The sequence below is a fragment of the Natator depressus genome, chromosome 1, assembly GCF_965152275.1.
Source record: "Natator depressus isolate rNatDep1 chromosome 1, rNatDep2.hap1, whole genome shotgun sequence".
Taxonomy (NCBI): Eukaryota; Metazoa; Chordata; order Testudines; family Cheloniidae; genus Natator; species Natator depressus.
Window position 1 is genome coordinate 161,655,522 of NC_134234.1, and position 72,089 is coordinate 161,727,610.

At 43.9% G+C, this 72,089-nt stretch overlaps 3 protein-coding genes across 8 annotated transcripts; 1 reads left to right on the plus strand and 2 right to left on the minus strand.

The window, feature by feature from the left end:
* Positions 1-3,851: 3,851 nt before the first annotated feature.
* C1H21orf140 (chromosome 1 C21orf140 homolog) lies at positions 3,852-4,598 on the plus strand. The gene has a single exon (XM_074946590.1). It carries the CDS (start codon positions 3,852-3,854, stop codon positions 4,596-4,598), a length of 747 nt encoding a protein of 248 aa, XP_074802691.1.
* A 6,957-nt stretch (positions 4,599-11,555) lies between these two features.
* Positions 11,556-34,203, minus strand: SMIM11 (small integral membrane protein 11). Of its 6 annotated transcripts, XM_074946635.1 has the most exons (7): positions 34,064-34,203; positions 25,149-25,211; positions 24,595-24,693; positions 23,481-23,579; positions 21,010-21,121; positions 15,643-15,823; positions 11,556-11,668 (listed from the first exon to the last, which is right to left on the minus strand). In XM_074946635.1, exons 5-6 carry the CDS (start codon positions 21,028-21,030, stop codon positions 15,656-15,658), a joined length of 189 nt encoding a protein of 62 aa, XP_074802736.1. In that variant the 5' UTR covers positions 21,031-21,121; positions 23,481-23,579; positions 24,595-24,693; positions 25,149-25,211; positions 34,064-34,203; the 3' UTR covers positions 11,556-11,668; positions 15,643-15,655. The 6 variants fall into 6 exon arrangements, with proteins under 6 accessions (XP_074802736.1, XP_074802746.1, XP_074802766.1 ...); XM_074946645.1 differs by lacking the exon at positions 24,595-24,693; XM_074946665.1 differs by lacking the exon at positions 23,481-23,579.
* KCNE2 (potassium voltage-gated channel subfamily E regulatory subunit 2) lies at positions 31,663-34,203 on the minus strand. Its single transcript, XM_074946604.1, has 2 exons — positions 34,064-34,203; positions 31,663-32,434 (listed from the first exon to the last, which is right to left on the minus strand). The coding sequence occupies exon 2, from the start codon at positions 32,420-32,422 to the stop codon at positions 32,045-32,047; it is 378 nt and encodes a 125-aa protein (XP_074802705.1). The 5' UTR covers positions 32,423-32,434; positions 34,064-34,203; the 3' UTR covers positions 31,663-32,044.
* Positions 34,204-72,089: the final 37,886 nt, after the last annotated feature.

Consider the following 72,089-nt stretch of genomic DNA (forward strand, 5'->3'; position numbering starts at 1 on the left):
ACACACCTCCCTACTCAAAGACACTCAGTCTCTTACACACATACAATGAGTGCATACACACACTTGCCTACACAGAGCCACTTTTTCATACACTTTGCCAGGGGCTGCCTAAACCACCCAGCCAAGAAGGGAGGAGGGTGGGCTGGAGGGGAAAAGATGGGGGGAGAGGGGTGGAAGAGAGAGGATGGGGAGAGAAAGAGGCCAAGGACGAGAGCAGGGTGGGGATGAGAGGGGACAGTGGGGGGGGGGGGTATGTGGGGTGGATGGGGATGCAGGGAGAGGCAGAAGGTTACAGATGCATGAGGATATGGGGGGCACAGGGGTGTATAGGGACATAACGGGAGCGCAGTAGTGAATGGAGGTGAATGGGGTGCAGGGCTGTGGGGGCTGAGGGACATGGGGGTGGCAGCTCTGGGAGGTGGAGAGGATGGGTGGGAGAGTGCTGTAAGGGGTACATGGCTGGGATGGGTAGGTGGGGGGGGCAGGACAGGATGGGACGAGGGAGGGATGCAGTGAGGGGGATGGGTGCACAGGGGGGCTGGAATGGGGAGGGATGCAGTCAGGGCGATGGGGGTGTAGCCCTATTCCCAGCATTCAGAGACAGGGATACATATACAGTAACTCCTCACTTAACGTTGTAGTTATGTTCCTGAAAAATGTGACTTTAAGCGAAACGATGTTAAGCGAATCCAATTTCTCCATACGAATTAATGTAAAGGGGTGTGGGGGTTAGGTTCCAGGGAAATTTTTTTCACCAGACAAAAGACTATATATATATACACACACACACACACATAGAGTATAAGTGTTAAACAAGCAATTGAATACTGTACACAGCAATGATGATTGTGAAGCTTGGTTGAGGTGGAGGAGTCAGAGGGTGGGATATTTCCCAGGGAATGTCTTACTGCTAAAAGATGAACTAGCACTTGGCTGAGCCCTCAAGGGTTAACACATTGTTGTTAATGTAGCCTCACACTCTACAAGGCAGCACGAATGGAGTGAGGGGAGACAGCATGGCAGACAGAGAGACACACACTGTGTGTGTGAGCGAGAAAGAGAGATGTGCATTGCCCCTTTAAGTAAGCTGACACCACTCTAAGTACATTGCCTTTTTAAGCAGATCATCAAGCTGAGACCACAGCTGCCTCCGTCCTGAGCCCTGTCGTGTTGTCCCCGTCCCTGCCCCTCCCCCGCTCCACAGAGATGGGGTACAGGAGTGGAAGGCAGGAGCAGGGGAGGAACTAGCCCCCTTCTTCCCTCCTCCCACCTCCCCGCCCCCGCACAGCAAGCAGGAGGCTCCCTGGAGCAGCTCCAAGGCAGAGGGCAGGAGCAGCACATGGCAGTGGGGGGAGGGACAGCTGAACTGCCGGCAATTGGTAGCCTGCTGGGTGGCTGCCACACAGGGAGCTTAGGGGAGCAGGGAGCTGATGGGGGGGGGGCTGCCGGGTACACCCTGGTTTCAAGCCCCCACCAGCTAGCTCCAACGGGCTGCTCTTCCTGCAAGCAGTGGACAAAGCAGGCAGCCACCAAACAACGTTAGAAGGGAGCATTGGGCAACTTTAAATGAGCATGTTCCCTAATTGATCAGCAACATAACAACGAAACAACGTTAACTGGGATGACTTTAAGTGAGGAGTTCCTGTACCTCGAACTCCTGGGTGCCGGTGATGGGGTGACAGGCAGACCGTGGTTTGCCACAGGGCATGTGCCGCAGCTTGAGCCCAGCCACACGAGGAGGGCAAGGAGAAGAGGGCTGGGCAGCAGGGGGCCCCACGTGACCTCTCAACAGCCGCCTGCTGAGCACTCGCGAGTCACGCTCGTGCTAGTTCCTCCCCTGCCCTGACCCAGCCAATAGGATCTGCACCTGCAAGTGCGGGGCGGGGCAGCCCGTAAGGCTAGGAGCCAGACATGCCAGATACTTCCTGACCTGGGAGCCACGTGTCAGGGCAGCTAGCAGGGAGCCTGCCAGCCTCACTGCGTGGTGCGACGGTGCCACCAACTGGACATGCAACGGCCCCATCAGCGGTGCTGATCGGAGCCACCAGGCTCCCTTTTTGACCGGGTGTTCTGGTCGAAAACCGGATGTCATACCAATAAATTAAAAACCAGCAGGATCTTATTAAAGGGAAAAAGGCAAAATACCACATTCATTGTGAATACAGAAAGAATCATAGTAAGCAGTTAGTTATAGATATAACATTCCATTCAATCTCATATTTATTCACACATTCATATATACAAACACACACACACACACACAGGTTCTGCAAGGTTGTTATCATAGTTACCAGCCTTAGAGTTGCTCATGCCAAGCCATGGCCAGGTGGTCTGGACATGAGGAGGGAGCAGGGCCTTGTCAGATTGTTCATCTGATGCTCCTGGAAGTTGGTTTGCAGAATCAGACCCCAATGTTCTCACTTTTTATTTTTATAGGAATTTCTTCCTATGCCAGTCTATGGGAATTGCTTCATCATGCTGTTGCTGAATCAATCAGCAGATAGCACATTCCTGACGGCTCCGTGCTGCTAGATGTTATCTTGTTCTTTGGTTCTCCCATTCTTGAGGCTGTTGGGTGGATTCCAGTCTGCCCTCCGGGGGTCCTCTGGTTATTTCCACTTGACACCTTCTTCAGCCGATGGACACTGGATTCTTAGACTGGCACCTCCCTGATCATTCAGTTATTATCCACACCAAGCATCCATCCACATACATCCTCTAGCTCTATTTTAATCACAATTGTTAATACAACAAAAGGGCGGGGAGTCTCTGGGTGCTGTTTCTGTTGTTACAAAGTATTGCTTTGAGTCTCTCTCTCTGTGAATTGCTTTGAGAACAGACTCTGTCTTAGAATGTAGTAACACAATTAGCAGCTTGCAAGTTTCACACATAGAGGGAGAGAAACAGTACCAAAAACCAAGAGACCTCTTAATTAATAATACCCTGGAATTTAAACTATGGGGAATCAAACTCATTTGTGATTTTAATACAGAACTTCTTTAATATGATCCAACACGGACACCTGGTAACCCTATTAGTGTGTAGAGTTAACCCCATGTATGGCTATGTAAGATTGGGGCCTAACACTGAAAGCCTACACTCTGCTAATAAATATACATAAGTATTGACTTGTGATCCATTCCCATATGATGGATATGTATTGTAGGTTCATCCAACATTTTCCCAGGTATGCATGATCTACACCTTCCATCATTTTTCAGCTGAGGGAGCTGCAGACAGGCTGCATCTCCAAATTGCTAGTCTTGCATTCTCTATGTAACAAGGCTACAGCGAATGGCAGGATCACTCATTATCCTTAGCAAGCAGAGCCAGCTTCAGCCATCATTGTCTTGTTGTAACGCCACCCCCCTGGTTGACCACTGACAGTGAAGATCAAACCTTGGACCTCTAGATTGTAATCCAGACCTGCCCGTATGGTTTGAGCTAAAAGACCTACCCTAGCCAAGGTTTGTAACAGGCTCATCAACCTCTGTGTAGCCTAGTTACCACCACAGGGGGCAGATACCACACTAAGCTGGGACAGGTTATGTTAATAAACACGGGGAGGTAGGCGAGGCGAGGGGGATGATTTTCAGATTGAAAAACATCCTGATGACAAAGTCCTTTACAGCTTGCTGCACAACTGGAGTTTAACTAGCGCGACAGAGCTATTATTTCCTGAGATCGCTCTGAATTTTGATCAGCCGTCTGAAAATACTAGCGCCGTGCACTGTCTGTTATGATGCTACTGAATAACACCAGTGTAATGAAAGCCATTATGAGATCATCACTTTCCTACCCTGTATCATCAGAACCTTCTGTGAACTTCAAAGCAACCCAGGGAAAGCAACATGTATCACTTTGTAAATCCTCTTTTAAAGCACATCATCCACAGGAGTTCCTTTGACACTGCTGCGAGGAAGCAGTGCCTGAAGTATTTAAAAGCACTGAGGACTCTGCAGTTTAATGGTCTCAACACCATCTTCTTAGGAGAAACTGATATTTCAGAATCTCTCATAACAGGGGAAAAGATACTGCAGGAAGACAGCCTGAATTGGCCAACATGGACACTCGTTCATGCTGCAAGCAGTCAAGGCTGGGTGCCTTGGAGATACAGAATATTGCTAAGAAATGAATTGCCCATGAAGCAGCATGAAGACATCTTTCAGGAATTCTGCGATTCTCTGAACAAGTTCTATGGGAAATGCATCATCATAGTGAGAGAGAAAAGGCAGACAAAAGAACCCACCGCTCAGGAGAAGATAACTCACCTGCAGGTCCCATCAGTCATTTACATGTCCAGCATTGAGTGCTGCCCTCAAATTGCTAAAGCCAATGGCCATGAGCTTCTCTCTGTGCCTCTGCCCTACAACTATCTCCACCCTATGGATGTAGCGTGGTCTTCTTTGAAGTGGTTTATTATCAACAACAGAAAGGAGTTTTGTCTGAGGTCCATTGAGAGAACTTACTCCTACAGGTGTATACTTTTCAGTGACTTGGTTGAGAAAGGACTAGAAAAGATGACTCCAAGCAAATGGAAGGTGGCGACTAACAAAGTGCGGAGGTGGGAGAATTACTACCTGGATACATTTGCTTGAAGGTTTCCTCCTGCAAACATCAAATGCTCTTTGATTTAAAAATAAACAAATAAAATAAACAACCAATTAGGCAGTTTACCAGCTCTGTTGAGCCACTTCCCTCCTTAGAGGCCACCCTAAAACAGAAACATCAACAATGATCTTAATAACAAACATCATGTTAATCTGAATTTTAATCTCTTTATGTGGTCCAGGACTAGGGTGGTAAATGGTGTATAAGTGTTGGGATGGATAGACTTAATTCCCTTAATCACAGAGATGGGCCCAAACCAAAACCCAGAATCCAAACAGCTTGATTTTTGGGACAAGTTCAGATGCTGATCCGGGTCTGAATTTTATGGCTTTTTTCTTTCCTTCACCAAATCAAACCCCAGATTTTGAGTTGGGTCCTGATCTGTATATGAATTTTGCAGCTCAGGCCCATCTCTGACCCACTTGGGAGATCTACTAATGAGTAAAGTACATCTGAGGTGGAAATCATAGATGCCATTGTCTTTTATGCTTAACAGGGAAAACAAGCCAGAGGAATTCAAGTTAGTGTTGTCTTTAACATAAAACATAGGTATTGGCATACCACTTCAGACTAGTTATCTGATATTGGGCAGCACCAGATGTTTCAGAGGAAGATACAAGAAACCCCATAGATGTAAATTATGCAATAACCTGCCAAGGAGGAAAGTTTGTTTCTAACCCTGTCAATCAGTGATTGGTTTATTTCCCTTCAGATAAAATATTGCACTCAACCTAATGTAACTATGTACTTTTTTTATCCATTTAATCCTTTTTTGAATCCTACTAAGCTCTCAGACTCAATATCTTGTGGCAATGAGTTGCATGGGTTAAGTACAACTTGTTTAAAGGAGTATTTCTTCATATCAAAATTAACTGGTGTTGCCTTTTCCATTTCACTGAATGTTCCCTTGTTGTTATAAATAAGTGTGCATGATTTGCCCTCTTTACACCGTTCATTATTTTGTATACTTCTCCCATGTGCCTCTTACACAGAAAATGACAAAACTTCAAAACTTAAAGAAAACATTTGGATCTCATGATGCTTGCCATTTTTATTCTAATGGCTTGATTGATGCACTGAAAATCCATAGTACTTTTTCCATGTGTGGAAACTACATAATATATTATAGAAATTAGAGGTGGAAAAGTAAATTACTTAATTAGGAAATCTAGTCCATTCCCTGGGGGATGAGGGTGGAGTCAGAGCAGTATCATTTCCCTACAGTATATTTTCTAGTAACGTGTGAATATATGCTTCAAAGTGTGTCTTTTCTCAGCTTTGTGTTCAATTACTATAAATTGCTGCTCTTTTTGGGGGTGGGAGGGTGGAAGGGGAAGTGACAGTGACAGGCTAAATGCTGTAAATGGGAATGGCCCAAGTATGAGTATATGTTACTGAAGGAGTAGAAAAGGTATGAGAGGAAAAGCTTCTATTGTTCCAATACCATGGGCCTGATTCTGATTTTGCACTGGTGTGAATGAGAAGTAGTTCATCTCAAGTCAGTGGAGTTAAGTTGGTGTGAAAACACCCTGAGAAGAGAATCTGGCCCAGTGTGTCTTTTGAGTGATGAAGGACAATAATTGCATAGCCAGCACAGTATTCATTATTTCATTAACAAACTGGATGATATACAGCACATTTTTGGAATGTCTTTCTTGACCTTTAAACAATAATACTACACTATACACAAGAATAAAACTATCTGATCTGGGTTAGCCCAGGGTAAATCCAGAATAAATCCATTGCATTACTCTGGATTTACTATGGCAGAAATAAGATCAGAATCTGAACCAAACACAAGAACAAAACAAAGTGCTGGATTGCTTCACCAACACAGCAACTCCCTACTGAGCTTATGTGCCTCCCCTTTGCACAGTTGTGTTTTTCTTTAGGGACAGATTAAGACACCTTTTACTCACATTGAGCCGTCCTCCCTGAAGTCAATGGGACTAGCTGCAGAGTCAGGCACTACTCAGTGTGAGTAAAGGCCCTTTATAAGCAAGAGAGAATCTTCCCCTATCGCATGAGATTCTTCATTATTGTCATCAGTCTCAGAAATAAGACCTTCCTACTCAAGCGATTTGTGTCATAGTAACACAGTAACTTTTAAAAGTTTAACACAGGCAGGAGCTTATCCACTGTGACATTGCACCCCATATGTTTTATAGAAATATGCTAATGAGCGTGAACATAATGTAACTGGAATATGCTTCATGCAAAAGGTCTCTTGTAAGGTATCATTACAAAGCTTATAATCTACTGAGTGTGTTCATCCTATTTGTATGAATGTATCATTCTTGTATCTGAAACTAGGAATATGAAATATAACTCTGGGGTCCTACTGTAATGATGCAAAGTATGGGCCATTAATTGTGGTTTAGAATCTCGATGGCTCCCATTGACTAGGACAATTGGTTGTAGATGGTTTATTTACCTCCAAGCCTTCCTGTGGACGTGTGAGCCAAACTGTGGGTAATGAAGAATAAGGTCTTACAGAGACATGGGATCATGTCACCTGAACTGGAATCCATCTTAAACCTGGTGCTTTTCCATTTAGAAGGAGGGGTGGGGATCCAGAGAGACAAAAGATTCACACCTTGTGCCAAAGCTATAAAAGGGGGTGGAACAGAACAAAGGGGGCTGCAGACATGAGAAAACCCCTAGTTACCACCTGAGCTGGAACTAACAAGAACTGTACAGGGGAAAGGATTGGGAAGGAGTCTAGTCTGTGAAAGAAGCTTACTGGAACATCTCTGAGGGTAAGATTTACCTGTATTCAGTTTCTTAATGTATTAGGCTTAGACTTGCGTGTTTTTGCTTTATTTTGCTTGGTGACTTACTTTGTTCTGCCTTTATTACTTGAAACCACTTAAATCCTACTTTTTATACTTAATAAAATCACTTTTGTTTATTAATGAACCCAGAGTAAGAGATTAATACCTGGGGGAGCAAACAGCTGTGCATATCTCTCTATCAGTGTTATAGAGAGCAGACAATTTATGAGTTTACCCTGTATAAGCTTTATACAGAGTAAAACAGATTTATTTGGGGTTAGGATCCCATTGGGAGTGTCTGGGTGCTGGAGACGGAGTGCTTGCTGAGCTGTTTTCAGTTAAGTCTGCAGCTTTGGGGGTGTGGGTCAGACCCTGGGTCTGTGTTGCAGCAGGCTAGTGTGTCTGGCTCAACAAGACAGGGTTCTGGAGTCCCAGGCCATCAGAGAAAACGGGTTAAGAGGTAGTTTCAGCACATCAGGTGACAGTCCCAAGGGGATATCTGTGACCCAACCTGTCACATCCACCTTAAATTCTTTTGCACAACTGAGGGAAATTGCAACCTATTCTCTACAGGATGTTGCAATCCTTTAAGATGATGAAAAACCACATAGCTAATATAGCTCTTTGGGACAGCACCTAGCACAATGGGGTCCTGGTACATGACTAGAGCTCCCTAGGCAGTACAGTAATAAAAAATAATACATAATAATATAGTTCTGACTGGGCTAGTAATTTAGAATGACAAGCATTTTCTATGACTAACCGTTTTTAATGATAGGATATTAACAAATAACATGCACCCAATTCCCAGCAGAGGGCATTTAAACTAGCATGGATGAGTGTAATAAATTCTTTGTATGGTTTTAAGTTGCTGTGATTTCAGTATAGTCTCACTAGTACCAGCCCTTGTAGTACTGTATAGTCCAATACATTTCATCATTACCTATTATCAAAGCATATATCTTAATTCCTGTTCCCATCTCTATTTGCATGATTAAACTGCACAAGTAGGATAAAGTAATTCAAGTAACTCTGAATAAAGGTTAGAGGTCAGATGAGAGGCGGATGCGAATTCTAATACTGATGAAAGAGCCATAGCAGGTGCCCAAGGCAAGCAGGAATGCAAATAGCTTGAAATTACATACTATCTCACTGGCTAATTGGTTCTGAAGTGGAAACACTTTTTCAAGGAGCAGCCTCTCAATGAAAACTTTATTTGCTCCAGTTCATGGAGCAGGCATGCAATGACTAGATCAATACCAAATTTCCTAGTCCTTTGTTTAACAATATGCCCAAGTACTTCATGCATGGAAGTTTAGTAGGGCATTAGGGCAGAATTGGGAGAAAGGGGAGTGGCTCACATTTTTACCTATTAATTTTAAGCCCATTTTGTTTTACACACTTACTTTTGGGCATTAGAATCTAGCTCCTGGATAGTCTGCCTGGGTTTAAGCTCTTTTATGTTAAGAACAAGTGAGAGTGATGTAACCTACATGCAAACATAAGAAATAGAAATACAATTCCAGTTTTCTCCAGCAATAGGACAGCACTAGATTTTTTGTAGGAGGTTGTCATAAATATAAAGGAAAGGGTAAACCCCTTTAAAATCCCTCCTGGCCAGAGGAAAAATCCTCTCACCTGTAAAGGGTTAAGAAGCCAAAGGTAACCTCGCTAGCACCTGACCAAAATGACCAATGAGGAGACAAGATACTTTCAAAAGCTGGGAAGAGGGGGAAAAACAAAGGGTCTGTGTCTGTCTGTGTGATGCTTTTGCCGGGGATAGAACAGGAATGGAGTCTTAGAACTTAAAAAGAAAAGGAGTACTTGTGGCACCTTAGAGACTAACCGATTTATTTGAGCATGAGCTTTCGTGAGCTACAGCTCACTTCATCAGATGCATACTGTGGAAAGTGTAGAAGAAGCATGTGTGTATAAAAAGATCTTCTACACTTTCCACAGTATGCATCTGATGAAGTGAGCTGTAGCTCACGAAAGCTCATGCTCAAATAAATCGGTTAGTCTCTAAGGTGCCACAAGTACTCCTTTTCTTTTTGCGAATACAGACTAACACGGCTGCTACTCTGAAACCTATCTTAGAACTTAGTAAGTAATCTAGCTAGGTATGTGTTAGATTATAATTTCTTTAAATGGCTGAGAAAATAGCTGTGCTGAATAGAATGAATATTCCTGTCTGTGTGTCTTTTTTGTAACTTAAGGTTTTGCCTAGAGGGATTCTCTATGTTTTGAATCTAATTACCCTGTAAGGTATTTACCATCCTGATTTTACAGAGGTGATTCTTTTTTACTTCTATTAGAAGTCTTCTTGTAAGGAAACTGAATGCTTTTTCATTGTTCTAAGATCCCAGGGTTTGGGTCTGTGGTCACCTGTAAAAATCCTCACCAATTTGCACAGGTGACCATTGACAGGTTGGGGCCCCACAAATTCTAATGCCAGCCTCAGTTGCTTTGTGCATTAAGCAAGTTTTCTCCCCTCCCCCCCCCCCCTTTTTTTTTTTAAAAGTAGGCCCATGTTTTGCTGACTCTGCACTGGGGGCAACTGTTTTGAGGGAGGAGGTGCCATTTTGTTACATAATCATGGTTCAGGGTAGAGACCCACACTCCAACACAGTCAAATGATTGCTATCCTAAGCGTGTTTAAAAATCTGCTCTTGGACTGCACCCATGTATGCCACTTCCTAGAGTGGGGGTCATTTTAGCTACAGGACTCTAAAAATCAGGGAAGATCATGAAGATATGTTGGCATATCAGCTCTGATACATTCAGTCATTACCTGACAAAGCATGACATCCTCTTGAAGCCAATGGACTTCCATGTGCTTTCTCTGAAGGGTTGGGCCTTACAGTTCGATTAAATATCATTTGTGTGTGTGCTTTTCCCCCCAGCGGTGTAGCAGAATGGAACTGAATGCCGTGGAGTCATTAAAGGAGACTACACTCCATGTTCATACATGCACATGATCCAGAGGCAGATATGGAAACTGTTGCAATTCACTGTGGTTGCCACATGATGGCCCCAGGCAGTACCTAAATATTCCATGGACAGGCTTGTCAGCTGAAAACTATTGGAGACTCACGGTGCAAGACGCAGGAGTTCTGTACCACCACAGATGCTTTCACCTTTCCACACCTTCTCAGTTTCTGTCCCTGGTAGATGTATAAGTTTTACAAAACATGGATTGTCAGAGACTATTACTGAAGTAGCTAGCTAGACTGCTAAGTTTTTATAAAAAGTCATCACAGTTAATAGTAGACTGTGTAATTCTGTGCTACTGAAACCCACCAGGTATCTTGCCCCAGAGCTGCACCTGTTACATAAGCAGTTAACAAATCAATGCCCACAATTTCTACACCGTCTCCAAAAGCTAGAATTGCTTGTTTGATTTCACCAGATACCACAATTCTGCAGTCGCAGAAAGAGGGTGGCAGTGAGCCACTGTTTGGTCACCTCTTACACTACACAGAGGCCCGAAACATGACCTCAGAGCCACAGGCCTGATTTTTCCCTCAAATATCAGACACAAAGGTGAAACTTTGAGAAGTTATAAGCCACTGACAAATGACCCTTTATAATGGAAATACTGAGGCAGCTGTAACTATTGGCATCTCTAAGTGTTCTCTGCGTAGCAAAATAATGCAAGAGAGACCTCAAACTCCTCAGAAGAGCAGAAATTGCCAAGTTTTAATAGTTCTGGTTTGATTTGTGCTATTATTATTATTATTACAGTACAGCACTGTGTGCACTAGGCGCTGCATGTAGGGTAGATCTAGGAAGACACACGGATATTGTCCCTAACAGCTTACACCCTGGATTGGTTATTCTGGGTCCAGGGGCGGGACTAGGCATGCCCTATGCTCTCCTCCGCAGCTGGTGCTGGTTGCCTTGAGAAAGGAGCAAGGAGAATCTGGGGCTTTCTATTATCTGCCTCCTGCTATCTCCACCAGCTTGTAGCACCTGTGATGGATTTCCTAGTTAGAAGTGATTGTCTTTCTGCACTCCACAGCTGATTTTAAGAACAGCCTCTTTTACAGCACCTGCCTTAAGTGCAGCATTTCTGGTAAGCAGAGACCCAGCCCGTTCCTACTGTGGAACCTTTATTGTATAAATAGAGGATGGATATTCTTATTACATGTATAAAAAGTCAATATGCAGTTTGAGTGAATGCTGCTCGGGGACGGTTTATTTCTTTGACACATTGTTCCATCTAAGGGAAGTCTTCACCCTCCCGGGAAAGGTATCCACATGAGCAGGAAATGTCAGGAAATCTGCAGAGAAAAAACAATGATTAAATTAGTGAGAACAGCAAATGTGCTATGCTTACAACATATGGTCTAAATCAGGGTTTCTCAACCTGTGGGTTGGGCCCCAAAATTGGGTCGCCAGAATGTTTCAAAAGGTCACATGGCAGCTCCTGTGGCTCCTGTCCCACAAGGCTGGCTGGGCTCGCCTCCCTGTTCCAGGCACTGCAGCCTCTGGGGTCCCAGCGCCACTCAGGTTTGGCCCAACTGTCATGACGAGGGGAGTATGGGTAGGCCAAATTTGAGTGAGTGGCACTGCAACCCATGAGCCAGGTCACTACTCCACTCACACAAAAGTTGGTCCAGTCAGGGGAGCGGGGCCAAACCTGAGTGGTGCTACAACTCCGGAGTTTGCAATGCCCAGACGCAAGAGCCAAGCCCAGTCAGCCCCACAGCACAGAAGCTGCCAATGTGGGATGAGTGCCGGGCAGGATCCACCTGAAACCACCTCAGGGAAGGGTCAGAACCAGGGCAGGGCAAGAGGGGCAGCTGCCCAGGGCTGGCTTAGGCCAGTAATGCCAGGTGGGGCTCGGTGGGGTCAACCCCACGCAGCAGGGCTCAGGGATGGCACACCAAATCCACCCCCAATGAACCTCAACAGACCACCAGGCTGTCTGGGTTGGGGGGGGGGGGGACGACAAATATCTGGGGAGGCACGTGACCTCCTAACACGTCACCTCTGGTAGGGGGCGTAAATATGCTTGCTTGCCCTGGGCACTAAAATGCCTAGTTACAGCTCTGCCCCAGTCCCTCCACCCTCAGAATATTTACTGGGTTGTGACAGGCCATAAACATTTACAAATGCGTGCTGAGCCCAAATAGATTGAGAACCACTGTTCTAAATTAGCTTTCCCATGTGGAAAGCCATGGCCAAACACAAAGCTCTGCAGCCTTAACACTATGTGGATTGCACAAAGCGGTGTGGAGAAAGTGAATAGGGAAGTGTTATTTACCCCTTCACGTAACACAAGTACCAGGCGTCACCCAATGAACTTAATAGACAGCAGGTTTAACACTAACATTTGGAAGTACTTTTCACACAACACACTGTCAACCTGTGGAACTCATTGCCAGGGGAGGTTGTGAAGGCTAAAAGGATAACTACGTTCAAAAAAAGAATTAAAATCAGTTCATGGAGGATAGGTCCATCAATGGCCATTAGCCAAGATGGTCAGGGACGCAACCCCATGCTCTGAGTGTCCCTAAGCCCCTGACTGCCAGAAGCTGGCACTAGAAAATGGGATGGATCACTCAGTAACTACTACCCTGTTCTGTTCTCTGAAGCACCTGGCACCAGCCACTGTCAGAAGACAGGATACTGGGCTAGAGGGACCATTGGTCTGACCTAGTATGGCCATTCCGATGTTCTTATGTTAGAACATCCTTTGGGTTGGAGGGTTCTTTCCGCTGCCACCATTCCCCATGTAAACAAAGAAGAAATTGATCCTCCAGTTCATGAGTGTCCCAATAGCTGTGAGGAGATCCTGAGGATTTGGGGCCATCTTTGGATAGCCAAGGTATTCTTGTGGAGGCCCATCTCCTCAGTACTCCCTGGACCTCCCCATGCTTCATGGCTCTCTCAGAGGGTAACATCAGGGAAGGGCTCCACATGAAACCGGACACCAGGCAGGAGCAGGGATGCAACTACTTTGGTTCAGCCTCTCTCTCTCTCCAGCAGAATTTTTATTACTTGTTAAACATGCAAAACATTCTCACTGCTGTACAGTGCCAAGTGGAGGACCTGCTCCCTGCTCCAGTGTTCACAGTCTAAGATGACAGGCAATATAAATGAGAAAACGCATCAGGACCAAATTATGCCTTTTGGGGGGAAAATCTCCAACACTGGTGGGTATAACTTTTGTGCCAAGAATGCTTCGGGCCCGAATTCTACTGGGCAGGCCAGCGACGGCACACAGGCAGGGCAGGTTTTGCTGCTGTTGTAAAAGTAGCGGAGTGCTACTGACCATAGTCTGAACACTAGCTAATGGAGGGTCAGGGTATAGCCCTGAGGCAGGAAACCATGTTCCCTTGCAAATTCAGGCCACAGTGACAGCCAGACTTTCCCACACCTCCCTAGTGCTGGGTCCCAGTGGCTTGAATGGTGGGAGAGGACTCCTGAACACTTCTCCTCCCACATATACACCAGCCCTGGATATTTATTTTTGAAACCTTATCACTAGCCTAGTAGAATTTTAATAAAACAGTCACTGAAACATGATAGAGAAAGAGAATAGTTCTTCCCTATCTTTCTAGTTCATAAATTAGTGCTTCCCAGACGCCAAATCAAAGGACGATACACGGAAGAAATTCAAAACATTTTCCTCTGTATCTTCCTGTCTCAGCTAACAATGATCCTCCCTGTGGTGCATGGCGTGATGCTGCCATGCTGTTGACTGGAGTCTCCCTGTCTGCTACAGTGACAGCTGCCATTTTGGTGTTTAGATTCACATGCAGAATCATACTGAATGAATGTGTCTCATGGAAACTTTTCTATCTGCCCTTTGCTGTTTTCCTTAGGCCTTGTCTACAGCTTGCACCAGTTTAGTTGATCAGGTTTAGTTAAATCATTGCAAACTCCTGTGCGGGAATTCTTATTTCGGTTTAAGAATAGAATGTATTTCCATTTGCCTTAAACCTGTTCCTAATCAGCTTGGGCCAAACTGCAATAAGTCTGGTTTAAACTGAAATAGGAGTGTCTATGGAGCCTTGTGCACCAGTTAACTAAGTCAGTTTAAAATCACAGCTGAAGCTGCACCTAAAGTGGTGAAGCAACTTGGCATATGGACAACCACTGCATTCTCACAACTTATTCTTAGGGCCATATTCTGCCACCAGCTTTTATGCATAACTCCCATTCACCCAAGAAGGAGTTTTGGAAGAAGAATAATGGTGACAGGACTTGGGCCCAAATTGCTAACACTTTTAAAAATCGAAATTGATTTCTTACGTGGGGTGAAGCTTAATTTAAAAATGCAACAGGAGTTCTGCTAATAACAACACTTTGTAAATGTAAAGAAGTAAAGCGCTATGGAAGTCATATTATCCCCATTTTACTGATACAGAAACTAAGGCACAGAGCAAGACAGTGACTTGTCCAAAGTCACATAGCGAACAAGTGGCAGAGCAGAGAATAGCACCCCTGCCTCTTGATCCCCCCTGCAGTCTAGTGATTAGAGCAGAAGACAACACTCTTCTTGGTACCACATCCCAGATGGTGTACATTATACTGGCACGACTATACTTCTCCATGCTATGGGCGCTATCAGATGCTGAGCGTGCTCAGCTCTCTCTCAAGCCAGTCAGAGGCAAGGGTATGCAACACCTTTAAGCACCGAGCACTGCTCACAGCTCCCAAAATGGGGCCCATTTATACCAGTAAAGTGCATAGCCTGTTGTATAGTGAAACTTGCATGATATATCCACCTCGGAGAACTCCTTGCGATATGGTTTTGCTCTTCCAGCTAAAGCACTTTCATCCTGTAACATACCTAAACTATGTGAGAGATTTGAGTTTTCTTTAAAGTCTTAGATTTTTTTTAAAAGGTCAGAAGGGACCATTAGCTCATCCAGTTACCCCTGTGTTGAGCCCAATTTAAACTTGTCTTCTGGTGCTCAGATCCCACAGGCGCTGAGCATGGTCTAAAAGCTTACGTAGATACATAGCAGAAAGAGAATCTCGTACAAAGATCTCTTAAAGGTCATGCACAACAATGTGACTTTTCTGGTGATCATTGTGTCAGGGGTAGAGGATTGAATCACTTAGCATACATGCATATGCTGAAGTACCACAGGAAATATTTTTGTTTGACGATAGGATAAGTGGTGATGAGCAAGATAACACTTGAATCCAGCTAGATCAGAACCAAAACATCATAATGAGCTATAACAGTATACTGCCCTCCTGCTGTTATCACACACCAGTTGAGCCAGTAATTCTATACCTTGTAAGATTCTTCAATCTTCCTTCTTCTCTGCTTCCTTTTTCAGCTTTGCCTCATGTTCTTTTTTCATTTTTTGTTCAAGTTTTTTACTCTGGTATAGTTTTGCTCCAGCAAATGCCAAGCAAAGAATTAATGTTTTAGCTGCCAAAATGTACATCAGCAGTGGAAAATTCTCCAAAGCCTGAAATAGAAAACAATATATTTCAACAGAGTTTCTACAACATTTGAGCAACTGTGACATTTAAAGCACATCTACGGCATACTATACACCTTCCCTATGGAAGCTGTATTATTCAAGACTTTGTTCATGCTATGGCAATGCAGTGCATGCTTTCTTCCCATGGGAAATCTCCGGCCATCTGGATCAGAGTTCAGGTGCAGACTGAAAAATATTTCCCTCAATTCATCTCAATTTGTAAATGAATTCGCTTTGCCCGTATTCACACCTCCTTCTAGGTTTGCTTTTCCGTGAATTAGTTTACGGGCAAGATGGTTTGCTTAAAGGCCAAATTTTAAGTGAATGTTGCAAGAGATTTGTGGAAAGCAAACTTTGAGTGGTAATTGTGAGGATTCACCTGATTCCTACCCTCGTCTCAGACATTAGGCATGATCAAAGTTGCTTTCCTGGGTACTGCTGAAGATTTTTGGCCTTCCTAGAAGTTTATGTACTCAGTTTTGCCATTGACTTCAATGGAGTCAGGAATTCACCCCAGGTTTCTGAAGAATCATCAGCCGGAAAAGGGGGATTACGATGGATGATAACTCTAGAACCGTTAAATATCAAAACTCCTCCTGGCACTGCATTGCTTGAGTTACACAACAGCCCAAATGTGCTCCTCTTACAGCCTCTTACATGGCAGCCTGCTAGCCATGCTGATGACCATCTTACCTGGACCTGACATCAGGTAGCTACAGAATAATATCAAAGATGAGCTCATCAAGCAATGGTAATACTGGCTCTAGACCAAGATCTTTATGTACTGGTTTGTTGCAATTGCAGGATGGAAACAAAACAAGGAATTGCACAAGGTATTCATGTACGAGACCAAAAGAGCCGGAGCTGAGTCAAGAATTGTAGCTTAGGAGCTGTAAGCCAATGACTGATGAATCACAGACACCATCTTACTCTGAAATAAAGACACTGTCTTGGATGGTGACCAGACCCCACTAATACTGGGGGTTTGCAAGGGCTGTAATTGGCTCTTGTTCACTCAAAGCCATGATCTTGAAGGCATGTAGCAGTGGCTGCCAGGCTCTGTGTAACATCGATCTATAAAGGTGATCTGTTGAGACAGTCATCCAGACACAAGGAGATGTGTATTCCTTTCTCTCAAGGGGGAGGAGAGGGGAAGGAGGGAGGGAGGAATGACTATGGTTTTTGTGAATATCTGTGCAGACGTCAAAGTCCAAAAAGGGAGTGCTGCATATTGAAAAAAAGCATGTCATCCATTCAGGGCACAGAAATACACCATGTGACTGGGTGCAGAGACCAGATAACCAGAATTCATTCCATCTCTGGCCCACACAGAGCTCCAGGGAGGGGCCATAAAAGCAGCTGATCCAGAAACAGGAAGTTGTAGGTTCCCTGGGATAAGGCTGTTTTTGTCGCCCAGGGATGGGTAATAAATGCTGATCTGTGGAATCCCTGTGTTCCATACAGATTTTTTTTGGTTAACTGCTTTTCTGTGAGTAAAATACAGAGTTCTGCATGGAAAAAAAAAATCCAACTGGCTCATCCCCAATTTTTGTGTTGAGTTGCTTCCCCAGGTTGCAGTGACCTCTGTGTCCAGCGAAAAGAGCTCAGACATTTCATAATGAATATTTCACAATGTGCTGCTTGTGAATAAGCTTCAGGCCACACATCAGTCACAAAAGCTATCTGGCCAATCATTCTGAGTAATGCCTGAATCTGAGAAAACAGATCTGTTTGCAGACAATTTGCACACAGAAAAACTTGCAGAATAAACTGATGAAGTGAACTGTAGCTCACGAAAGCTTATACTCTAATAAATTTGTTAGTCTCTAAGGTGCCACAAGTACTCCTTTTCTTTTTGCAAATACAGACTAACACAGCTGCTACTCTGAAACCTGTCAATAAACTATTTGTTATTCATTCTTAACCAAGCTCTAGTCACCCTCACAAATTAATGAGGTGATAAATATCCATTACAGTGTGGTGTGAAGGGTTCGCTGGGGTCCTGCCTACACTGAAAAAGCTGAGAATGGTTGTTAGCTATGCGTGCTGAACTTAATTGCAAGTGCAGACAAAGGGAAACTATGTTCCGCACCCTTTAGTAATCTGTACCTTATTCCCTGATAACCAGAAACTTCTTCGCTTAAACTCTGTACCATTTCTTTTATTTTAACATTATTGTAATAAAATTATTAAAATTACCCACGTTCTCAGTAAATGGGTAGTTTTTCTAATGTAAGCAGGGCATAGGTGGGTGGGAGGATCTCTGCTCAATTCAGGATAGAAGATATTTGCTAATGTCTCTGATATTGACCAATATTAAATTCTTCAGAGGAAACCAAACCAAGGCCAGGATCCTGCAAAGGTTATGCATATGCTCAGTTTTAAGCACACATTTGCACTTCTGAGGCCTAATTTTTGTTAATATTCATCCATATGACTTAGCGTTACCAATTCCCACAATTTTATCATGAGGCTCGCACTAGTTGGTGTTTTACTTAAAGCGTCAGCTCCTGGAATCAGGTCTCAGCTGTCATTTAGAACGTTCTAGCCGTCATGGCTGCAGAAGACAACTTGAAAAAGTGACCCCCTAAAAGCTCAAAAGCCGGAAAGCAAATAAGACCCCACATTTATTTATATACTAAATCTCATGGGGGAGGTTTTGTGGCCTGACTCATGATTTTGAATGTTTGGGGTTCGTGATGCTACACAAACTTTTCCACATTATAAAGATTTGATACTATAAGAGATGTGTGTGGAAAATCTAAGTGCAAAAACTGCATAACAAAGAACTTGAAAACACACTGGCAGAGGATCGGGCAACGCGTAATGGAGCTTTCAGTATCAGAAATGCACTGTAGATGCTAGAATTTCGCCGCATGCTGTTTCAAAGAGCCAGCTGGCCTAATTCCCCACCTGAAAGCAGTGCAAAGTAACTTGATAGTCAAACCTTTCACTTACTACAACTATTAGTATGCTGTAACTCAGTTTCGCCAATATTAGAATACATAATGCAAATAAAACCCCCTATGTTATCACTCCATTACAGTTGTCAATTTAAAATATAGATATCAGGAAATGCTCAAGTTTAAGAGTGCTGATTTGTCCACATTGCACAGACTTTATACAAAATTATACTAGATCCATCTACAGCTGCAGCCCATGGTCCTAATTTTGCAAAGAACTTCATCACAATTTGTAGGGGTTGTGCTGTCTTTCAACCATATCTATGTAATCTCAGGAAGGACAGCTACAAGACTTGTTGGTAGCACTGCTGCTTTGATTAATATCATTTACACATGAAAACTGTTAGTACACAAGGTGGCAGGGAGTATCTATATGCGTGTGTGGAGCTATCCCTGTATCAGTTCATAAGCCAAAGTCATTCATTGTGTAACCTGTTGCACCAGGAATGAATGGAGTAACACCAGAGATGAGAAAATACTCCCTGCCCCATTGAATTTATAGCCCAGGTATTGGAAAAGACTCATAAGATAGACAAAATGGACAAACATGGTGGGGTGGATGGGAATATGGGGCAAGCAAACAGAACTGAGTGGAAAAATTTAAGTCCCAGCTGACCTATTACCTAGCCAATGCTAATCAGGAGTGACTGGTAGGCATCACAGCAGGGGTAGGTTTTAAGGAGGAATTTAAAAGAGGATAAGTTACAGCTTTACAAATAAAAGAAAAGGAGTACTTGTGGCATCTTAGAGACTAACAAATTTATTTGAGCATGAGTGATCAGGTAAGATGAGCTATTACCAGCAGGAGAGCGGGGTGGGTTGGGGGAGGAACCTTTTGTCGTGATAATCAAGGTGGGCCATTTCCAGCAGTTGACAAGAACATCTGAGGAACAGTCGGGGGGCGGGAGGATAAACATGGGGAAATAGTTTTACATTGTGTAATGACCCATCCACTCCCAGTCTTTATTCAAGCCTAAGTTAATTGTATCCAGTTTGCAAATTAATTCCAATTCAGCGGTCTCTCGTTGGAGTCTGTTTCTGAAGTTTTTTTTGTTGAAGAATTGCCACTTTTAGGTCTTTTAATTGAGTGACCAAAGAGATTGAAGTGTTCTCCGACTGGTTTTTGAATGTTATAATTCTTGACGTCTGATTTGTGTCCATTTATTCTTTTACGTAGAGACTGTCCGGTTTGGCCAATGTACATGGCAGAGGGGCATTGCTGGCACATGATGGCATATATCACATTGGTAGATGTGCAGGTGAACGAGCCTCTGATAGTGTGGCTGATGTGATTAGGCCCTATGATGGTGTCCCCTGAATAGATATGTGGACACAGTTGGCAACGGGCTTTGTTGCAAGGATAGGTTCCTGGGTTAGTGGTTCTGTTGTGTGGTTGCTGGTGAGTTATGTCGATGAGGAGTCTCCAAGCCAAATAAAACTATAAGATTTATTGGAGCTGCTTTCCCCCGCCCCTATGTTACTCAAATGAAGGTAAGAATAGAATAAAGTAAATGACAACTCTCTGGTAGCTCATTATTCCTGAAAGAGCAGAGCACTGTACACCTGCTAAGGGGGGTTAGGATGCTCTTATGCATATCTCTAGGTGTACTAGCAAAGCCAATATTCTCATATGCCCCAAATGCCAGTTGGCTATAACCTCAGGTGATTTCTTACTTCCCATCCAGACAGGACCAAAATACCAAGAAGCTGCTCGTGCATTTAATTAAAACCTTCCCCAACTCAAGAAAGTCATTGTGTCTGGTGTGCTGCTGACTAAGTGGTACATCTGTACCAGGGATACCACACAGCAACATGGGGATGAATGGTATAGACAACACAGCAACTGCGCTACAGCATTGAAAGGGGACTAGACAGAAAGGAAGATAAGCAGAGCCAAATGCCATGTGGAGTGTGTGTATGGAGAAGCAAGACAGCGTCTGCCTATAGTACTCTGAGGCCCACAGCAAAGTCCTCACTCATAGGCACACAGCAAAGCCAACTTGCAAGGCACTGAATATATATGGTAGGATATATATTATTAAGTCTCCAGATTCCATGGGGAGAGAGCTGCAGTTAATCCCCTTAAACCTGAACATGGCGTTTACTCCAAACAAAGACACACACTCCGACACAACATCCCCAGCTCTAGCTTAACACGCTCCTCTTTAACATCCCCACCCCAGGCTTTAACAACAAAAGTCTCCTCACCCGCCAATTAAATTCCACCATCTTGGATCTCTGACGATGTCACGGATCGCACCACAGTCTAAGCCCAGCAACGTTTGTCAGATTTATAAGAAACTGGTGGAGGCGGAGTCATCTGAGGAAATAAAAATAAAGAAAGAAATGAGCCAATCTCTCTGCATTTGACACGTCCTTGCTGCGCATCTCTGACAAGCACACCGAGCCTACTGCTACGATACTCTCAGAACGTTCAGTAACCACCTCGCAGGGAGCAGATTATTTTGTAGCCGGTTGAGTGACACGCACAACGGCCATTGGGAGCCTTACACAGAGCTGAAGGTTGACAGGCCTGGAACAGGTGTCATGTGTTTGTATGGTGGAGGCCCAGCCCTTCCAGACACAGCAAATCCCTGCAGCTGTTCAACTATAAATGCAATGCTGGCTCATTTGAGAAGCATGACATGTGTGCAAATGGAGTATCCCCATGAGGTGTTTTAGGAAAACAAGCCCACCAAAACCAAGGCTGTGGTTTTAATCCCACAGGCCCTGCTCAGAGCTTGAATCCCCAGTGCTACGATTGCTCTTGTTTTTAGCATCATCTGGGGGAAGTGAAAATATGCTTCTGGATTTTGAAAAAAACACTGTACATAAGTCCTCCTACGACAAACACAATAAAACAGCTGAAAGTCAAACTCACTGTCAGTGATCCCCTAGGGCGCTTGCTGTAGCTTCTGGCACTGAGATCTCCAGCTGAGCCTCAAGTGGCCATAAGGCAGCTGCATACAGATGAGATTCTGCACATGTTCTACCTGTCCCTGAGCTGTTTCCCTATGTGTGCCCCATGTTTACATAACAGACTCACTGTGTGATCTGCAGAATGGGGACCACATCTTAGCCACTTGCAGTTATGGTGGGCTTATTGCTATTGTTCGTATAGCTCTGCTTTTCTGATCCTCCTCTGAGTAAGATAGAAGAGTCAAGTGAGTGGTCTTAAGGCTCTTGCAGCACTTAACTATCTCACCATGGGCAGGAAGCTGTGTGCCCATAAGACAGACCCCAGACTGCCTGCAGTACAGCTCAGGCTCTTGGGGAAAATGCGTTTGTTTGCTATGTCTGAGCCCTTCTTTCATTCACTTTTGATCAGGAAATGCAGTTTTAATTAGGCCCAATATCTGAGGAGCGTAACTCGTACAAAGTGGCACAAAAGCATAACCTACCTACAGGAAAGCATTTGGAATGGTGCAAATGGCTCAATGAATCCATGCGTGAAAAGGAAGGAAGAGAATGGCCCCTTGAACTTGGTCTATCCTGTGTGCATGAGCTGATGAGCTACTTTCCTCTCATAAAGAAAAGGAGTACTTGTGGCACCTTAGAGACTAACAAATTTATTTGAGCATAAGCTTTCGTGAGCTACAGCTCACTTCATCTGATGCATGCATGCTGTAGCTCACGAAAGCTTATGCTCAAATAAATTGGTTAGTCTCTAAGGTGCCACAAGTCCTCCTTTTTTTTTGCGGATACAGACTAACACGGCTGCTACTCTGAAACCTTTCTTCTCATAGCGTCTTCAATCATAGAGAAGTACTCATTCCTTGGGCACTGAATGGACTAGCCTGTCTGTGACTATCTATAAGCCTTATGGGAACTGACATTTGTGGCATTCTCTTCATAACTTCTACTTTTGCCAAAGCATTATAGCAGGTGTGATCTAACAAGCCACTAGTGGTTTACTTCCTGCAAAAAGGAATATTAAGCAGATATTTACTTCAAAATTGTAATGACCTTGAGATTGATCAGCCCTTGGGATCTTTATCCCTTGGGATACTAGGTCTTGATACTGAAATCAGTTGTGGGAGCAGAATTCTCAATACATGGTTTGGATTCAAACCTGGGTGACTCAATTTTTAGGCACCTATAGGATTGAGGCGCCTACAGGGAGGTATCCAGCTCTGAAAGTGTTGGCCAGAATCCTTTTAATCAGACAGATCTCCATCATGACCATGAATTGCTTTAAGTATAACAGCTCAATTTTAGAATGTTCCTGAAAAAATATTCTGAAGAGGGGATGTGTTTAGAGGTTCAAAACCTGTAGTCACCTCTAATGAGTCAATCAGGAAGCAAAGATTTGGTTATCACTGGCTATTGAGGGAATTAGTTTTTCTTTTGGTGTTTCGGGGGGATGGTGGTTGGAGGGGAGGAGATTGGTGAATTATCAGATTATGCCACATAATGCTTTTGTAATGCATAAAGTCTATAGAGATGTAGGCCTGATTCTCCACACACTGGTGTAAATGAGGGGTAACTCCACTGAAGTCATAAATAGGGTAAGTGGGAATAAAATCAGGCCCTTTTTTGTGTACTGTGGGATTTTAATTAAGAATCAGAACTCTCTGTGAGAGCTCCTACCTCCTTCCATCTCTCCTACTTACAGTATCAGCTTTACTCACTGTTGTGAACTGGCTTGAAAGCCACCTTTATATATCAGTGTTGCATACCCACGCTCTGATGTCCCCAACATCCAGTAGCCCCACTTAATCCTGCTTTAGACCTCTTGGGTTCTCCTGCTTCCTCATCTTGACCCAGGCCTGGTAAATCTTGGCAGAAGAAAAAAGCCTGGATGTGTATGTATGAAAGGCAGGATTGATTCTTCATAGTTTAATAGAAACATTTATTAGCATTGACATCACTGGTTTAAAAACAAAAAAGCTCACATATTGTACTCTCAAGGTTATGCTATCTTAAAGGGAGGCAGGCAAATAAACAATCCGAAGTTTCATGTTTGCTTTTTCAAAGGCAGATAAGGCAAAAATAGGAGTTTAAAAACATCTACACTCGGCTGTTATTTGTTCCCCTGAAAATGTATATTCTCTTAATAAATACAAGGGTAATGGAAAGGAGACCCAGCTCAGTGCAAAGGAGGTCACCTTCACTTGCCGTCACGACTTCCAAGGAGATCTTGTGGTTAAGTCACGTGAGCGACTGAGTGACAGGTGACCTGAGCTCTACTCTGAGCATAGGCACAGACTTCCAGGGCTCAATTCACCACTGACTTGCACATCGCATAGTCATCTACCCCGCGCAAATGTGCGTAAAATGACCACCACCATAGTAGCACCTCACAATCTTTAACATGTTTATCCTCACAACACCTCTGTAAGGCAGAGCAGTGCCATTATCCTGATTTTATGGATGGGGAAACTGAGGCACAATGACTCGAAGTAGAAAGCAGGGAAGTGAACCCAGGACTCTCAAGGCCTAGGCTGCTGTTTTAACCACTGGATCATCCTTCTTCTCTACCTCTGCTCCCAAACCATAATCCCCCACTCACTCAGTCTTGCATCAGCTGTGCACAGCTGTAAGTGACTAGACACAGTGCAAGGTAGTGGGGAATGAGGCCCCTTATGCGATGTTGGCTGGAAAACTCCTGTGGCCTACTGATACCTTTGTTTACCGAGCAGTGAAACGGGGCTCATAATACTGTTCTACCTGGCAGGGGTGTTGTGAGCCTTAATTAACGTGTATAAAGCGCTATGAGATGAAAGGCAGCATACAAGGGCAAAATAGAATTTATTTGATTGCACCTACAGTAAGGTGATGGCAGACTCTAACCTGCGCTAAAAGAATGTGTATCCTCCTTCCATTTGGACAGAAACCACGTTTTCTTCTGCCGACCATCTCTCCCCATCTTGCTGATCTCACTGGCTTCCCCTCGTTCACATATTTAAAGAGACCATCGATACATGTTACAGCATGCCATTACGCAGAGAAACAATCACAGGGCTTCACTTGCTGATGCTACACTGTGTGTCAGGCTGGGCTCTCTGAGAATGGGACCAAGATACCCCAGCGTGGCTCTACAAAGCCAGACCAAAAGCCGGTGTGTGACACGGCAGAAGAGAATCTGACCCTGGACTGCCACTCCCACAATTCTTCAAAACCCAACAGCACATGTGATACAGGATGAAATCATTCAGGGCCAGGCAGATCCAGATACTTTTATAGCTCAAACATAGTGGCCCAGATTCTACTATAGGCTATGCTGGCATATGTCAAAAGTCGCTCAACTGAGGCCAGCGAAGTTACTCTGGGTTCAAACCGGTGTAGCTGAGAGCAGTGAGTTAAATGAATAACAAAAATATACAATACCACCGAGTTCTTCATACCTGGAGTTGTAGAGAGCAGATGTATTAACAGCCCCTCCAACAGAGCCTCACATACTCCATACTCTGGAAATTAAACATGGAGCAAAGGGAAATTTAAAGGGACAGTGTCAGATTTAAAATCATATTACAAATGCCTGCAGCACCTCAGATTGTTAACCCCCAGGTCCAAGCACACCACTTTAGTCACATGCCAGACTGCTTTTAGATCAGAGGAGTTTCTGCAATGCCACCACCACCGCTGCACTCACTACCAGCCAACCATCATACTGCTGCTGCTTCTTCCACCTGCATGCCTCCCTCTTAACACCCCCTAATATCCATTCCTTCCCACTTGCCTTGCACCCCTCGGCACCCTGCCTGGCTTTCCTGCTGCCAGTTACCAGCTACCCACCACGTCCCAGTGCTTGTCCCCTACCCATCCACTGCTTGATTGTGCTGCCTTCCCCTGCATTGTTACTTGGGCCCTGCTACCTCTGCTCCCCCCCCAACTCTTCACCCCCAAACAAGTCACTTCCCAATGGAAGTCCTCTCCCAGCTGTCACCTACACTGTACCTGAACTGCACACACAGCTCAGGAAACGGAAATAATTTTTTCAACACAGTAATTTTCACTCTCTTTCTGCTATTCATTTACTTCACTCAGCTGAGACAGAGAAACTAAACATAAGTGAAATCGACTAGCCCAGTGCCAATTTTATTTTCAGGTTCTCATACCCAAAAGCTCTGCATCAGTGCTTGGGTTCCAGTACTCCAGGGGATGCTCACATGCAATCAAATATGTTTTTATTGAATTTGAAAGTCATATCAAACCACTTTAATGAGCGGGGGTGGGGTTCCTTACAAAATGTGGGGCTCAAAATGTCCAACAAGTGTCCAATAAAGTTGCTGAGATGGATTGGGGAAATGGACATAGCCCAGAAAAAGACAGAGAGCCTAATTTTGAACTGCCTTGCACATGCATGTAAGGTGTTTCTATTCTGAACTGAAAGCAATGCCAACACAAGATGCAAACCAACAGGGAATCAGGCCCAGAAACGCAACTTTATCTGAAACTCACTTTGTTTAAAGTTTGCATTTTGTGCTGAAAGTCTAGCTCTTACAGATACCCCTAGATCACGGATTAATTTTAAAAATAAGACCTCCCCAAAGAGAACAAACGGATACAGTACCTTGCAGCAGGCAACCATTACACACAGAGGGGAAGTGGAAACAAACTACAAATACCAGAAGTCTTACAGCTGGCAAACTACAGCTCCCACCATGCCACAGTGCTATCTAGCTGTTAACCCTTTTTTCCGCTCTACCTCCATAAAACAAACGTGCACAGCGCACGTTTTGGCACACTTAACACCATGTATATTATTAACAGTGGTAATGTGGAATTTGTCCTTTTAGAATGACACCTGGTAGAACATGTGGAGAGCTTGTTCTACAGGTGTTGAAAAGAAGAAATCCAGAGTTAAAGTACCCACAACATCCCACATTCATAGGTGCCTATGCACCGTCTGTGTAAGGTAGATACATGCTTTTGACACAAACTGTGCTAGCTGACCTTTAAACCCTATACACTATGGCAGTTTGACCATTAGCTGCAGACAATCTTAACTAAGATCTGCTTTGGAACTAACCTGTACCTGGTAGTTCAGGTTGAAGTGCTATACCCATCTCATCACCTTATCTGTCCCTGAAACACAAGACAAGGAACCCCTCTCCCTCCCTCCCCCAAACGGTGATCTAGATACTTCTATGGTCCCCACCACTTTTATGTCTGAGGACCTCTTACTCATTAACAGACATCATCCTTACAAACACCCCTCCAAGGTAGGGAAGTGCTATTCCCACTTTATACGTGGGGAACTGAAGCATAGGACAGATTAATTTGCCCAAGCTCACAAAGGAAGACTGTGGGTGAGCAGGGAACAGAACCAAGTTTTCTGAATCCTAGTCTAGAGTTCTAGCTGCTTGATCATCTCTCCTAGCCTTGGGCTAATGGGAGCCAGAGAGAGTCACCCAATTATGCACTGCCTGTTTTCTGTTCTAACAAGGTCCTAAGATACCATGACAAGGAACTCAGGAAACCAGGAAATGTGGGCAGTTTGCTTCTTTTTAAAGAATGTTTTCAAAGAATTGCTCTGATACAATTTTATACATGTTATTGGTTTAAGTAAATGGGGGCCAGATGCTTAGCAAGTGTAAATCGGCACAACTCCAATGAAGTCAATACAGCTGAGGAGCAATAAAGCTAAAGTCACCTTACAGTAGCTGAGGATCTGACCCAGATAGTGCATTTGTCCCTCCATGTTTGAAGAGTTCATGCAACGTCTCTGCAAGGCAGATAATGTCTATAGTTTCAATGTACAACCTAAATGAATTACATGCAAAAAAACCGCAACACTCCTTCGGTTTGAATAGCAAATGGTGTTGGTTTGCCATGTAGCCCTACATGACATATTATGTCTTATTTATATTTATATATTATTATTATTTTCAATACATGATTTTCAACCTGACAGCATTCCTTGGATAGCACAAGTATTGTCTTTCTAGTTCACCCCTGCTGGACTCTGATGTATTTTTGTTATTCCAAACACACATAGCTGCTCACTGTAAAATGGCAGCTAAATGGAAACAGAAGACCTTAAGCAAAGTAACCTGGATAGAAACAGAACAGGACTTTCTAGTGATGGAAAAATTAATGCCTAAACTGTGAATTTCTCAAGAGATTTTCATGTCCTGTGGTTATCCTTTTCCATGTGTGTGCAATGAAACCATGCTCAGCTCACAGACCAAAGCACTGGCAAAAGTTTAGGGACAAATTCTGCTCACAGTCTCACCTATGTAAATCAGTGAAGTACATGAAGTTACTGTGGCCTTACACTGGTGTGCCTGAGCAGAATTTGATCCTAACTATTTTGTGTCTTAGTGTCACAGGCCATAGTAACGGGGACCTGTTGCTGCAGCACCTCAGGAGTCATGCAGAGAATGAACTGTGGTGCTGGGAGCTTCAATCCCCTCCTTGCTCCAAAGGGTAGTCATTTGCTTCTAGCTTTTACCAGCCGTAAATTATTATCCCCAACCTGGTGCCTCAGCTCCTCTCACTTCCCACCACCTACTTGGGGTGGGGAGAAAGAAACAGGCATGCAGTGCCCCACATCCCTGGCCACCCACACCCAATGCCCAGGTAGCCTATAACTCAGGTAGCGAAGAGGGTTCTGACCCTCCTGCCCAGGTGTGTGGTCTGGGTCAGAATCTAGCCCTTTAGAAATCGCGGAAAATTTTTTTACATGATATGACTAACATGGTGGGATGTACTGATCCAGTGTTTGTTGCCAGGAAAATCCTGGTGAAGCTTCAGGCTGCATAATTTATTTAGAGGAGGCTGCACAGGGAGCATTTTAAAGCCCACATTCTCAAGTGTATTTAGCTAAAAGTCTTTGAGGATCTGAGCCTAAGTCCCTCACTATGACCATATTATGTTCAGCACTGAAACCTTCTATGAAATAAAGGATCCATTCCATTAAAAATCATGTTTCAGAGTGACTTTAAAGGAGTCTTGCCCATGGCCTGCACTTCCCTGAGGTATTACATCTTGGGATATATGTTATTATGATGAATTTGGAACTGCTCTGTAGTAATTTATGAATACTGTATGTTGGCTTGGTTATTGAGATGTTTACTATATGACTATCCTGGGTGAACAGGGCTGCCAGGAAAAACAAGCAGGCAGGGAAACAGTGGTCACCCCTGCCACATAAATGTTGTTAAGAGGTAACGCCTAAACTATCAGCTGTGAAGGTTCTACCTCCTGGTACCAACTTACAAAACTGAGCAGGGCCAAAGCCATGAAACACAGGAGATAAAGAGGACCATAAATGTTTTTAAAGGGTCAAGAGATGAGGGAACCAGACAATTATGCAGGCACCCACTGGGGTGTCCAAAGAAGTTAGGTCTGACTAGTTTACCATCAGGACAGTGTAAAATTTTAGGACAGACAGACATGCATGAAAACTGTTGTTTTAAAATCCTTTTTTTTCTAAATGCATTGTTCCTACTAAATGCATTCTTGTGTAGTTTTCAGAAGGCTGTTTTGTCACTGAATCCCATGGGTAACAAACTCGCAAAGGGAAGACCTGTAGGTGCTGAAACTAATGAAGTTTGGATGCCTAACTTGAGACATGTAGGGACTGAGTTTTCAAAGTACTTAGCATTCTGTAGCACTTTATATGTTCAAAGCAGAGCTCCCATTGACTTCAGGTGGAGCTGTGAGCATTCTGCACTTCTGCACATCTGTCCTCAGGGTTTCAAGCCTGGCAGCCAAAAATGAGGAACACACATTTAATGCCCACTTGTGAAAAGTTTGGTTTAAGTAGCCCAGCATGAGGGGCAGGCCCTGCTGCACACAACAGCCTCACCCACTACACAACCCTAATTCATCCCAGAGCAGGTCCATTCTGTGCACTGAATGAAGCAGGGGTCATGTGGAAAAAATAGTATGTGATTATGTAATTAAAGACTGTATCATAACACATACACACTTGGAGCTGAATTAATGTTGCTCAGGCAATCTGAATTCTGGTATTTCCTAACTTCTGGGTGCTTGACTTTGCAGCCTTCACATTCGTTTCATGTACTATTTTTAATGTATTTTCCTATTGTTTTTATAAAACAAATTGAGGAACCAGAAATCCCATCATGGTAGAATCATATTGACCCTCACATCACTCATCAGCAAGGTTGGGACATTTAGATCCACACAAGAGCCCTCGACCACTTGAGCTAATGGAATAACTGGTAGCACTAATAGAGTGTTATATTCTGTGCGGTCCAGCCATTAGCAGGATAGCTATTTGCTGATGGCAGAGAAATGTAGAGACTCTGGACTCCTGGGTTCTATTCCAAGCTCTGGAGGGCAATGCGTTATAGTGATTACAAACCCAGATATGCGCCTGTGCCCTCAGCCTGTTTCTGTCCCTCTCTGCTCCTATCCATCCCAACACCACCGTATCTCCCTCTCTCATTGCTCCCATCCACCCACCCACCCAGTTCCTGCCCTTCTCCTATTCACCCGATTGCTCCTGGTCCCCATTTCAGCTCGTGCCTCCTCCCTGTCTACTCCTATCCATCTGCACCCAGCTCCCACCCCCTTTTCCTATGTGCCTTAATGATAGGTGGTGCTACCAGCTCCACCTATAGTTATTGTTTGAGCACCAGCCTGGTGAGGATTTACTAACATAGGAGAAGACGTAGTCTCTGCCTCGAGAAACCTGTTCACATTGAGCAGAAACCCACCCACCTATCCCCTCCCATGCAGGAAGAAAACCTAAAAAGTGCCCCTGTGTGCAGGGGTGAAAGTGAGCCGGTAGGGGCCGGTACTGCGTACCAGTAAGAACCCGCACCGGCCCATACCCAGCCCACAGTAAAGCATTGCCGCAGCAGCCCTTTAATGTCCCTGCCCCTTTTGCTTCCCCTGTCGGCGGCCCTGCTGGTAGGGTCCGTACCGGCAGGGCCACCGAGGGGGGGGAAGGGGCAGCAATGTTAAAGCACTGCCGCGGCAAAGGACCCTGCAGCGCTTGAATGTTGCTGCCCCTTTTGGCCGCCGACGGGCGGGGGGGGGGGGGGGGCAAAGGGAGTAGCTGCCCTGGGGCCAGCGATTTAAAAGGGCCTGGGGCTCCGGATGCCGCAGCGGGCGCCGGAGCCCTGGGCCCTTTAAATCAACACGGGAGCCCTGGGTGGCGCGGGCCAGCCGGACTGGAAGGGTTGGCTGGGGGACGCTAACCCCCCCAGCCCCGGGCCTTCCACCCGAGGCCCCACCCCTTCCGGGGGCCAGAGCCACCCCGTACCAGTAAGTGGCCTCAGTTACTTTCACCCCTGCCTGTGTGTCTGGCAGGAGTACGGTCCGATGCGTGGGATCCTTACACCACTCCATGTGTGAACACACGCACGCACACACACACATGACCTCACTGGTTCTCAGGGTCCTGACTGCCACATACAACATTGAAAAGTGGGTATAACGCAGGTCTCCCATCTCCCAGCCTTCTCCACTGGACAATAAAAAAGAGGAGGGATTAACTAAGACAACTAACTAAGGAAGAATGTGTTATACATTTTAGAGAGTATCAGGCTTTATGAGAAAGATTTGGTTCTCCAAAGACTTCAGGCACAAAGGTGGAACCGCAGAAGGTGGGTGGTGCCCAGTGCAGATAACCCGCAGGTGCTTAAAGGATGAGGTTGGAGTTCTGTAGCATTAAAACTGGACTCTTTGAGGTATTGTATTTTAAATGTTTGTCTTGGATATGGAAGAATATCAAATTGAGAGCTAATGGGAATTTGCATTGTAAAATCAATGTTATTCATGCTGAATGGATGGAGGGTTAGGTTATCTCCTATGGCTAGCACCATATAATATTGTTCAGACAGTTTACGTGTAGATTTATTTTACAAGATTTTATTATATTGTAAGAGATGAGCTCCAGCTACCCTGTTTGGATTGTGATCCGGATTTTGAGCACCTTGAAGTTCCCATGTCTTCAGATCTGGGGATTTGGTTTTGTCCATTATTTCGATTTGGGATATTCAGAGTCAGATCCACATCCAGATTTTAAATCTGCCCATAGTTTGGGGGCAATTTTTGTTAGGTGTTTTCATGCCTCTCTAGTGTCAAGCAGAATAGAAAATCAAACTAGAGTATGAATACTTCTCTTTCTCGGATGGCCGACTAAGTAGCCTCACCCAAAAATCTCACAGTGAAGCAGTAGATTTAATTTCTCTGGAACAATCTATACCTAGACATCTCTGGCTATTTATCAGACAATATGATGGCAATTCAGAATCCTAGTGAAAACAGTACATTACATACATGGCTTTATGGTTTGTTTGCCTTGATCTCCAAGAAATCAAGGCAATCTAGGGGTTGTTTTCTCCCTTACACTGATGTTTTCATGGATCGTACACTTCAAGTTGTCTTGATTCAGAATCTGGCTCTTATATTTTTCACCCCAATCATCAACAATGTACTGGTGATACGGGTCATTAGAGTGCTCTCTCCTCTTTGACTTCACTGTGCTCACTAGGATAGCCACAATAATGAAGGAGAACATTCCAATCATTACAATGAGGTACAAGATAACGTAATCAAAGTTTTCTGCATCAACTGTCGCTTGCAGTGCATCTTGTTCCGCTGTCATGTTCCGGCGCCAGTTATTCATGTAGTTAAGAAATGTGTTTTTGAAAACATCTTCCAATATCTGGGTGAAGTTTTGTAAATCCACCATATTTTCAGTGCACTGCCATTGAAAACAAATATATAGATATTTTTAATTCTGTACTATAACAACTGCAGGCTCAATTCCCTCAGCTAGCATAAAATTTAGTGCCAGTTTAAACCAGCTGAGGATCTGGTCCCAAGTGTCTGCATTTTACCATGTGTTTAGGGGATCAAGTGGGTCTTTACTCAGTTTTTAGTTAAGTTCTGTTTCAGTCTGTACTCCGGCAAATTGAAGAGCGTTGTCTAAGTTAGGACTCAGTAAAAGCTGAGTAAGACCCTTAGGATTTGGCTCAGTAGGAATGGTCAAATTCTGCATTGACTAGCAGCCAGGACAGTGCCATTCAAATCAATGGGGCTACACAAGGTATATCAACACAGAATTCAGCCATCCATTACTTGTTTCATCTAAAAAAATGAAAATCTGGCATGCCCATACGCAACACACACAAATGCATTTGTAAGAGCATAATATCCAAATATGTAGGCCTCCCCCGCCAAAGTGCTAGCTGAGTGCCAGGCAGAATGAGGGACAGGAGGAAGGAATCCTGCTCTTCAGGCAGGTGTTGCTGCAGAGCTCTTACCCAGAGACTACTGATGCACAGTGCCTGCAGTACCCGCTGTGGCCTTTGCACCCCCAGGTGGGGTGGGGGGAGAATGGGAAGAGTGTGAAGTAGCAGATTCTGCAGTCCCAACCCAGAATATGTGCCCCCACCTGTCCCATTCTTGCTGCTGGAACATCTGGAAATACAGCCCCTTACACAGCCCCCTCCAAATTTTGCCCTTGTTACATACTGGAACCACACCAGTTCCATGGCCAGAGGTCCCCCTCTAGCCAGGGGTAGGATTTGCCCATAGTTGTATATGTAATATTTGATGCTACTGCACAGTATGCCATGTTACTGCATTTCTCTGGGCGCACTGTGGTGTATCATGATTGCGGTGGGAATTGTAACTTTAGATTTTCTTTGTCTAAAAGCTCAAACAAAATGTTTATTTCCTAGGGTGTTTTTTTTTCTTGTTTAAAATAAAATAAAAAGCTGTGATTGGATCACAACTTCACAGATATTTAAGACATGAAGGGCAGGCCCACTATGATAATCTAGTCTGACCTCCTGCATAACACAGGCCTTTGAATTTCAACCAGTAATTCCTTCAGTGGATATTATTCTTTGCTACTGCATGCATAAAAACTATCAAGCCCAATAAGTTGTGTCTGAGCTAGAGTATCCAATTCAATCTCAATGTAAAGACTTAAAGTGATGCTGAATTTACCACATCCCTTGGTAAGCTGCTGCAATGAGGAATTATCCTCTCTGATCAGAATTTTCATCCTATTTCCAATGTGAATTCTTCTAACTTCATCGTCCTTGTTATCTTGGATCTTGTTAAGTCTTCATCTGCTCAATTAAATGGCCTACTATTATCACATATCTTTTCCTTGAATATGTGTGTGTGTGTGTGTGTGTGTGTGTGTGTGTGTGAACACACATATTCACACAACTGTGTAAGATTGAGGTGACCTAATTAATTTTCTGTGAAAATAAGTACAATTAAAAATTGTCATGAACATTCCATTTTGTTTATTATTTATGACTTCCTCTGGAAAAGATTTTTCTATTGGAAATGAAGAATTATAAAAGAAACTTACCTCTTCTGTGCCTTCGTGTAATGAAATTCACAGCAACAATTGAGATTTTAAAACTTTACTTGCTAATGTTACAATAATCTTGAAGGGAAGAGAAAAATCTTCAGTTTCAAGAAACTGGCAGCTTGGACTAAGCTATATACTGGACAGTGAAATAACCACATTGTACTCTAGATTCTATGTTTATAGTAAATGAAACGTTAAATCTAATCTTACTGGAAAGTTAAATATTGGCTGAAAACTAACATAATCTTAGTGGCTAACAGTGTACCATACCCTTTGAGTTTGTAACTACTGTAATACCATAAAGTTTAAAAGAACACCATGAAGGTTTTTAAGATTATAAATTGATATCACTTGTTCTGTATTGATCCATGATTCCACATTATAGGCAAAGGGTCAAGATGTGTTTTTCAAAAAATGAAAAAAAGGCCCCTTGAGTAACTTCAGCGTGATGTGCTGAATACTGCATAGAGACACAGTAAAAGACCTTTTCTGCACAGCTGGTGTACTGTCACCCGAAGAGTAGAATTTTCTATTTTCCTTCCTTTCCTCCTCAAGTCACGACTATAAGTACCTTCCCTCTCCCCACTTCCCCCCCCACCCCAATCCTTCCAGCTCTTACTCTTTTCAAACATCATTTTGGGGTGTATTAGCAGGAGAGTTGTAAGCAAGACATGAGAAATAATTCTTCCACTCTACTCCGTGCTGATAAGACCTCAACTGGAGTATTGTGTCCAGTTCTGGGTGCCACATTTCAGGAAAGATGTGGACAAATTGGAGAAAGTCCAGAGAAGAGCAACAAAAATTATTAAAGGTCTAGAAAACATGACCTATGAGGGAAGATTGAAAAAACTGGGTTTGTTTAGTCTGGAGAAGAGAAGACTGAGGAGGGATCTGATAACAGTTTTCAAGCACATAAAAGATTGTTACAAGGAGGAGGGAGAAAAATTGTTCTTGTTAACCTCTGATAATAGGACAAGAAGCAATGGGCTTAAATTGCAGCAATGGGCTTAAATTGCAGCAAGGTCAGTTTGGGTCAGACATTAAGAAAACTTCCTAACTGTCAGGGTAATTAAGCACTGAAATAAATTGCCTAGGGAGGTTGTGGAATCTCCATCATTGAAGATTTTTAAGAGCAGGTTAGACAAATACCCATCAGGGATAGTTTAGATAATATTTAGTCCTGCTTTGAATGCAGTGGACTGGACTAGAAGACCTCTCAAGATCCCTTCCAGTCCTACAATTCTGTGATTCCTCCCTTGGGTAGCTTCCCAGTTCCTCTGCCCCAGCCTTGCCATTTCCTTTGCCTTTTCCCTAGGGGCTTCAGATGGTGCACCTTCCTTTTATTGGCCATCCAGCCTCCTTTTGGAGCTCACACTGCAGGAGATGGGCTCCTCAAGCATGAAGGTCTTCTGGCCAGATCCTGTTTTCTTGCAGTGGATCTCCTCTCAGAGCCACAGCACCCTTTTGGCATGTTGAGCCCATGGCAGCACCTATATGACCACGGCCTACAGCCACCCTCATTTTAATTTAATTTTGGGGGATTTTTGTTTTTTTCAAGTGCAGACACCTTCACCTCTCATCAGCTTCCTACTCTGATGTCTACCAGATAGCTCCTCCAGAAGTCCTCTACCCCTCCTTACACTTCCTCTTTGCAATGATTTATATTTCAAAGGAAAGCTCATGAAAGATGTCAGCTTGATGACAGCTCTTAACGGCAAAGTCCTCGTTTTTCACGTGGAACAGGTACAGCACAGGCAGAAGCTGGGCAAGCCTCTCCATGCTGGTTTCTTTAACATGGTCTCAACCTTGACCTGGAGGGAGACCATTGGTAGAGGCGAGAGGATGAAACTCATTTTTTAAAAAGTGAATTGCACATTAACTTTGCTTCTGAACAAGCACCGTGCAGAAACCGAGCTGAAAAGCCCTTACGTTTCACCTTAGACATAGCAGCGATTTACTCCAATGGGGCCGAGACCTCTTTGTTGTGAAGGTTTGTAATGGTCTGTGGCCAGGAGAAGGATGCATCGTCCCCAGCTCAGAACATTGGACTAGGCACGTGCAAACACCTAGTAAGGGACAGTTCCTCCCCAAAAGAGCATTGCCATTTTACAAGGCGTTTTGCCCCTAAGCGATTCCCAGAGAAAATAGGTTTTCCAACACACCAACCTGTGAGGAGCTAGACAAAAGCACAAGTAGTCTAGTACCATACGATCAGCCTGCTCAGAGCATGCAAATGAATGCTGTTGGTATTAAAAAAAGCATTGGCCCCTGGCGAAGCTCCACTAAAGTTAGTGCCAGGCTGCCGACATTGCCATGGCTATTGCCATTGCTTCTGATGGATGACTTTCCTTGCATGAACACATCCTAGTGCTGGTGGGCTCCCAGCAGCCTTTACGGCTACTGCTTCCATTTTGCTGCTTCCTGTGTGCATTGCCTTAGAGCTCACAAGTAGTAGGTAGATGGCAACAGGATTCTCTCTGTTATGCACCACAGGGACAACCATGGACATCTAATCTGACCTCCTGCATAACACAGGCTGTAGCCTTTCACCCTGGGACCAGGGCTGAATCAGGGCAATCCAGGGCCATACGGACACCATGACAGAGGGGCCCCTGTGGAGTCCCCAACTGGAGTAGCAGTGGCAAGGGAACCTCCTACCCCCCTTCTCTTTTTAAGAGAGGCAAGAACAGCAGCATGATCCCTCTTCTTCCACCAAGGACGTCAGCAAGGGGCTCTTCTTCCCTTGGGTGCAGCAGGGACAACAACAGGGGTCCCTTTTCCCCAGCGGATGGGCAGGGATGGCAGCAAGTGGGTCCCTTTATTTACTCTGCAGCCAAGGTGTATCTGCTGGGGTGGCTGTTGTGGAGCCAGGCCAGCGTGCTGGGTGTTGGAGTCCCCACTCTAGTGAGAAGCACAGGGAAGTTCACCCTTCTCAGAGCTACTGGTTCAGGCTGTTGGCACACTCAAGCAGATGTCCCTATATCGGTTATGCTTAGGTCACATTTTCAATGTCTTCTTCACAACCATGAGGACTAGAAACTTACTAAAAAAAATAATCAAAGCTGAGATACAGATGAAATCACATGACTCCAAGTGGTGGGTGGCCTACAGAAGGACGTGTGGTGTCTCTGCCTCCATCCAGCTCTGTCCGCGGCTCCTGCATCCAAGCCCAACAACTTGTAGTTGAGAGGAAAGTCACCGTGAAACACTGCCAAATCCTGAGCTAGCCAGTCATTCTTTTTTCTGTGATTAGCTAGATAGATAACAGGGAGCTGAATAACAACATTATTAGAGATGGTCTGAGCCATGCAATTTGGATCTGGCTTTCTAATACAGCCCACTTTAGAGAGAGGTCCTTTTGATCTAGGTCTGTGTCTGGGCTTTGAATGCCCCCAAAGGTCAGGAGTGTTTGGATTTGGAGTGCTGGGGAAGGCCTGTCTCTAAATATCTTAATAGTTGTATGTATAAAGTGCCCCACCCGTGAGGTGCTCAGGATTCTGTACAATATTTACTACCTGTTCTAAAACAATAAAAGTCCCATAAACAAATGGAGGGAGGACTTCTGGGAGAGAGGAAATGGGAAAGTTCTACCTAACAGGGCCATCAGTGATCATACTAAAACACCTTGGACACAGAGACATTTTCAGTGATTACTTAAAAGTGTGGTGGGATGGACTGAGAAGGGCAGTGAGTTCTACACATGCACACACACACTTGCAGCTCAATCATCTGCCAGTGTAAGCCATGGTGCATGGAGAATCCCTAAACGTAGCTGGGGTGAGAGTGCAAATACCCACCAGGACAAGTCTGAAGGGGACAGTCTAGAATACAAACAGATCCTATATCCTAAAGTGTTTAAAAACCAGCAGGGGCAACATTGATCTCAGTCTGGTGCTTTGTATGCAGCTGACATAGAGAATGCAAGGTGGCTGTGGTGCAATCTTGCTCTGTCCAGTGAATGGATGTGCTGTTCTTTTCAACACAAGCTGCACAGGATGGCATGGAAGTAATTACAGTAACTGAGCACTGTTGCCATGGCAGTATGTTTTGTTGCTGTGCCGGCTATCTGGGATAAATAAGGGTGTAGCCTGCACAAAGTATTCACATGAAAAAGCAAACGCAACCCATTTTATTTGGTCCAGCACATGCCTTCAAGTAACCTTGAGAGACTGGAGTTAACCTCACTGACTACCCATCCTCTGATAAGCAGTGACACAAAGACAAATAGAGTCACCTCTGTGACCCCATGAGCCCCTCAGTGCCCACTGGCAAAGGGTTCATTGCCATGTAACAGCAACTCCCACCAGGCCTGACAAACTCACTACACCTAACATTACTCTCATGATATTTATCTATAAAGAAGTCTTGTAAGCTATCAAATGAAAACTTATGGGTAGGAGGGTGACCTAAAGGAGGGTAGGAGGGTGACCTAAAGTTCTGGATGCCCTGAGAACGTGTCACAGCCTCCTACTGACCACCTGCAATTCTTCTGTCTCCTCAGGACTGAGAATCGGATAGCCCTGCTGGAAACATTGTCCAAACATTCTCCATGGCACCCACCGAGCTTGCTGAGTTCCCAGATCAAAACAAACCCAGAGGTGCGTCCTCAGCACACTGATAACCTGCCCTGTAGTTCAAAATCATCTTGCCGAGTTGAACAACAGGGGAGATAGAACAGATCCTTCTAGGCACACCATATGTCACATGCCTCGCTGGAGATGTAGAAACCCTGACTAGCTTCTATCTTCCAGGAGTGATTGGAACCACTGAAGGGCAGTCCAAGACACAACAGCAACAGCTGTGCCAGAGCAACAACCCACAGCCATTCCTAGCAAAAGCTGCTGAGAACAGTGGTTTTCATGTGTACAGAGCACAACATCTTTCCCTCCATGGGTCTTGCTCTTTATTTTACTTTTAGCAGAAGAGTAGCTCTGACTTCTGAGCTTTACCCTAAACTATGCTTCGAAATTAAAAAAAAAAAAAAATCTTTAAATCATTTGGGGGTTTTGCATTAGTAGCTTTTGTCCAAGTGCATTCATTTAATGAAAGGCTTTATAGGTTTAATCACCATGCTGGGAAATGTTCAGTCCTGGGGGGGCCCTTGCACAAATGTTAAACTTTTCTGTACATTCTTTTTTAAAATCAAATGACCTTGCTGTTCCAAGCTCTCCCTCAACTGTGTGTTTAAACACGCAGACAAAGAGGCAAATAATTTGCCTTGTCAGCATCTAGGACTCTATCCTGCAAGGTGCTGAATGACTCCAATCTGCACTAAAGTCAGCTAGGGCTAAGGCTGACAAGAAACCACACAAGAATTGCAGAACTTGTAGGAGCAGGACCCTGCTGATTCACAAGTCAGACATCACAACAAAAGTGAGGTTGAGTACCCAGAGCCTTCAAGACATTTAGGTACCTAACTTCCACTGAAAACAATGTTAGGCACCTACATACCTTGGAGAATTTGGATCTAAATGAATATGTCTATGAAGGCCCCAATCCCACAACTATATTCACACAGGTAAGCCCCTGCCCACTGGGGAATTCTATTGCCTTCAATGGCATGCCAAGTGGACTCGAGGGTCCTGCAATGAAGAGCCGATTGCTTCATCAGGGCCTAATTTAGTCACAGCATCATGGCTGTAGAGAAAGCTCTCTCAGCGGGAAACAGGGACACGGAAGAGAAAGTAGATACATTCCCCACAGAACAGAACAATGTGAGGGCCAACAAACGTTCTCTGATCCAGGTGAAAATGCATTTTTACCTGGGCTTCAAAGGTCATTAAAGTGTGTCTGTTGCATTGAAACTGTGGTGTATTCACTGGGGCCTGAAGCCGGTGCCTTGTTTAAGTATGTTGGAATGAAATTAAACGATATTTGTAAATAATGGAAGCAGGCACTTTACTTGTGATAGCTTAGGATGGACCTGCTTTCTGAATTGGAAGCTACACTTCAGTTATCTCTAGGGGAGCAGTGGGCAATTGGAAATGTGCATACACATGCTTGTGCACACTCTAACCGTTTGAATTTGGCCCTGCCCACAGTATAACCATGATTTCCCACAGTCAACAGTGCCATTACTAAGTAACAGTTTCATTACTAAGTAACCATTGTTACCAACGTGCCATTACTAAGTAACCAGTGCCATTACTAAGTAACACAGCTGGGGCAGTGAAACAGACAGATTCAGTAGCATAGATTCATTAGGGTCCGACGAAGAACAAAACTGTTGCCCCAGTTAGCACACACTGTACACATGGTGTGCTTGTTTTCCCAGTGCCTTCATGGAGTGTTGTTGGAAAACACAGGTCTCTCCACAGAACCAATGACTTTTACCTTCCAGTAAGAATGAATCCAATCCAAGCAAACCAAGATTATTAGGGGGAGGGAGGGGAAATGACAGTCTTGGGAGTAAAGTTGTGCCTTCTTCCATCCAGCCCCATACTCCTGGACTGTGCCCACAACTTGTTCAGGTCATTCCTAAAAACGTACCACTCTAGCTTTCCCTACACAAAAATGAGTGTTTACATTTGAATTTAAAAAATGAACTTGGAAACACTTTGACATGCCAGGCAATGCTCAGCCTGTGCAAAGGGCTAGCCCAGCATGAGGTCTGGGCACCGCTTGAGCCCTATTTTGAGAACTAAGTTGGCTTAAGTGGTTCTCAGGCTTGCAGAGGGGGGTGGACTTCACTTCCCAAAGTACAGGGATAGCAATTCTCCCTGGCCCATTTGTAATCTGTGCTGGGGAGGTCAGCACAAGGCTCCTTACAACCTCCGTCCTCATCTCACTGGGCATCCACACAAGGGCCAGGCAGAATCTGGCCTCTAGCTGCTAAGAACCGAGCTGACCCTTCACCCCCAAATCAGAAAGAGCCATATTGTGTTTTGTGTTGGAGGGGTAACTCTCACAAGGTTTTAGCCCAGGCTAGCTGTATGCACAATATGTGTCCAACGGGTAACAGTAATCACAACTTACTTCCTGCCTACCCATCATCAGAAAGGCTACTCTGATGGCACTTCCAATCTCATTTGAACCTGGAAATCTCATGCAAGAGCCTGACTGGGTGAGATTTCCAGATCAAAAAGGTTTGCATACTGGTCAGACTGTTGAGATATTTATCCAAGCTGAACCTAATGAGCTTCACCCATGAATAGTTGCACTACGTGTCAAAGTTTTAGTTCAAAATCCTGTCCTCCCCAATGTAGCCATACAGAGGGGAGGGAGAGTGGCAGAGCAGGCTATGTGTGTGTCCCAAGAATGGCTTATTAACATAGCTGAGGGCAGGCCACTACCTGCTATACCCTGCTGGGTGCTTTCGCAGCTCCTCTGAGAAGGAGCAGTTTGCCGGCCTCTGCTTCTGCCAGCTAGCACAATCTGCTCACAGCACGAGCTGGCTGCAGGCCTAGATATTGTCCCTAACCTTCAAACCACAACCCAAAGGACAGGTTTCAGAGTAGCAGCCATGTTAGTCTGTATTCGCAAAAAGAAAAGGAGTACTTGTGGCACCTTAGAGACTAACCAATTTATTTGAGCATAAGCTTTCGTGAGCTACAGCTCACTTCATCGGATGCATTCAGCAAAGGACGTGGTACATGGACTAGTCTGTATACCAGACCCAAATCCTAGCTCTTCTGTAAACTTGGACCAAAGGAAGGAGGCAATCTTCTCCCTGTCTCAGCCTGCGGGGGTGGACAGTGTGGGGGGCCTGACTGGGCCCCTCCCGGCAAGTGCATCTTGAGGGAGCCTGGCTGAGGCAGGCCTTGGCCTGACTGATCGCACCACTTCGGAAGGGACAGAGCAATTCCCGGCCTCGGGACCAGCCCTGGCTGTGCTGCCGGCTCAGTCCAGCAGATACAATCACCTCCCGGCAGGGCCGGCGAGTGCAGCCGGGAGGCAGGGCATGCGGGAGTGGGTCTCTGGGGAGTCTGAAGGGGAGGTTCTGGGCTGTGAGGGGGTGGGGAAGATCTGTGTGTGTTGAGGCAATAGGGAGTGGGGGTTCTGTGAGGGGTGCTGGGCAGTTGTGATGGGGCTGTGGGCAGGGGAGTGCTGGGCAGGGGTGGTGTTGTGCGGGGCGCTGTGCACTTCTGGTGGGGGGGGCGCTGTGCATAGTGGGTCCAGGGGGGGCTCTGGTCATAGGGAGTCGGGGTGGTGTTGGGCAGGGGGCTCTGTGGCGTGGCATGGGCTCGCCCCCCGAGGGGAAGGGGCATGCTGGCATCACAGGGCCACTGTGCGTCTGGCAACTGCCGGTTTGTAAATAGTGCCCTCGCGCTGGGCTGGGTGGAGCAGGGCCACCCCTGCCATGCCATGCCCCTAGCTGGCCCCTCGGTCTGGGGACTGACCTCCCCGGCCCTGCACCAGGTTCATATCGCAGAACAGTTGTAACAAACAACATTACCAATCTTTAGCTAAAATTTGGCCGTTGTGTCCCACACACATTAGAAAGGTTAGGGTGGAATCTGACTATTCTGTCTCTCTTCCTCCTCCTCCTCTTCTTCCGTAGATGCCTTGAGAACAAAGTAATTTAGCGTGGCTTCACCTGGGGTTCTTTAAAGCAGGAAGCAGTGCAATATAAGAGTGATAGATTTTTCTTAAAAAATTAAATGTCTCTCTTGAAATGAGACTGAAAAAAATTCCAAATAAAACACTTCAATGAGCTTTGCTTTTCATGCTATTTAAGTTCTGCATCCCATCAGATTTACTCGACAAAATGTCCCCATTTAGTATATTTTTAAAGTGCCTTTCTGTAAGTGGGCTCATAAACCCACTTAAATAAGCCTGTTAGATGTTGGGATTTTGTATTTGTTTTCGGGGTGGTGAGAGAGGCAAGCCTATAAACCAATTCAAATACAGCTTGGCCAAGATAAACTGTAAACTTAATGCAACCGGTGAATGTTTGCTCCCATTCCCCAAGCTACTGTAAAATATCATTTCCAGGAGCGATACCAGTCGCTGCATCTGCAAACACTCGTCAGAACAACTTCTCAAGTGGATGCGCCACCTGCTGGAGAACCTTTATCCATCGGCTTTTAGATGTTATCCTTTCATGCTAAGCACATAGGCAGTGAAACATGTCTTAAGCAACCACCAGAAGCATCAGCAAACTGGTGTTTAAAAGGCAATGTTGAGAGCTAACTCCACATTCTAAATTTGATACTCACCCACTTGTTCCATCAATTCCCTTATTTATGGCATATTTTTATACTATCCCCTGCCTGAGAAAGTCTCCCAGTAGATGTTTGCTTTCATTAAAAAGTTAAAGATTTCTTACATTTTGAAAAGGACCAGGACTCAAACCTGTTCTCTCCAAGCTCTCATTGACTCCTCAGTACCAAGTCTGTTTCCTCAGTGGGAGATGGAATTGCTTTTTAACACTGGTCCACAAAGACTTTGTATGTTTCGTTTATCTGTCCAGGTCTCTGTTTACTCTGTGACATTCACCCTGTGCACAGCTGGTGTATCAGACTAATGCACTACTTAAGCCCTCAAAATAGGGTTTCAGTGGGACTGAATAGTACATACACTATGAGCTGCCCCTGCACACAGTGCTGAATATAATCCATTGTAAATGTTGAACAATAAGATATTTCCATGTTTTTGAATCTGAAGACATTTTTAAATAATAGATCTTACCTCGGACATCCTGGAAAGGGTTAATCAGCCCTCAGCAGTTGCTATGGTGGATAAGTCCTCAGCCCTACAGGGCAATGACCCTTCGTTAAGAGTTTGTTCTAGTGATGTAATTTAATATCCTTGCTAGTCATGAGCCTGATCTAAGCCTCTGAGCCAAACTCCCCTGAACTCAGGTAATCGTTGGAATCTGAATCCAGATCTGGCCCATATATGTATCTATATAACAAGCTGAACCAAATCCCCAGCTGAACCCAATACTCCTGAATATTGGGATCTGTATAATTGTGATCTAGATCTAATGATTGTAGCTTGAATCCATCTCTGATACATGCAAGGAGTTATAATGGGTAGTGTTTCCATGCAGCTTACTACTGGTGGTCCAAAAACCCAAACTGCTAAATCCAAATTTGAAAACATTTGCAGCTTGAATTTTAAAAAGGCTTGGATTGGAAGCAGCCCTAGCTTTGGTTTTGGATTTGCCAAACGAAAACTTGAATGAGAAGCCTTTGCAAACCAAATTGAAAACATGGTCTCCTTAGCCCATCTCTAGCCTTCAGGGGTCTCATCTCCAGTGCAGAAAAGTTTCCATCTTGGTCAAGCAGAGGAAAAACAGATCATGTTGCAATCTTCTGAGCAGCCGGGCCAAAGCTGTAGAGCTGCCAAGCACTCACACTTCCCATTTATGTCAATGTAAAATTCATGTGATTGATATTATCTGCGTTTGGCATAGACGAATACAGGAGAATTTGGCTTTGCAGATGGGCGCACGTGTCACAAAGCAGACTACTTTCCTAGGAACACTAGCTAAACATAATGATAAATGATGAAGACACTTAAGAGCCTGATGAGATATAAAAGTCACTAGGTCCTTGGAGTGCTGCCAGTGAAGAGGAAACTGATTTAATCTCTTTTAGAGAAACATTTGTTTCTCACAGCCTGAAAACTGATTTCTGGAAGGACTTTATATGAGTGTTTTGAACACCATAGATGATGCAGGGCCCACAAAACCCATCTGGCAACACTATTCTAATTACCATTTCATACTTGAAGGACCTGACTGAGACTATAGCTTTACAAGGACGTCAGGAAAATAGGTTTTATTGAAAGCAGTTAATTTTCTTCCCTCTCTCCCATCCCCAGACATCCGTCCAGCAGCCCAAGTCAGGCTTAGAGATCTTTGTGGTGTCCCCAAACGGCTGTTTGAAAGAGGGAAAGGAGTCATCCATTTTGTTCCCAGTTAAAATGCTGATCAATCTTGAGACCTAAGGAGGAAAGAGCTGAAAAAAGAGCTATGGAGAAAGAAGCAATGGGTTGACTTTATACGGGGTAGTTCGTTTTCCTTTTTCTTGCTGCAATGACAGATTTATGGCTGGGGTTTTTAAGGGAGTTTAAGGGAGTTTGGTACTTTAATTACCTAACTATTCTTGTTTTACACCCTTTTTACTGAACCATTTGGCAAATGTAATGGATGTTAAAAGCTCTATCTTTTAAGTAGATGTTTGCTGAAAGTAAATAAAGATACAGTTTTGTTCATATAGCTCTAAAGAAGCTGGAGTCTTCCACACACGTTTCATTTGGTGTGAGGTTTTTGAGTAACTTGGAACTTCGTAAGGAATTTTATCTAGCAACGTTAGAACAACATGCCCTGTACCGTGCAGCATCCCAGAGATGATAGCACTCGTGGGAAGGGTAATCACATTGCTTCTGAAGGACACTGATGCATTCCTTCATAGTGATAGAGAACCTCCCCTGATTAAGAGAGCAGGGCTGGCTCAAATCATGTGATCACAGCAGGCCCCATATATTTTGCGGCTGTGCTCTGTCTACACTATCTCCTGCAATCTACGGTACTTATATGGCCCCTATTGACATATCTTCAATGTATTCATCCCCACACCACCCCGTGAGGTAGGAAAGTGCTGTAATCCCCATTTGATAGATGGGGAACTGAGACAAAAAGAGATTAAAGCCTTGTCTACGTGTGAAAGTTAATCTGGAATAAGGTATGGAGTGAAGTTAAAGCTGATTAACTATGCCTGATTAACTCTATGTATGGATGCTCTTATTCTGAATTAACTTCCAAAGTGGATGAAGAGCATCCACACAAGGTGTTAATCGGGAATAGCTACCCCAGAATAACTTGCCCTGTAAACCAGGCCTACCTGACTTGACCCAAGTCACACAGGGAGTCTACAAAGCAGGGCATTGAACCTGGGTCTCCCAAGCCCCAGACAAGTGCTTATACCTCCTCTACTGACCCCACATACCCTCTCACTGACACCTTGAAATACTGATTTGGAACCTCACCCTTCCATGTGAAGTCCCATATAAATCCCTCACTCTTGAGCTGACAAACCCTCCTCTCCCTAATGTGCTATGTGGGTTAAGAAAGTTTTTCTGAGATTCCCCACCTGACTTTGCAGGGGGCTCCATAAAACCTAGGCCTTGCCCTGAATAAAGGACAGTTACCTGCTGAGGGTTTTTTAATTGATCACTAATATCACATAATATGTAGCTGAACCGCAAACAAAGTGCAGAAGCCCCACACCTGAACACCCTCAAACTTTGTGGAAGTGAAGACCTGACTGTAAGCCAAATTTTGTGGCTGGAACTATCCTACAGTAGGCTGAACTAAATGTCCCATTAACCTGAGGAAACTTTCAACCAACACAAAACTTTGCAGCTCACTTCCATCTCCATTGTACAGTTTTGACTGGTGCCCATCAGCACAGCATCTGAGCTCCTTCCAGGTTAATTAGATTGCCAGAGCCAAGGCCCTAGTGGATTTCAAGGAGTCTTCAGCTCTACTCAAGTGACTGTAAGACCACAATGTGGTTTTAAATAACCATGCACAATTGTGTCTGAAGATTAGCATCATGTTCAGGGTCATGATGAATTCAGTCCAGATTTAGGATGTCAAGAAAATATAAAATATACTGCTTGTATCCCTGTTCTAGAGAGCAGGGCATTTTCAAACATGTACCACTAAACGCCACCAAAGGCTGACGGAGATACATAGAGAATCGCAGAACAGTGGACACAAAGGGACAAGTTTAAATGATTCAGAGGCCTTGTACACACTCGGGAATAGCCTTGAGTCAGCAATCAGTGTAGTTGCACCAGTGCTGACTTCAACAGCAGACAAAGGCAAGCCAGGGTTTACACCGACTGAGTTAATCAAGGTTTACCCCCTCCTTGGTATAGTATTACACCCATTGTGCACTGGAGTAACTGACTACACAAGATGCAGGGCAGTGGTGAGTCTGGCCCTATGTGTCTAAGTGTTTAGTTAGACTCAGTGTTCCAAACTGAGAAGTGATGTGTAAATTACATATTGGTAAGTGGGAGAAAGTCCAGGAGATCCTAGAGAAAGTCAAAGAGTATCTGCCTGACTCCAAGTTGGTGTAATTGACATGATCAGGGAGCCAGAAGAAGTTAAAAATTACATTCAGCTTAGATTCACCACTGAATTTGGCCTGGAGTATCTAGCTCATATTTATCAGGAATCAAAGTGCAGAGAAATAGGTAAATATTTTTCTTCTCTGTGAGCTGATCTGTATCAAAAATGTGACTGACCGTAATGCTTTAGAAAGTGGATTGAATAGATAACTAGACTGCCCCTCATGTTGGTGCATCATTTTATCAGGTCATAGCTACATAAACATGATTCAGCTGCAGTGTTTACCCTGAATCTATATATAGCAAATGAGGAATAAAACAGGCAACAGTAATATATGTCAGTTGCCATTTTCAGAGTGACCACATGGTGTCCCCACAGTGCTGTACTGCATTACTTAAATCTACCAATGACAATGATTGTCATTGGTAACACATCTCAATACACACACATATAAACCTTTGCACAGCATTGATTTGACCCGTAGTTATGTTTAGAGCTACCAGGAAAATAGTCATGACCTCAGTCTGCAACCAAACCAAACAAAGGGTCAGGCATTGTAGTGAGAATACCGATGGTTAGAGTCGGAGCACTTGCACTTAGGGTAAAACGAAGCACAGGTGAAAATTCAGGCCTGGGGGTTGAAAGTATGGTATATATCACTATGAAATAAGACTGCTTTTCATGCCTGGCTCTCAAAGCACTTCACAAGGATGGTATGTATCATTATCTCCATTTTACAAATGGGGAAAACTGAGGCACAGAGCAATTTGCCAACGGTTGCCCAACAGGCCAGCAGCAGAGCTCAGACTAGAGTACTAGTCCAGTCTTTAGCATCAGTCCAGTGTTCTATCCACTGGCTCAGACTGCTCGTTTCAAAGTCAGGTGATGTTATGATTGTGTTTGCTGTGTCCTTGCACCTTTAAATGTAAACTCTACCTGCCTGGGACAGTGGTGTGAATCAATTCAATCGCTCTGTGTCCCACAGTCTTCTTTGTTCTTCCTTTCTTTGTGCCATTTTCTTAATCTCAGATGCCATCCAGACTGGCTCAAATGCCCTGGTTCCACGGGGGAGCTGCACCTCTGGCCCCTTTCCAGGTTTCTCTGAGTGCACCTCTACAGGTATCAGACCTGGTGCTCTTACCTTTCCTAGGGTGGAATCCCACAATTCTCTCACTCTTAGACCAGGCCCTGGCCTACAGCCCCCTGTGCACCAACCGTGATTGCTCAGCAGGCCTGACAGGGTTTGGCATCTGCACATCTTGGGAGTCGGAGACCAAAGCCCTGTCTAATCTTAACAGCAGGGACAAAGCAAAACATAAGAGAAAACAGAACAGGAGTACTTCTGGCACCTTAGAGACCAACAAATTTATTAGAGCATAAGCTTTCGTGGGCTACAGCCCACTTCATCGGATGCATAGAATGGAACATATAGTAAGAAGATATATATATACATACAGATAAATTGGAAGTTGCCATACAAACTGTGAGAGGCTAATTAGTTAAGATGAGCTAAAACAGACTCCAACGAGAAACTGCTGAGCTTGAATTAATATGCAAACTAGATACCATTAACTTGGGATTGAATAGAGACTAGGAGTGGCTGGGTCATTACACATATTGAATCTATTTCCCTAAATTAAGTATCCTCACACCTTCTTGTCAACTGTCTAAATGGGCCATCTTGATTATCACTACAAAAGTTTTTTTCTCCTGCTGATAATAGCTCATCTTAACTAATTAGCCTCTCACAGTTTGTATGGTAACTTCCAACTTCTCTGTATGTGTATATCTATATCTTCTTACTATATGTTCCATTCTATGCATCCAATGAAGTGGGCTGTAGCCCACGAAAGCTTATGCTCTAATAAATTTGTTAGTCTCTAAGGTGCCACAAGTACTCCTGGTCTTTTTGCGGATACAGACTAACACAGCTGCTACTCTGAAACCTGAAATAAGAGCAAATAGATTTTAAAGCAATAAAACAGCTACATGCATGTCTGTCTCACCACAGCTCAACATCCCTCTGGAAGCTTAGGGAGACTTGACTTCGTCAAACCCTACCCTACCGGGTGTCTGTGTCAGTCTGTTCCCCATGAACAGCGCCCTACGACTATGAGACCTGGGGACAGAGTGTACCTTTTTAACTGTATAATGGTCTTTGACTCTGTTGGCTCCATGCACTGGCATACCAACTCTTGTAACTTGGCTGGAGCTTGGAAGTAGCATCTTCCCAGCTAACAGCTCTGGCACTGTCTCTTAATGATCCTCCTCCCCTACACACATACACACACACACATGTACTGAAAGGTTGCTAAGCTGGAGTCATTGTGCTGCCTTTCTGCTATTTTCCTAGCAGCCCTGCTATTAAACTAAACCAACATCTACATATAATAAACATTCCAGTAACCCAGTATAGCCATACAGCGACTATCCCAGTCACCAGTTCACATGCAGTATCCGTAAATTATTACAGATCAGATCCCCGTCCTTCACCATGTGGAATGAAGCTTAGACCAGCAAGCACATTTTAACATCCTGTCCCGTAAGCCACAGCAAAGCCATCAGATGGTAATGGCCTTGGGTTATATGTGACTGGGGGCTAGTTTTGACCAGGTGAAATCGAGATAAAAGGTGTGTGCTCTCTCTCTTGAGCAGCCCCATGAGCAATCCAGTTTGCTGCTGAAGGGTAATAACCTGCACCAGCTGTCATTAGCAGGGCTTGAAGCCAACATCATAGAGCAGAACTCTATCACTAAATTGAGAAAGTAACACCATTAGCTGGTAGCAGTAGTAGGCTCTTATCCTCTGTGGAGACCAGCTACTAGAAGGGAATGCAACACATTTTTAAAGCATGCTGTACTACAACTCACCCATATAAGCTGTTTACATCTGCCTGTTGTTACTCAATTGCTGCCCCCCCGCTTCTTTAAAATGTCCTTATAAAATGCACCATTTCCCACCAAAACCCTTACAGCTTCCAGGTAGGAAGGTACTCCCCATCTGAGTTACCAAGAGATGGCATTCAGCATCTTAACCTGTAACCAACGAGGGTCCCAAACTACACCATTCAGATCTGTTTCCAAATGTCAGATACTTCCTAGTGGGGAGATGCTCAGATCTGGGGTATTGAATTCTCCATTATACTGATAGCAGCCAGCTGCAAAATTTTAATCTGGATTCTGATTCCACATTTGGGGGTGTTTGGAGCCAGGGTTTTGATGAAGTACAGCTAAATAAATAAAGTAAAAGCTATAAAGTGATTGGTTTTATATGGATTACAAATTTCTGTACAACTCCACAGGTTGCTGCCTGTCTGCCGAGTAGCTGGGAGAGAATTATTGCGTATCACTCTTCTTGAAGTCTCATAAACGCTGGGAACTTTGGAGAAGTCTCACTGCAGTATAGCAGTGAGTGGATGTAAAGGCATAGAGAGGCGGAGCCATGGACACAGTAGAATAGCGCAGCACTTCTTATTCCGCTTTCTTATTTTGGAGTTTTTCAGGATTAGATGATGAGTAGAATTCTTACCTGACCCTCAAAGGCTGATCCTCTACCCTGTGTTCTTCCTGATAGTGGCACTTTCCATTGCCTCCTTCGGAAAGTAGGAAGAGCTCAGATATGTGAATCAACCAGGAATGCCCACTTTGTGACATATTCCTATAGGGGTTCGGCATCAGTTATAATGACAAGTTCAAGGCAATATCCTGGCCCTTGCTAGGTCCACTTTATGCTGCTACAGCAGTAAAAGGGACTTAAAGTTGCCCTAACCAGGCTATGAGGATTCCTCTGGTGTGGGAGAACCTTTAGCCGGCACATAGCTCTATTTCACCTCTCCTTCCCCAGCACCAGCACAGGGCTGTATTGGAAGCATATTCCGTGCATACTGCACTCCTGCAATGCCCAGCCAGCATAGCAGCCTTCAGCAGGCTGTGACAAGCCAGCATGTTTGAAGCGAATCCCTGAGGCTGAACCATTCAGTGTAGGCCCAAATGACAGAAGTTGGCTGTCTAATGGCCAGCGGTCAGGACATTGGACATCTAAGCCCCAAACCTGCATGCTGTTCCACACAAACAGAGCCCCACCTGGGTCTGTGTAGGTACAGGGAGCCTCACAGAATTGGTTACCGGATAGAAGCCCTAACGCCTATCCTCCAGGGCTACTCCTATTGTGCCTGTCAGTGCTACACATCAGCAGGTCTACTGTAGTCCTGTTCAGAAAAGTGTGATTGGAATTTATTTTTTTAAGGGGGGCAGGGGTTGTTGGGTGTGGGGGTTTTTCCACTCTCCCACAATGAGAAAGTGACTAACAGGCTTTTGCTAAAGCTTACACACACACACACACACACACACACACTTGCAAATTAACCTTCAGGCAGAAACCAGGCATGGAAAACTTCATCTCCAAAGGTGAATGTTTTGGAAAGTTAGGAGTGTGTAAAAGCAAGGGGCTGTAATGGAAACTGTTCCTGCTGTATATGTGCGTACTTGTATTACCATACTGGATTCTTCCTCCAGCATTATAACACACGCTGCCCCAAAGTCAAACAAAGCCAAGAACAAACTGACCAAAATGCAATGTTGTTCCAAGAAACATAGTTGAGGTGAGGTTGTGTGGAATGGAGGCTGAGGTTAAGGAAACACAAAGACATAGGAATTTGCACAGTTTGGGGCATTTATGGTAAATCTCTCTCTCTTTGCATCTGGTACAAATTGGAGTTTGACATGCAGACATAGTGCACAAACTGTGCCAATACAGTGGTCGTGCTTAAAAATATTTCATTTGCCTTAGAAAAGTAAACATCATTTCTCCAGTACTTGTGTATCATCAAGGTAATGTAGGGAAGTCTAAGGAGTGCTGCAAATACTAAGTGCTTGTCTACACAGTGGGGTAGGGTGCTCTATGGGAGTGTGATTTCTAAAACACTAAGGTGTTGCACTTCAACTGGTCCATGTAGACCCTGCTGGTGAACTTTAACATAATGCTGTTTGAAATTGTACCATGTTAAAGTGTGCTGCTAGAGACTCCTTAGTGCACGCCAGCAGGGTCTACATGAACCAGTTAGTGTGCAATACATTAGTGCACTTTAGAAAACACATCCCCATAGAATGCATTACTCCACCATGTAGACAAGCTCTAAGAAAAGTTTCCCCATAGTGTAAGGCAAATCTGGAAAGAACAAGAATGGCTAATGTAGTTTGAATTGGGTGGGACATCCTTGAGGCAAGGCCCTCAATGCTACATACATGGGTGGCACTTCCAGTGGAAGTTATCAGATAGTGAGAAGCATTGGTCCAAATTCTGTTGTGTTCTATCTTTCTATCAATCTCTCTCTCTCTCTCTCTGTCAGCAATCCATTTGTTGGTCTTTGTTTTAAAATCAGACTCAATGCACTGTGTTAATGTTGCCCTTTCCCCTAAGATATCCCTCCACTGGGGTCAGCAAAAAAGCTGATCAGAAATCCAAGATCCCTTTTATGGCATTTAGGACACAACTGAGCTCAGTAGTTCTCCCCTTCTTCCAATGGACTGAGTGCTTATGGTCAGGGGCTGGTTATGCCCAGTTGAGTACCACATGAATTGCTTTATGATCAACAGCTGAAGAGATGCCCAGAGTTAGTGCTTATCTCTTTGGGCTTACACTTGGAGTAATGACATGCTGTAGTATGGAAGTGAAAATGGTGACCGCACTTGGTGCATGCCTCCCTAAAAATTTACATTGATGGGCAAAATGAGTAATGTCAGAAGGTGGCAAAACTGTGGGGCAAAAGGTCCTGACAGAAATCAGGAGACCTTGGGGAACTTTAGTCAAAATGCCCACCTTCTACCATTATATTCAGTGAGATGGAAGCCGTAGACTGTTATCAGGCAAGATGGCCACCATATCCCTACATCCCTGCATGTGGAAGTGAAGCTGCCTCTTGGAGAAGTGGCCATTTTCCATTGTTGCTTATGGAAATGAAGCCAGGATGCCATCAGTGAAGATGACCAGACCCTTTGTTCTATGGCTAGGAACCTGGACTGAAAACTGTAAAGGGACAGGAAAATCTAGGGAACAGGAGGGGGAATGAGGAAGTGCAGGGGAATAGGGCATGGCAAAGAGGAAATGTGATGATAAGAGACTGTGAGGGGAAATGAAGGAAAATATGAGAGCAGGATAATGTAGAGGTACTGGTCTTAGACAGGAGCAAGAAGGGCAAATGTGAACAGGTGAAAACTGGATGGTACAGGGAGAAAGGCAGAATGGAGTCGGGATTGAGGATGGAGGCATGATAGCGATAGGGAAAGGGACTGGAGAGGGATAGGTGGTGAAGTCTCTCACCCCAGGTATTATGAGAAGAGAATTGGAGTCCCCCTTTGACTAAGCCATGCTTCTGTGTATGTATTTCAGGCTGAATTTTGTACTTGTCATGATGACACACAAACAGAGTGGTAAGCTTAACCCTAAAGGATCAAAATCAGAAGGTAGATGAAAAACTGTTTTGTTTTAATTTAATGATTTTTAAGGCAATATCATTGTTTTAAGGGTCCAACTCATGATTATTGAATACTTGGAGTTGGCAAGAATTTGGTTCAGCTTGGTTCAACATTGAATTGTGTCTATCTGATCTACCATGGTGCCTCATGGGAACTGTAGGCTGGATGCCTCATGCGCTCATCGTCCTCTATAGACTGGGTTCCTTGCCCAGTTCTACACCTCCCATGATGCACCATGGTCATGCAACTGCCATGACATACCACAGTAGTTCAGCCACAGGGGAGACCGTGGTGCATAATGAGTGACTACAACTCCCATGAGGCATGGTGGCAGCTCAGGTAGACACAGATTATTGCCAAACTGTCGCAAAGCAAAATGTTTCAAATCAGTTCAACAAAGTGAAATGGTTTGATTCAGGATGACCTAATCCAACTGGAAAATTTCAGCCAAATCTAAGTTTTCCAGCAGAAAACCATCATTCTGTGGAAACTATATTTTCCTTCAAAAAAACGTTCAAATGGAAAATTCCCCATCAGCTCTATTACTTAGCAAATAATATAATTCCTTGTCGAACATACATACAGTGAGTCACATACACCCTCCCTAAGCTATGGGACAAAAATTCAGAGCCTCACAGTCTGCCACTCTTACTTTGACCATAGAGATATGAACCCACTTTTCATTACATATATTCACCATGCCTGAATGTGGCTTCTAGGACGATGCTGCTGCAATACACAGCATGAGCCTCTGCACTTCACAGCTAGGCCTTCCCAAATGAGGGGATTAAATCAGACTGCTTGTACCAGCTCCAGGAGAGGTATGATCCTTCCCCATTGAGCTCTTGGGCAAAGACGCCAGCAGGAGGAGCATATGTGGAAACATTTATGAAATTACCCACTGATTTCCATCTTGATGAAGAAATTTATCTGGAATTGTTCTCCTATTTTTTCCCCTTCACTCCTGTTGCATTTAGTGCATTAAGCCAAGACACCCTGAGAGACAATGAGCTAGCTTTTCCTCCCTACTGTGATCTGGGCATTAAAGGGCTAGGTCCTTATGGGTATGTCTACACAGCAGTTTGGAGCAAGCCTCCCAGCCTTGACTGACAGACTTGGGCTAGCACTCTAAAAAAAGCTGTGCAGACAGCTCTTTGAAGTTGTGTCTCGGGCTGGAGTTCCGGCTCTGAAGCCCACCCCCGCCCCAGGCTTCAGAGCCCCTGCACCAGCCAAAGCCACAACTTGAAAGCATTGTCTACGCAGCGATTTTTAGCGCTCTAGCGTGAGCCCCACTAGTCCAAATCTGTCAACCCAGGCTGGGGGGCTCACTCCAAAATGCTGTGTAGACATACCCTTGTAGTACACGGCACAGCCACTCCCCTGTCGCTTGCTCTGTGTGACCAGGCACTGCTGTCTATCCTCCCTCTTCTCCTTACAGTCAACCTGCCAGTAGAGACTGGACAGTTGCCAGAGGGTGAACTCTATTGACTACATTCAACACAGCAACTGGTGCCAGTGTGAAGTTCACACCTATTACTCTCATGCTTGGAGGTGAGAGGTTTGCCCCACTGCACTCAGCCCTTGCCCTTGCTGTTCTTATCAGCAATCTCTTTTGCAGTAGACTGGAGAGAATATGGTTTGGGATGAATTTGATGACATTTATAGTAGGATTGTCGATTAATCGCAGTTAACTAACGCGATTAACTCCAAAAAATTAATTGCGATCAATCACAGTTTTTTAATCACACGGTTAAACAATAGAATACCAGTTGAAATTCACTAAATATTTTGGATGTTCTTCTACATTTTCATATATATTGTGTTCTGTGTTGTAATTGAAATCAAAGTGTATATTATTTTTGATTACAAATATTTGCACTATAAAAATGATAAACAAAAGAAACAGTATTTTTCAATTCACCTCATACAAGTACTGTAGTGCACTCTCTTTGTCATGAAACTGCAACTTACAAATGTATAATTATGTACAAAAAAACCTGCATTCAAAAATAAAACAATGTAAAATTTTAGAGCCTACAAGTCCACTCAGGCCTACTTCTTGTTCAGCCAATTGTTCAGACAAACAAGTTTGTTTACATTGGCAGGAGATAATGCTGCCCACTTCTTGTTTACAATTTAATATTTGTAATCAAAAATAAATATAAAGTGAGCACTGTACACTTTGTATTCTGTGTTGCAACTGAAATCAGTATATTTGAAAATGTAGAAAACATCCAAACTATTTAAATAAATGGTATCCTATTATTGTTTAACAGTGCGATTAATCATGATTAATTTTTTTAATTGCTTGACAGCCCTAGTTTATAGTGAATGATTCCGATAAAAATATTTTGCTCATGTTAATTTCATGCTGCTGGAATCTGTATGAACTTGTTTTGCTAAATATTTCCTGTGGACTTGGAATTTCTTGTGGTCCATCCCCTCTACCCACCACACTGTCTCCCTCTGATGGCTTTGTTGGGGACAGCAGTTAGCTCTCTTCAGGTTGGAAGGAAGGCGCTCTAGTTAAATTCCTGTTTCAGGAGGAGAGTAGAATTGTACAGACAGAATTGTACAAGTCCCCAGCACATCAACCCTCTAAACTAAATGCTAGGGGATCCTTCAGTCCACCACATCCTCTGCACCAGTCCCCACCAATGTATAGAGACACTGAAACTCAGGGGAATCACCAAACCAACAAGACTATTGCTGAATGCTGGGGATAGAGTCATGGCTTCTCCATTATCTTGGTAATCCCTGACAGCCAAACTCTAAGACACTTAAAGCCCTTTTCCGCCTTTGAACCAGAGCAGATGGAGCAGACATTCACTTCATATTGTCTTCAACCCATGTTTCCCAATCTGTTCCCCAGTTCCACAAGACAGGCTCTGAGGAAAGCTGGAAGGTACCATTGCAAGCTAAATGCCCTTCCTCTGCAGCAGAATGGCAGCATTGTCTCTTAGTAGCCCAGGTGCTGGATCCACTCCACTCCTGGAATCATATTTCTGACACACACATCCTGGCACGTAAATAAATAAATCAATAAAATCCCAGAATCCACATTCCCAGCACCAGAAAAATCGCTGGATTTATGGAGAACCTGGCACCATATTCCCAGCACTTAGCTATGGCCTCACTGCTTTGGAGATTCCTCTAAGTTTGTTCTGCTGTTCACACCCAACCTACACACACACACACACACACACACACACACCTTATTGGTTCTCAGGGAATCTCCTGATTTCCTCTTCTTTTCTTTTCACAGTTCCCCTGGAAGCTCTTTCTATTCCCCCTCCCATCCCCCCACCACCTTTCCCCTGTGTGTCCTCTGACCAGGAGGCTCTGCACCTGACTCCTGCACCTCCACTGCTGAACTCTCAATCCTCTTCTGGTGGCAAGAGAGGTCAAAACTTCATCTCCCCCGCAAGTGCAGAGCTGGCCTCACTGCTGACTTCATAGTGCTGGGCCTTGTGCTGACAGAATGATAGCACAGTGCAGAGCTGAGATTCTCTCTGCTGTCTCTTTGCTTTCTCCAAGACTTAGGCAGTCGTTTTGTCCTTGCTTTTTGGATGGAAAGTGATATACCCACTGGTACCATGAAGCAGTGTCCCCGCCCACCCCGTTATCTTGGACAGTGGAGCAGAAAGTGGCTGTTTCCTCTGTCATACTAGTTTCATTGTCCATCTCTGAGTCTCTGCTGAGCTTTGTGTCTCCCATTTCCATCTTCCTCTCTAGGATTGCTGAGCCACTACAACTTTGTCGTCAGGAAGATCCTACCAGTCTGGCTAAGGAGCAGAATCCCAGAAGCCAACCCTACAGATTACCTCACACAGACAGAGGCGAAGAAGGGATGATTCAACTTTTCAACACACCGATACCACCAGATCACTGAACAAAGCCTGGGTTGACAAAATAGGGCAAATGCTATTCTTAGCCACCTCCATCCAAGCCTGTGGAATCCATGTAATTCTGTAAGGCACCCAGGGACAGTGATGAGCAGGACATAAATACCAGATTTAAAGTTGGAGAGACAGACAGGGCCCACCTGACTTCTGTGCTGCAACCCGAGTTGCCCTGTGGACGTGGACCAAACTTACCAATTTCCTAAGAGAAGGCAGCAAAAGATAAAACAGCAAATAGCTACCAGGGCTTTTAATGCTTTGACTGAACCCAGATGATAATTTCAAAGGTAATTTCCTGTGAAGCTGGCTTCAGTGAGGCTGCCTGGGTATAACGGATCAAAATTCGGCCCAATGTTGCTAATGACCAGCTGAGGGTATGTCTGTGCAGCCGTCAGAGGTGCCACTGCAGCATGTGTAGACATCCTGGAGCTAGCGAGCATGCGGACCAGTAGCAATGAAGCTGTGGTAGCACAGGCTGTACAAACTTGCCCAGGAGCCTGGGTACTTCCTCGAGCGGCTAGCCCACACTGATGGCCAGGCTGCCACAGCTTCACGGCTATTGGTAATCATGCTAGCTAAATAAAAGTTAGCGCAGGTGTATTTACAGGTGCTGCAGTCACATCTCCAACTGCATTGCAGACTTACCCTGAAGTTGTCTGCCCCCATTTTCACATACTAAACACCCAGCTGCTGCTAAACCCGAGGAAGTACCACCCCTCCTCTGATAGACAGTAAGGCTCATAGAGCATTAGATTCAGAAGGAACCAAGAACAGAAAGAGAGGGATGGAATGTATTGCTCTGGGCATATTTGAAGGCAAGGAGCATATTTTTAGTCTAATTTTATTATACAAATCTTACGAAAGGAAGCATGAGCCCTAACAGTACAATGACTGTGCTTTTAATACATCGGAAAATAAGAACATAGGTCCCAGTTTGGTCACAAATGTCTGAATCTAGGAAGCGCCTGTCCCAATGAAGTCATTGGGAGGACACACAGAAGACTGTACTGTGCAGAGTAAGAAGAGGTAAGCAGAAGTCGAAGCAATGCACTGTATGTGTGAATACAGAAGAGAACTGCTGTTTGTCTACATGGTTTGAGCATGCTAGCTTTTAACACAGCTCCTGCTGCTATGCAACATCAATGAGATGTTTGGCTATCCTCCGCCCACATCCCTTAAAGACCCTGCCATGAGGTGACTCACTCTCCAGCAGAGGAGAGGATGGACATGGTTTCCTGGGAGGTCACCTCTGTTGTCACAGTAATTCTAAAAATAAGTCTACTACACAGTAGTTTTAGTCCAGTAAGGGACAAGTTGTGGTTGGACCAGTGAGAGTGCTCCAGGAGAGACAAAGTGCAGGGACCTCACTCACACGTTAGGCCAGCCAGTCACTGTCCTTTCAAATCAAGGCACAGAGACTGCAATAGACTGCCACAGCTAGAAGTGCTAGCCCCTGCTAACAAGGGGAGGGGTGCAGGCAGAGCTATGTCCCTGACTCCCTCTGCATTATCTAGCAGAGGTGAGCCAGTATGTGAAGGTGGAGATAAAAAACACACTCTCCAGCCTCTAAAATGATAGTAGAACTGGCTGTTCCACTGAGCACTCCCCCATTCTCAGGCCAACTAGCCCATGCCACCATTCATTGTTGCCTGTCCTACCAGGGCTTCGCTTATATTTTCAAAGCACTAGGGTGAGTATGCCTATGTGAGGTGGGAATCACACCCCTAGCTCATAGTACAGATGTAGCCCAAGTATCTGTCTCACACACACACACACAAAAGCTACAATATGCAGGCTATAGCTTAAACCTATCATCTTATCCTAAAGCTTTACGGGTCATGGCCCACTTGTGGATTGCAATGCTTTTAAAGAAAGTCATTGAAATAACATTTCCCCACTCTGAGTAGATTTGGAAGATAGAAGTCAATGTCACTTAAGTTTTTCCTCTTCCTCCTCCCCCAGCAACCACAGATGCCTTAAAAGGAGATAGATATATTATCTTTCACTACATTTGCAGTTACTACCGCTTCTTACATTGGCTACAGAGATGTGTCAGTTGAGAGATTCCCATTTCCCTGCCCTCCTGGGCTAAGCAAGGTGCCCCCACTGAACTCAGCTGGCTCAGGAAGTAAGGGTTAAAGCTACGAGACCACCCAGCCAGACACATGGATGTTTAACAAGAGGAACCCATTGCGTTACATGTATTCTGTTGTGCCGCTCTTTTGGGAAGTCCAGAACTGCAAGCCACTGTATTACCTTTCTGCCTCAGCAAGAGGGGGCTTTGCTGGAGCTTAAGCTGCCTGTCAGCTCCCTGCCACCCCAGTCTGTCTGCCTTGCCAGCAAACTCCTCAAGACTCTGCCAGTCTAAACCTTGCCTTGCAGGTAATACTCAGTGAACCCCAGTGCCTGAGTTCACCAGAGATGTCTTTCTTCAGGGTCCAGGCTCTCTCACTGGACACTCACAGAAATTAAGTCTGCTGTCTCCAAAAAGACAGAATTCACCGAGGCTCACCGAGGACACATTCTTTACCTTAAAAAGAAAAGGAGGACTTGTGGCACCTTAGAGACTAACCAATTTATTTGAGCATGAGCTTTCGTGAGCTACAGCTCACTTCATCGGATGCATACTGTGGAAATTGCAGAAGACATTATATACACAGACACCATGAAACAATACCTCCTCCCACCCCACTCTCCTGCTGGTAATAGCTTATCTAAAGTGATCATCAAGTTGGGCCTCCTTAATGATCACTTTAGATAAGCTGTTACCAGCAGGAGAGTGGGGTGGGAGGAAGTTTTGTTTCATGGTCTCTGTGTGTATATAATGTCTTCTGCAGTTTCCACGATATGCTATGCATCCGATGAAGTGAGCTGTAGCTCACGAAAGCTCATGCTCAAATAAACTGGTTAGTCTCTAAGGTGCCACAAGTACTCCTTTTCTTTTTTCTCTTTACACAGAAAAGGGTTACAAACAAAACAAAACAAAACACAACACACTTTCCAGTGTCCAGGAGTTAACTTTAGGGAAAGATTGTAGCTTGTTAAACAGCTTTCCCAGTTACATCAAGCTACCAGCTTCTCCATCCATTCCAGCAGGAGGATCCAGTGTTCAGAGACGCAGAGAGTGCTGTCCCCTTTCTCCCTGACATGATGGATAACCAAGGGGTTCTCTTTCTTTCCTTTCATAGTCCAGAAAACTTTTCAAATGTATTCTTTGAAAAATAAACCCAGACAAAGTTCCTGTCCCCTGCTGCTGGTTCTTTGTGTTTCAAACGCCAATGCCTAATTCAGCCTCAGAGCAAGTTGCTTTTTCAGTTGTCTTAATCGCTTTGTTTACCATAGATACAAATGTACTTTCATTGTCCTTTGCCTGTAATCAAGCCAGGCAGACAGATAAATCCACATTCCTTTGTCTAGGGCAGGCTTGTTTATCCACTGCCTCCAAAACATATTTTAAGAACATATTTCCAGCACATGTAGCTCTTTACACAACCCATACATAAATCACACAATGATATTCATGGCCAGCATGTCATGAATGTTATTGTGTGATTTATGTATGGATTGCACACATTGCTGAGAAGGAGCTAGGAGCTGTGGTGGATCACAACCTCAGCATGAGTAAGACGGGGTCCCCCGGGGTACAACCTGGACTGTGGGACCGCCGAGCCCTCCAAACCCATTGGCTGTGATGCCGATATCAAGCTACAAGCCTCTGACAGACACTGCACGTGTACAACCATCCACAGGCCGGGACACACTCAACTGAGTTGTGTGAATGATCTCCCAGCCACTCATGAACCATCAATAGAGAGACTCCAGCCAATTCCCCTCAGCTCCCCAGCCTTGCACCCCAGAACTGTGCCATCTTGCACTGCTCAAGTTTCCCTTGGACAGCGCAAACTCATTAATAAGTTCACCACTCCCTCAGTGTAGAATGGACATACACTAGCCTTTGTAGTGGGAGCTTACATTTTCCAAGCACTTCAACCAAAACATACTGGTTTAGGTAAAATATAAAACAGGTTTATTAAATACAGAAAGATAGATTTTAAGTGATTATAAGTAGCAGGCATAGAGATCAAAGTTGGTTACCTCAGAAACAAAAATACATTTGCAGTCTAATTCTAATTTAAACAAATTAAGCAAGATTTGAATCAAGCAATGTCTCACCCTGACAGATGGTACAAGCAGGTTACAATTCCTCAGTATACAGACTGGACCACCTTTCAACCGGGGACCAAACTTCCCCAGTTTAAAGTCTTTGTCTTCCACACGTTCTTCCAGATGTTGAGATGGGGATGGGGGAAGAGGCCAAGTGATGATGTCACTTTCCCTCTTTTATACTTTCTTCTAGCTGCCAGAAAGATTCTTGCTGTGATGTGGGGTAGCCTGCCCCCATGGCGTACATGCCTTCTCCAAGAAGCCTCTGGGCTAGAGGATTCAGTGTTGATGAGACCATGAATGTCGAACAGGCTGGTGATGGCTACTTCTTTGTTGTAACTGAAAGGCTGATTGTGCATGTTCCTAACCTCACAATATATTTCAGTAACACACATAGCAATACTTCATAATTTCACATACAATGATAGTACATACAATTCAACAGGATATTAATATTCAGCAGATCAAGACTTTTAAAATGATATCTCACAAGGCATACTTTGTACAAAACATATCATAATTATATGACAGTGGTGAATATGGGGGTTCCAGGTTGCTACTTTGAGGTACAGAGTGTCACAATGTGTCAACAATGCGATGCTGTTGCAAAAAAGGCAAATGCAATTTTGGGTTGCATTAACAGAGGCATAGCATGCAAGTCATGTGAGGTGATAGTACAGCTCTACCCACCTGGAGTACTATGTCCAATTTTACTCACCACTGTATAGAAAGGACATAGAGAAACTAGAAAGGATCCAGAGGCGAGCACAAAGATGATCAAAAGGATGGAATGCAAGCCATACGAGAAAAGGATGAAGTAATTGGGTATGTTTAACTTGGAAAAGAGGAGATTAAGGGGGGAACATAAAAGTTGTCTTCAAATATTTGCCAGGCTGCCATAAAAAAGATGGAGAAAAATTGTTCTCTCTTGCAGGCAGGACAAGAGGCAATGGGTTCAAACTGCAGCATAGGAGATTTAGATTAAAGCTCAGGAAAAAATTCCTGACTGTAAGAACAGTAGGACAATGGAACAAACTACCTAATGGAAGCTACTTAACTGGAGGTTTTCAAAAGGAGGCTGGATAGTCATCTGTCTTGGATGGTTTGACACAACAAATCCTGCATCGTGACAGCAGGTTAGACTAGATGACCCTTGCCGTCCCTGCTAACCCTATGGTTCTATGTCCCCAGTTTTTATATGATACCTTACATATAAAATCTTTGGCTAAATATTCTGAGAACAGTATATAGAATGTGCCCTTTACCAATTAGCATAAAGAGGCTCGTAGGGTCATATATGAGTTCATGACTAATTAAATACTTTTTTCCCCTCACAAATGTTTTGACAAAAGGGAAAGACAGACAACAGTATGAATGGTCTGATCAAAGGAATCCTATCACATGCTTTTCTTCACTACAACTCTATGATTATAGGTATCGGCAGTCACTGGTGTTTTAACCACCATGTCATTTAGAACTAATATGATCAAGGTGAGACAAAATAGTAGTCAAAACACTGGTGTCTATGTACACGAATACTCCCGGGGGAGATTTTCAAAGGCACAACTGTTAGCTAGGTGCCTAAGCCCTATTGGCTTCCTTGGCAGTTAGGCAGCTAGACAGTTAACTTCCCTTTTGAGCCTTTGAAAATTCTTCCTTCCAGTATAGCTACCACTGGTAGGAAACTTTAGGAAATAAAGGCTAGCATAGACACCTCCTTGTATGCACCATATGTTAATACTAATGTCCAGGAGAATTTAATGAGGAATAGATGTCTGTAGCACATGTCACTTTGCTGTACTTATTTACATTTCAGATACATCTCCTAATGTGACAGCTACAGGAATCACAGTTTATCTGCTTGCTTCTCATTATTTTTATTAGATTTACCATGACTCTACAGATGGCATAATTTAAAATATATTTTCCAAAGCACTGAAACATCTGTGTCAGTTAATTTGCTGTGTTTCTAATCATCCCCTTTTTCTCAGTATCTACTAATGAGTAGAATTATGTGGTGTGATCTTTCGATGGGCTTCTTTTACACAAGTCATAAAAATCTTTTTAACTCAGGTCAATATATGGCTTAGAGTGACTATACTTAAAAATTATTTGTGTAGTTCTGCATTCTGATTAAGCAATTCCTTATACAATACTATAAACTCACTGTAATTTGATTATTTTTTTAATTGTAGGCATAGTATCAGGTTCACATTTCTGTAGTAAAACTGAAAGGTGTGGAGATGTAATTTGATTACAAGGGTAAATATTAGATCACATGATTAAAAAATTAATAGTTTCCCTGTTTCCAATTTATTGTGTTAAAATAAAATTAGAAAAGACTCAAGGCCTGAAATGTCTGATTATTCATCAGCTCTCCCTACCTCATAACTTCTTATAACTCCCAATAGAAAACTCTTTGATTGGCACTCCTCATGGTGGTGAGTATTTGGGTTTCCACCCACAACCTTTGTTCAGCCTTATTTTACCTATTCCCATTTTGGACTATGGAGAATTTATAAGGATTGCTTGCGAAAAGCAAATATTGAAGGTATGTCAACTGAGAGTTTATTGTTAACTGAGTTTGGACTCCACAGACAAGTAATGATTTGTACAAGAATATTATCCTAAAAAGATAAATAGACATTGAGAAATGAACATAACATTTGAGTTCCGTCAGCCAGAACATTGTAGGTCAATCACATCTAACACAGCATGATATGGCTAAAAGAGGCCCAAGTGAAATTTAAGTCTGTTCTATCCAGTGAAAAATTTAAAAAATGTTTTACTAAGGAAAAAAAATGGTAGCTTGGCTAAGCCCTGGTTTAGAACTCTTGGGGGTGAGGGGGTGGCCTTAAGCTACTTGGGTGTTTGGTAATGCCACACGGAGTCTTTTACCACTAGGACATCAGTCCAGGTCGTTACTGAAAGTCATTACCATCAAAATGAGTTGAGAGCTCTGCTTGATACCATTCAAAGGTGCCAAGAGTTTGAGGGTCTGCTACTGACATGCTGTGAGACTTTGGGCAAGCCCCTTAACTTCTCTTGGCCTCGCTTTACTCATTACTAATGTGGAAAAAATAATACTGTACCTACTTCACAGGGGTGATGTGAGGCCTAATTAATTAAAGTTTGTGAAGTTCTTTGGTATCCTTATACAAAAGGCACTAGAGTTGGAGAAGTTTTATTACTGCTACTAGACAGGTACACCCATCCCGCTCAAACAATCACCCCCACCAGAGGCACTTGTATTAGCAGTCTCAGCCAGGAGGCCAAGGATTGAATGGGCATAGAAAATGAGCTACTCTTGCACCCCAGGTCAGGGCTCAGACATAGTGGAGAGACAAGGTAGGTGAGGTAATATCTTTTATTGGACTAACTTCTTCTGGTGAGAGACACAAGCTTTTGTGATTGTACAGAGCTCTTCTTCAGGTGTGTGTAAGCTCAAAAGCTTGTCTCTCTCACCAACAGAAGTTGGTCCAATAAAAGATATTACCTTCCCCACTTTGTCACTCCAATGTCTTAGGACCATCTCAGCTACAACAACACTGTGTACATATTGAAGTGGCTTTTTCACTGACACATCCTGGCCAGCCTCTCTCAGGTCACTTAAAACCCCTGCACCATTTCTACCAGCTGCAGTGATCAGATTCCAGTCCATTTATTTTTTGTATCCAGACTCCTTGAGGATTGCTTGGTACTGCCAGAGTTTGCATGGTGTCTGTTTTTATTATTTCATCAAATGCCAACTAACTGGTTCCTCATTCTATTTGACCAGCTGTTTTAGATAAACTGGCATTAACATCTCCCTGGAGGAACACAATAACTAGAATTTGTTTGCTCTGCAGTAATTCTTGGAAGATGGTTACTATGCAAAATATCCACATTTTGTAAATGTGAGCACCACAATATCAATCTTCTGATATGGCAGTTTCCTGTAGTATCCTTAAAAATTAAGGATTTAATAAGGAATTAAGTTTAAGTATTGTTGGAGTCCATTGTACTAAATGCAAAGGTTATGTATTATTGAGAGCCCAGGGAAGTGCTATGAACTTCAAAGGACTATATTGAACAGTGGGCCAGCCAAGAATGGACTTTTGCATAAACAGTTTCCCTGGGCAATCTCTAGGGGGAGGTGTATGGAAATTCCCAACTTTGCTTATGCCAAAATCCAGCCTGTTGAAGCTGCACCATGAGGAAAGGACCATTATCTACACTTGACTTTTTCTGGAATCTGACGATCAAAGGCCGATATAAAGGAAAGGCTAACTCATTCCTGGATGTGTTCTAAGTTAAAACTGTTATGAACTTGTAATGTCAGAAAAACATTTTTGTAATCTTTGAAGGACTGACTTCTACCAGACCCCTTATTAGCATGGGTGTACGTTTTTATTGTTTTTAATATGTTTTCTTTGTAATTCTTTCACCTTAAGAATAAATGTGCTTGCTTAGAAAGAGCTATAACTTAGGGGCAATTTTGCTGTTTACTTTCTCTTCAGAGGCTATGAAGTGTAGAGGCTGGCCTGTTTAGGCAACCTGGCTTTCTCGGAATAACAGTGTAGGCAGGGAACTGTAAAAACTCTGGTTAGGAGGGAGAGAGGATCTGCAGAAAAGGACCTAGGGGTTACAGTGCACGAGAAGCTGGATATGAGTCAACAGTGTGCCCTTGTTGCCAAGAAGGCCAATGGCATTTTGGGATGTATATGTAGGGGCATTGCCAGCAGATCGAGGGACGTGATCGTTCCCCTCTATTCGACATTGGTGAGGCCTCATCTGGAGTACTGTGTCCAGTTTTGGGCCCCACACAACAAGAAGGATGCGGAAAAATTGTAAAGCGTCCAGCGGAGGGCAACAAAAATGATTAGGGGACTGGAACACATGACTTATGAGGAGAGGCTGAGGGAACTGGGATTGTTTAGTCTGCAGAAGAGAAGAATGAGGGGGGATTTGATAGCTGCTTTCAACTACCTGAAAGGGGGTTCCAAAGAGGATAGATCTAGACTGTTCTCAGTGGTAGCTGATGACAGAACAAGGAGTAATGGTCTCAAGTTGCAGTGGAGGAGGTTTAGGTTGGATATTAGGAAAAACTTTTTCACTAGGAGGGTGGTGAAACACTGGAATGCATTACCTAGGGAAGTGGTGGAATCTCCTTCCTTAGATATTTTTAAGGTCAGGCTTGACAAAGCCCTGGCTGGGATGATTTAGTTGGGGATTGGTCCTGCTTTGAGCAGGGGGTTGGACTAGATGACCTCCTGAGGTTCCTTTCCAACCCTGATATTCTATGATTCTATGATTCCACCCAGGACAGGTGACACCTGGGAGCCAAAAGCCTAGAAGTGGGTGCTCTTGGTGGAACGCGGAGGGAGAATACAGGTGCAGTTGCCCTGAACTTTGACACCTAACTATTAAGGCTGAAATAGATTCATAGATACTAAGGTCAGAAGGGACCATTATGATCATCTAGTCCGACCTCCTGCATAACGCAGGCCACAGAATCTCACCCACCCACTCCTGCGAAAAACCTCTCACCTATATCTGAGCTATTGAAGTCCTCAAATCGTGGTTTAAAGACTTCAAGGAGCAGAGAATCCTCCAGCAAGTGACCCGTGCCCCATGCTACAGAGGAAGGCGAAAAACCTCCAGGGCCTCTTCCAAAGCTGCCCTGGAGGAAAATTCCTTCCCGACCCCAAATATGGCAATCAGCTAAACCCTGAGCATATGGGCAAGATTCACCAGCCAGATACCCAGGAAAGAATTTTCTGTAGTAACTCAAATCCCACCCCATCTAACATCCCGTCACAGGCCATTGGGCCTATTTACCATGAATATTTAAAGATCAATTAATTACCAAAATCATGTTATCCCATCATACCATCTCCTCCATAAACTTATCAAGTTTAATCTTAAAGCCAGATAGGTCTTTTGCCTCCACTGCTTCCCTTGGAAGGCTATTCCAAAACTTCACTCCTCTGATGGTTAGAAACCTTCGTCTAATTTCAAGTCTAAACTTCCCGATGGCCAGTTTATATCCATTTGTTCTTGTGTCCACATTGGTACTGAGCTTAAATAATTCCTCTCCCTCTCCGGTATTTGTCCCTCTTATATATTTATAGAGAGCAATCATATCTCCCCTCCACCTTCTTTTAGTTAGGCTAAACAAGCCAAGCTCCTTGAGTCTCCTTTCATAAGACAGGTTTTCCATTCCTCGGATCATCCTAGTAGCCCTTCTCTGTACCTGTTCCAGTTTCAATTCATCCTTCTTAAACATGGGAGACCAGAACTGCACACAGTATTCCAGGTGAGGTCTCACCAGTTCCTTGTATAACGGTACTAAAACCTCCTTATCTCTACTGGAAATACCTCGCCTGATGCACCCCAAGACCGCATTAGCTTTTTTCACGGCCATATCACATTGGCGGCTCATAGTCATCCTATGATCAACCAATACTCCAAGGTCCTTCTCCTCCTCTGTTACTTCTAATTGATGCATCCCCAGCTTATAACTAAAATTCTTGTTATTAATTCCTAAATGCATAACCTTACACTTCTCACTATTAAATTTCATCCTATTACTATTACTCCAGTTTACAAGGTCATCCAAATCTTCCTGTATGATTTCCTGGTCCTTCTCTAAATTGGCAATACCTCCCAGCTTTGTATCATCCACAAACATTATTAGCACACTCCTACTTTTTGTGCCAAGGTCAGTAATAAAAAGATTAAATAAGATTGGTTGCAAAACTGATCCCTGAGGAACTCCACTGGTAACCTCCCTCCAGCCTGACAGTTCACCTTTCAGTAGGACCTGCTGTAGTCTCCCCTTTAACCAATTCCTTATCCACCTTTCAATTTTCCTATTGATCCCCATCTTATCCAATTTAACTAATAATTCCCCATGTGGCACGGTATCAAACGACTTACTGAAATCTAGGTAAATTAGATCCACTGCGTTTCCTTAGTCTAAAAAATCTGTTACTTTCTCAAAGAAGGAGATCAGGTTGGTTTGGCACGATTTACCTTTTGTAAAACCATGTTGTATTTTGTCCCATTTACCATTGACCTCAATGTCCTTAACTACTTTCTCCTTCAAAATTTTTTCCAAGACCTTGCATACTTCAGATGTCAAACTAACAGGCCTATAGTTACCCGGATCACTTTTTTTTCTTTCTTAAAAACAGAAACTATGTTAGCAATTCTCCAATCATATGGTACAACCCCTGAATTTACAGATTCATTAAAAATTCTTGCTAATGGACTTGCAATTTCATGTGCCAGTTCCTTTAATATTCTTGGATGAAGATTATCCGGGCCCCCCGATTTAGTCCCATTAAGCGGTTCGCGTTTCGCTTCTACCTCAGATATGGTAATATCTACCTCCACATCCTCATTCCCATTTGTCATGCTACCATTATCTCTAAGATCCTCTTTAGCCTTATTAAAGACTGAGGCAAAGTATTTGTTTAGATATTGGGCCATGCCTAGATTATCCTTGACCTCCACGCCATCCTCAGTGTTTAGCGGTCCCACTTCTTTTTTCTGTGTTTTCTTCTTATTTATATGGCTATAGAACTTTTTACTGTTGGTTTTAATTCCCTTTGCAAGGTCCAACTCTACTTGACTTTTAGCCTCTCTCACTTTATCCCTACATGTTCTGACCTCAATAAGGTAGCTTTCCTTGCTGATCCCTCCCATCTTCCACTCCTTGTATGCTTTCTGCTTTTTCTCTCTAAGATGCATGCTCATCCAGCTTGGTCTACAACTCCTGCCTATGAATTTTTTCCCCTTTCTTGGGATGCAGGTTTCTGATAGCTTCTGCAGCTTTGATTTAAAGTAATCCCAGGCCTCCTCTGCCTTTAGATCCATAAGTTCTTCAGTCCAATCCACTTCCCTAACTAATTTCCTTAATTTTTGAAAGTCAGCCCTTTTGAAATCAAAAACCCTAGCTGCAGGTTTATTTTTGTTAATCCTTCCCTTCAGTTTGAACTGAATTAGCTCATGATCACTTGAGCCAAGATTGTCCCCTACAACCATTTCTTCTATGAGGTCCTCACTACTCACCAAAACCAAATAGAAAATGGCATCCCCTCTAGTCGGTTCAGCAACTACTTGATGAAGGAATCCATCAGCTATCGCATCTAGGAAAATCTGAGCCCTATTATTATTACTAGCACTCGTTCTCCAGTCTATATCTGAGAAGTTAAAGTCTCCCATGATCACGCAGTTTCCATTAGTCTTTACTTCATTAAAAACATTAAAGAGGGCTCTATCCATATCCAAATTAGATCCCGGCGGTCTATATCACACCCCAAGCACTATCCCAGGGGAGGCTCTAGCAGTTTTCTTCCCGAATGTGACTTTTGCCCAGATGGACTCTGTCTTATTCATTCCATCGCTTCTTATTTCCTTACATTCTACCTCATCATTGATATACAATGCTACTCCACCACCTTTACCTTTATTTCTGTCTTTCCTAAACAGCACATACCCTTCAATACCTGTAGTCCAGTCATGACTACTATTCCACCATGTTTCTGTTATCCCTATAATATCTGGTTTCACTTCCTGCACCAATAGCTCTAGTTCCTCCATTTTGTTACCTAGGCTAGTTGCATTGGTGTACAAACATCTTAATTTTTGCTGTTTGGCCTCGCTCACATTCTGTACCCTCTTAGGTATGGTCATTCTACAGCCAGTATAACCTATTAGACTGATATCCACACTGCCCTTCCTCCTTATGTCCATTCTCCTACCCACGGCTATATCCTTTCTTACTTTGTTTTCTTCCCTAATCAGTGCTAAAATCCGGCGTGGAGATTACCTGGACATCTCCCAACCATCTCCCCCAGATTCCTAGTTTAAAGCTCTCAATCAGTTGTGCCAGCCTCCATCGTAGAAGTCTATTTCCTTTCCTACTCAGATGAAGTCCATCCCGAGAGATGAAGTCTTACCCGTTTCAGTCATGTATAATTTCCCCCCAGATTCAGCCTGAAACTTCTCATGCTCGGTCTTAGTCCTGAGTTGAATTTGTTTCCTTTTGAAACGGAAGAAAATGTGTTCAGATACCGTTAAACAATCAGAACTATTAAGAAAGTTACTCAGATGCTTCCTGAACTTGGATAACTCAAGAAACATTTTGTGTAAAGCTTCACACTAGGCTTGCACGTATGAGGCAAACATGGGTTTGTGTTTAGGGAGGAAATTTGACTATGAATGTTCAAACTGTTTCCCTTGTTGATTTAAAATACTCAAAGTGTGATGTTCCAAATGTCTCTAGCTGTGGTTGCAGTAACAGTCTCAGAGCTGCTGGTTATTGTGGTTGACTCTATAGTCAGATGAGGTGTAATCTGGAACCCATTTCATGGAATTATAATAGCATATATAGATATATATATGGTGAGAGAGCCTAAACATTTTCCTTACAATAGGCCCTTTAGCTTTGCAGCATGTCACCTACACAACAGCTTTATACAAATATTTTAAGCTAATAGCAAAACTCCAGACCTGAGTGACAGATTTGTAAATCTATTCTGGGCTTCATATATTACGAGTGTTGTCATAAGTTGCAATTGGAGAGGCAGCAACTGGATGCTTTGTAAAATACAGGCCAGATCCTCAGCTGGTGTAAATCATGGCACCATTGACTTAGAGTTTAAGGCCAGAAGGGGCCACCACATCATCTACTCCGATCTCCTGTATATCACAGGCCACTAACCCCACCTGGTACCACCACATCAATTCCAACAAGCAGAATTAGACCAAAGTGTTACAGCCCTCCCCTGTTTGTGCCACAGGCAGAAAACCAGAGGGACCAGCGTGCACCAATGCCTACGGCCCCTGGAATGTTAGGGAACGGAATAGTGAGAGACACCAAGAGGACTTCAGTGGTCCTATGCCAATTTACACTAGTTGAGGATCTAAGCCTAGGGCTTTACTAGTCTGAGTTGATATCATTTGGGGTTCCAAGCAAAGCAGGGCTGGGACTGGTCTGTTTGTGGATCTGTAAAGAAACAGCCTGAGGAGCATATGGAGCTGATTCTAGAACCTGATCCAAAGGCACAGAAGGAACATAAATGAGCCACCAGGGTGATATAAGCAGCTCTACACTCCCCCTATCAAGAGCATGGTGGGGTGAAACCAGAGCCAGGAGGGTGCATTTCAGGGGCAGGAGAAAAAGCAGCCATCGCACGTGGTGCTGTGGAGGTTCTGTACTGCTGTGCATCACATAGGCAGGCAGTCAGACAAACTTACATAAATTAGAGCAGCTCACATGGCTATTTTAACTTATGCTGGGGACAGTTTCAGCAATCCAGGATCTGAATGGCACAAAGGTGGGGTACACGTCCTCTCCCAAGAGACATGACACAGAATTGGCACTGTCTTCAGTGCACCAAACTGCTACTTGGTGGTCTTGAACAGAAGACAACTGACAGAACAAGCCATTTCTTTTAGCTTCT

Bases quoted from the DNA above. Each gene is read 5' to 3' on its own strand.
- C1H21orf140 (XM_074946590.1), top strand. From the start codon at position 3,852: ATGTATCACTTTGTAAATCCTCTTTTAAAGCACATCATCCACAGGAGT.
- KCNE2 (XM_074946604.1), bottom strand. From the start codon at position 32,422: ATGGTGGATTTACAAAACTTCACCCAGATATTGGAAGATGTTTTCAAA.
- SMIM11 (XM_074946626.1), bottom strand. From the start codon at position 21,030: ATGGTGGAATTTAATTGGCGG. The intron at 15,824-21,009 runs GTGAGGAGACTT...TTTCTATTTCAG, and splicing joins TGGTGGAATTTAATTGGCGG to GCTTTGGAGAATTTTCCACT.